Source organism: Lynx canadensis, chromosome F2 (assembly GCF_007474595.2).
Source record: "Lynx canadensis isolate LIC74 chromosome F2, mLynCan4.pri.v2, whole genome shotgun sequence".
Classification (NCBI taxonomy): domain Eukaryota; kingdom Metazoa; phylum Chordata; class Mammalia; order Carnivora; family Felidae; genus Lynx; species Lynx canadensis.
In genome coordinates, this window is record NC_044320.2 from 79,884,989 (window position 1) to 79,957,077 (window position 72,089).

Consider the following 72,089-nt stretch of genomic DNA (forward strand, 5'->3'; position numbering starts at 1 on the left):
AAAGGCCACCTATGAAAAGCCCACAGTTATGATCATACTGAAAGCTTTCCCTCTGAGATCAGCAACAAGGCAAGGATGCCTACTCTTGCCACTTCCACTCACTGGAGTTCCTAGTCGAAGCAATATACAAGAAAAAGAAATAAAAATCATCCAAATTGTAAGGAAAGAAGTAAAAGTTACCTCCATTCACAAATGGCATAGTCATGTTTGTAGGAAACCCTAAAGATGACACAAAAAACCATTGGAACTAATAAACAAATTCAGCAAGTCTGCAAGATACAAATCCGTACACAAAATGCATTTCTAGACACGGACAATGAACAATCAAAGGAATTAAGAAACAATTTCATTTATAATAACATCAAAAAGAATAAAATAGGAATGAATTTAACCAAGGAGGCAAAAAATGTACTATAAAACCCACGAAACATTACTGACAGAAATTAAAGAAGACACAAATAAATAGAAAGACATTCTGTGTTCATGGATTAGACGACTTAGTATGGTTAAGATGTCAATACCACTCAAAGTGACCTGCAGATTCAATGGAAATCCCTATCAAATACCAGTGGACTTTGTTATCCCAGTGGTAATATTTACAGAAATAGAAAAAAAAATCCTAAAGTTTATATAGAATCTCAAAGACCAGAGACAGACAAAACAGTCTTGAGAAAGAAAAACAAAGCTGAAGCCCTCACAACTCTTGCGTTTAAAATTTACTATAAAGTTAGAGCAATCAAGGTAGTGTGGTACTGGTATAAAGACATACCTATAGACAAAATGAAACAGAATAGACAGCCAGGAAACAAACCCCCATGTATATGGTCAAATGCTATTCAAAGATGATGTCAAGGCTACACAATGAGGAAAGGATACTCTCTTCAACAAATGTTGCTGGGGAAAACTGGATATCCATGTGCAAATGAACCATCTACAAAAGTTAATGCCAAATGGATTAAAGGCCTACATATGAGACAGGAAACCATTAAATCCTAGAGAGAACACAGTCAGTAAGTAACTTCTTTGACATCAGCCATAGCAACTTTTTACTAGATATGCCTCCTGAGGCAAGAGAAACAAAGTAAAAATAAACTTTGGGACTTCATCTAAATAAAAAGCTTCTGCACAGTGAAGGAAACAATCAACAAAACTAAAAGGCAACCTACTGAATGGCAGAAGATACTTGCAAATGACATATCCAATAAAGGTTTAGTATGCAAAATATATAAAGAACTGATACAACTCAATACCCCAAACAATGAATAATCTAATTAAAATGGAAATAAGACATGAATAGACATTTATCCAAAGAAGATATACAAATGGCCAAAAGATACATGATAAGATGCTCGACATCACTCTTCATCAGGGAAATACAATCAAAACTACAATGAGATATCAGTTCACACCAGCCAGAGTGGTTAAGCAAGATGGAACAATAGGTGTTGACTAGGAGTGGAGAAAGGAGAATCTTCTTACACTTTTGGTGTGGATACAAACTGGTGAGGCCACCCTGGAAAACAGTATGGAGGAACCTCAAAAAGTTAAAAATAGAACTACCCTATGATCCAGAAATTGCACTAGTAGGTATTACCCAAAGAATATAAAGATACTAATTCAAAGGGATACATGCACTCTGATGTGTTTTTCAGCATTACCTGCAATAGCCCAATTATGGAAAGAGCCCAAGTGTCCATCGACTGATGAATGGATAATGAAGTGATACAACACCCCCCACACACACACCATATTACTCAGCCATAAAAAAGAACTAAATCTTGCCATTTGCAATGGTGTGGATGGAACTAGAGACTATTATGTTAGCAAAAAGTCAGTTAGAGAAGGACAAATAGCATATGATTTAATTCATATGTGGAATTTAAGAAACAAAACAAATGAACATAGGGAGGAAAAAAGAGAGGCAAACCAAGAAACAGACTCTTAACTATAGAGAACAAACTCATGGTTACCAAAGGGAGGTAGGCAGGGGGGAGGTGGGGGTTAAATAGGTGATGGGGATTAAGGAGGGCACATATGCTGAGCACCAGGTGTTGTATATAAGTGATGAATCACTAAGCTCTACACCTGAAAACTAATACAGCTTGGAGTCTGGAGCCTGCTTTGGATTCTGTGTCTCCCTCTTTCTCTCTCTGCCCCTCCCATACTCGTACTCTGTCTCTGTCTCTCAATAATAAATAAATATTTTTAAAAATTTAAAAAAAAGAAAAAGAAGAAATGGGAAGGGGCTATACTGCAGAAGTAAAAGGGAGCTTTGTGTTATGGTATTGAAATGTATCTTGATTGTGGTGGTATTAACATGAAGCCACACGTGATAAAAATGCACAGAGCTGTAAAAAATACACACACACACACACACACACACACACACACACGGTTGTATTAATGTCAGTATCCTGGCTTTGATATTAAAGATGCTAACATTGCAGAAGGCTGAGTGAAGAGTGCAAGGGACTTCCCTGTACATTTCTTTGCAAATTCCTGTGAACCTATAATTATTTAAAAATTAAAATTTATTTTTATTTAATGATTAAATTAATAAAATAGTTTAGTTTTATTAAAATTATTTCAAAATTTAAGAGGCAAAGTTCAGGACGTCTGGACGGTTCAGGCAGTTAAGCATCTCACTTTGGCTCAGATCGTGATCTCCTCCGTTTGAGAGTTTGAGCCCTCTGTCGGGATCTGGTGCTGACAGCTCAGAGCCTGGATCCTATTTCAGATTCTGTGTCTCCCTCTCTCTCTACCCCTTCCCTGCTCATGCTCTGTCCCTCTCAAAAATAAGTAAACATTTAAAAATATTAAAAGAGGCAAAACATATGCACCATATGTGCATACAATGTGTAATGAATTCATTCTCGAATATCTTCTGATCAATTTCCATTTTAAGATCATATAAATTTGGCAACTAGATATTTTCAAACATTTAGATTTTTAACATTTCCTCAACAGAGTCCTATGAACAACCTATTTTATCCCTCATTTTATATCTGTATTCCTCTAACATAGGGAAAATATCATAATGATAGATGGTCTTGTGAGGCCAGTATAAATTTCTACTCAACAGTATTTATTAAAAGTGTACTAGATTACCTATATCATGATAAATGATGACACACATAACTTGAAATTCCACATCTAATGTGTTGGTTATATGAAGCAATTTTCTGAAGAAGACAGGGAAACTCATTTGGTTAGGGAACTTAGCCAAACTCAGAAGTGATGCAAATCCATATAGCCATGATCTCTGCACAGCCTGATTTTATTTCCTCCACGCTCAGAAACGGGAGGAGCGAGGGATACACATAAAGAGAAAAGTGATATGGAAATACACACATGGGTATATTTATTAAGTTTTTCCTGTATTACTTGCCCCATAGTGGACAGAGAGCTGGGAGTTATTCTACCAGCTTGATTCAGCCTCATTAAAATGGGAACAAACAGAATTCCAAGTATAAGCAATATACAAATTTAATTTGAAATGTAACAGAAGAATCTATTCTGTATGATTTTTACCTAAATATACTATTATGTTACATCTGTCCTAGCAAGAAATCACTGACTGGCATTGTTCCACTATGACCTCAACATCTAGCTTTCTGTAAAGGCCAACCACATGTACTTCATTAAAGATGATACGCCAGAAAGCAGATCTGGGCTTTCTGTTCTATGTAATAAAGCTGAGCTGTATTTTACATAGATGGGTAGGGGGCATATTGGTCAAGGTTCTCAAAAGAAATAGAACCAAAAGGATGTACATATGTTATGTATGTGTGTGTATGTGTAAATATTGTGTACATATGTATACATACATACCTATGTATATCTCCCTCAGATATGTGTATATATAAAATGATATTCTTTAATTGTAAGGAATTGTCCCACATAATTATGGAGGCTGAGAAGTTCCAAGATTTGCAATTAGCAAGCTGCAGCCCCAAGAGAGCCAGTGGTGTAGTTTCAGTTCAAGTCCAAAGGCCCGAGACCCAGAAGAACCAGTGGTATAAGTTCTAGTCTGAAGCCATCAGGCTCAAGAACTAAGAAGAATCTGTATTTCGCTTCAAGTTGAAAGGCAAGGAAAGACTGATTATCCAACTCAAGGCAGTCAGCAGGAGGAGTTCCCTCTGATTTGTGCGAGGGTCAACCTGTTTTGTTTGACTCAGGCCTTCCACTGATGGCATCAGGACCACTCACACTGGGGAGGGCAATATCCTTGCTCACCCTACTGATTCAAATGTTACTCTCATCCAAAAAAACACATTCACTGACACTCCCAGAATAATAATTAACCAAATATCCGGGTACCTTAAAAAAGTTTTTTTTTTAATTTCTTTTAACATTTATGCATTTTGAGAGAGAGAGAGCATGAGCGGGGAAGGGGCAGAGGGAAGGACACACAGAATCTGAAGCAGGCTCCAGGCCCTGAGCTGTCAGAACAGAGCCCGACACGGGGTTTGAACTCAAGAACTGTGAGATCATGAACTGAGCCGAAGTCGGACGCTCAACCGACTGAGCCACCCAGAAGCCCCCCCCCAAAAAAAAGCTTTTTAATGTTTACTTATTTTTGAGAGAGAGAGAGGGAGAGAGGGAGAGAGAGAGGGAGGGAGGGAGAGAGAAAGACGGGGCATGAGCGGGGAGGGGCAGAGAGAGAGAGGGAGACAGAATAGGAAGCAGGCTCCAGGCTCTGAGCTGTCAGCACAGAGCCCAACATGGACCTTGACCTGCCACCGGGAGACCATGACCTGAGCTGAAGTTGGACGCTTAACCGAATGAGCCTCCAGGCGCCACAGGTTGATATTTAAAATTAACCCACACAGGTGGTTGCTACATATTATCTGCCAATACAGTCATGATTGAATGCTTTCATATTTTTGGCAAAACTATGACGGATAACAATTTGGAAAGGATTTTACATTAGTTAAATACATATTCTTTGTTTTCAATGGAGCCATTATCAAAAGTTGTAATATTTTGAGAGACCATGGCATGCAAACACATACTTCTATTACTAGTATAAACAAATAAAATCGATGAAGTTTTGCATATAGAATTAAGACTAATTGACATCTTTTAATACTAGCTAAAACTCAGGTATTTAAGACAGAAGCAAATAAAATTAATATTCTGCTAATTAAGTTTCTTACAGGAGCTTTATGAATTCCAAAACTATGTACATTTTAGTATGGCTAAGTAGGAAATGTCATGTGCTTCTGTAGACTTCCTGGTGGGCAAGTGACTAAAATTAGATTCTCAACTTGTAACTTAAGAAAAACAGCTTTAAAAAAAAAGAACTATATTTCAAATCCATAATATAGTTCTACACTTGGAAAAAGAAATTATGCCATCACCTAGAAAAATGTTTCAAAAACAATGCCTCGATAATGTAGTGAAGAAATGGGCAGAAAACATGAATAGACACTTCTCTAAAGAAGACATCCAGATGGCCAACAGGCACATGAAAAGATGTTCAACATCGCTCCTCATTAGGGAAACACAAATCAAAACCACACTTAGATACCACCTCACGCCAGTCAGAGTGGCCAAAATGAACAATCAGGAGACTATAGATGCTGGCGAGGATGTGGAGAATGGGAACCCTCTTGCACTGCTGGTGGAATGCAACCTGGTGCAGCGGCTCTGCAAATCAGTGTGGAGTTCATCAAACAATTAAAAATAGAACTACCCTATGACCCAGCAATAGCACTAGTAATTTATTCAAAGGATATAGGAGTGCTGATTCATAGGGGCACATGTACCCTAATGTTTATAGCAGCACTTTCAACAATAGCCAAATTATGGAAAGAGTCTAAATGTCCATCAACAGATGAATGGATAAAGAAATTATGGTTTATGTACACAATGGAATACTACGTGGCGATGAGAAAGAATGAAATCTGGCCTTTTGTAGCAATGTGAATGGAACTAGAGAGTGTTATGCTAAGTTAAATGAGTCATACAGAGAAAGACGTACCATGTTTCACTCTTATGTGGATTCTGAGAACTTAACAGAAGACCGTGGGGGAGGGGAAGGACAAAAAAAAGTTAGAGAGGGAGGGAGCCAAACCATAGGAGACTCTTAAAAAACAGAACAAACTGAGGGTTGACGGGGGTGGGAGGGAGGGAAAAGTGGGTGAGGGCATTGAGAGGGCTATTGGGATGAGCCCTGGGTGTTGTATGGAAACCAATTGACATAATTTCATATGAAAAAAAAAAAAAACGATAAGTCACAGAATCACTCATGCTGACAACCAGAACAACTCTCATACCTGGGATAGGTTCTAGGAACCTACATTATTGTTATTGAGAATTTCTCCCAGTTACTTTGATGGTATTAGTTATATTAGTGATGCTCACAAAAAGTTGATTGCTTACATCTGTATTTACTCCTTAATGTTTGTATCTTTTAGACTAGCATGTATCTTGTGTACATAAGAAAGAGTTACAGGCCGATTGTCAATTATGCTGATCCTACAAATGATTCTCAAGATACCAGTTTGATTCAGAGGATTGGAGGAAAATTCAGGAATATGAATTTTTCATGGGCATCCAAATAATTTGGATTCAGGGTCACATTTGAAAATACTGATTTAGGATTGCCTGGGTGGCTCACTTGGTCAAACATCCAACTCTTGATCTCATCTCATGTTTTGGGTTTCAGGGTCATGAGGGCAAGCCCCATGTAGGGCTCTGGGCATGGAGACTACTAAAAAATATACGGATTTAAATATAATTTCACAGTGTGACAGCAAAATCATCGGGTTAAGGTATAATTCTGTTCTAACTCACTTTGTGATCTTTTGATTTTAGTCCAGGCATTTCCAAGTACAGGGATTGAGCTCTGTTCTTTTCTGGATTTGAGGTCCTACAAGCATGCCTCTTTGGTGTTATTGTGGTATGTTGCCTTTACCATAACTTAAGCTCATGAGGCCACTTAAAAGTAGAAACGCATTTGGGAATGATTTTATCCATTGGGTAGAACCTAGCTCTCATTCTATCATTGTTCATTGGAATTTTAATATTGCACGATAAAAGTTCCATATTACTCAAATGCTTGTATGGTAAATGGTTTTGTTAACATATCAATAGTCATGGCAATCAATTTAACTGTTTTATATGCAGCCAATTTATGAGGTATTTTAGAAAAGCAGAAAACACTCAGAAAATAGCTTTTATGTCAGGTGCCCAGAATCAGAACTAGACTTTAAGCAGTTTGGAACACTTTGCAAAAGAGAGGTTTCAAAATTTATGTTAACAATTAGAGACCAACAAGCTTTTGAAATATTTTATGCAATTTAAAATGAATAAGCATGAACAATTGTGCTTTATTCTCATAATTATGTGCATAAGAGTTCTTAATCAACAGCCATAATGAAGAAGATACCATAAAGTACTCAAGCTATTGAAATAAATAAGAACACAATAATTGAAGGGATTGTTCAAAGTAACCGAATTTAAATTGCTGTATCCATTCTTCTAATCTTATAAGCTATATATGATTTTAAAACGCATTTACTGATTTATTTTTGCAAGATTTTAAAAAATGTATGATTTTCCAAAGTCACCATATTAATAATTTAGTTTAGATATGGCAAAGTTTCCTACAGTTGACTAGCAACACTCAAAGGGAAAAATAACAAATATATATTCCATGTATGTATATTCACTTTCAAATATATATATATATAATATATTCAAATATATAATACACAATATATATGTAATATATAGTACTTAATAGATATAAATGTATATTTAATTATAACTATATTTATATAAAATATAGCATAAGTATATTAATTTAGTATGTACATTTAATATATAAATTCAAACATGTATATAGAAATATTTAGTGCTAAAATGTATATTAAAAAATAAAAGGTATGAAAGTAAATTCACCGGGGTGCCTGGGTGGCTCAGTCGGTGGGCAGCCGACTTCGGCTCAGGTCATGATCTCGCGGTCCGTGAGTTCGAGCCCCACGTCGGGCTCTGTGCTGACAGCTTAGAGCCTGGAGCCTGTTTCAGATTCTGTGTCCCCCCTCTCTCTGACCTCCCCTGTTCATCCTCTGTCTCTCTCTGTCTCAAAATAAATAAACGTTAAAAAAAGATTAAAAAGAAATAAAGTAAATTCACCTAACTATCTTTGTCTTTACATTTGGTTTATTTTGCCTTAGAGGGATATTTAGGAAATCATATCACTATGTCCTTCTGTAGATAGAATAATGACACCACCAAAAGGATCAATACTCTTAGGGGAAAATCAATGCATAAAACATTTAGGTGACGACAACAGCATCATGGTGGTCATAGATGTTCCTCTTTTTTATCCCTCCCCTCTCTTTCAACAACAGAATTGACATCCATTCATGAAGAGAAACACACACCATCTACCAAGGAACCCAGTTTCCTCCACTTGCGTGTCTGGTAACAGGCAGACACCTCTGTAAGAGCCATAGAACCAGGAAAGCCAACAAATCTGCTCAGAACCGTCTCTCTGCTATTAGGAAAAAAACCTGGAGAGTGCTGAACAGGACAGGTACCCATGTACAAGAGAATCTGCAGAAGTCCAGCCTTCCTGAGGGGAAATTCCAGCACACCAGCGAAGAAAGAAAAACAAATGAGTTTGTTCATAGTGGGGATAATGATGAGAGAAACTTTCCCAGGGTTGCACCCCCCCCAAAAGGAAACACCACATGGGGCTGATTTATTTGATGGTGGTGACCCCTTCCACAGGGGGAGAGGCATTGGTTAGTGGGTGCCCAGCTAATCCAGTTAGGTGAGACATGGCTGGAGAAATCATTTCTCTCCATCAGTACACAGAGTACTGAGGCTGAACCTCCACGACTGGGGTGGGGGAGGGAGAAGATTGGGAAAGTGGAGATAAGGGACATGGTTCCTACTGACTGACACAGAAGGAAGTCCACCCATGAAGCTGTGGCAGTACGTGGGGATCTCCCTACAGTTGACAGGCATACCCAGCTCCCCTAAATCCACACCTCCCACCAAATTGCAACCATCTCCTGTGTGCATTTCCATATGCAGGTGCAAGAGAGAGCTTTGGTAGATAGAGAGTGCATTGAGAAACGGTCTTTAGTTTGTGGCAAAGAGAAACCACAAACTTGAGCTACATGCCACCATCTGAAGGAAAAGAGTGAAAAGAAAGGAAAGAAAGAAAGAAAGAAAGAAAGAAAGAAAGAAAGAAAGAAAGAAAAAGAAAGAAAGAAAGAAAAAGAAAGAAAAGAAAAGAAAGAAATGAAGAAAGAAAGAACGATAAAGAAAAGAAAAAAGAATTCCAGTAGTCAGCCTTGTTGTCTTGTAAGAACCAAGAGGAAGACATAAAAAGCTCAAGAATTCTGCTAACAAAAGGGATCAGTAAAAGTTGGCAAAGGTGTACAAAGATACTAAAACCAGAAGTAGTTAACACGATGGACCAGAACAACCTCCATGTGAAGGCAACCAGAACACATGTAGGGGAGGAAATGTGTGTCTGTTTCAAATGTGAAAGCATCAATGCAAACTACAAGGAACAGAAAAAAGTACAATAAAAAAAATATCAATTCTCCAATAACCATGTTCCAATGCATGGAATTTATGATCTATACGAAAAAGATTTGAAAACAGCTGTTTTGAAGAAACTCAACAAACTACAAGGAAAAAGAATGAAAAAGTGAAGAAAGTGTACATGATTAACAGGAATTCCTAAGATGAACAAATATTTGAATAATCAGGGAAGCAGAAGGGGAATGGAGTAGAACATTTATTTAAAGAACTAGTAGCTAAGAACTTCCCAAATATGGGGAGCAAACTGGACATCCAAGTTCATAAAGCTAATAGATCATCCTATTATCTCAATACAAAGAGACCTTCTCTAAAACACATTATAATGAAACTATCAAAAAATCAATGATAAAGAAACAGATCGAAAAGCAGCCAGAGGAAAATAAAATGTAACCTACAAAAGAATCTCTCTTTGTCAGCAGATTTCCCCGCAGAAACCCTATAGTCCAAGAGAGAGTGGAATGACATATTCAACTTATAGAAAGAAAAAAATGCCAGACAAAAATACTTTATTCAGCATAGTTATTGTGCAGACATGAAGTAATAAGGCTTTCCCAGACAAACAAAAGCTAAGGAGTTCACTACCACTACACCTGCCGTGCAAGGAATGTTGAAAAAAAGCTCTTCAATCTTAAAAGGTGCAAATCAGCAGCATAAAAAACATATACCACTATACACACACCGGTAATGGTAAATATACAGTCCTACATAAAAAACTCTAAATCAGTAACAGGAGGATGTGTACATCACTTCACTATAGTGTAAAGGTCAAAGAAAAAGTATTAAAAATAATTATAGCTGCTGTAATGTGTTAATAGTATATAATATAAAAGAGATCACAAGTATAAAAGGGGAAGAGTAAAACAGGTGAAGATTTTGTGACAACTAAATTTAAGTTACTATCAGCTTAAAATGGACTGCTTTATCTGTAAGGTGTTTTATATAAGCTTCATGTCAACCACAAAGCAAAACCCTACAACACATGTAACAAATGATAAAGAAAGGAGAAACCAAAGACTATATCTCAGAAAATCAACAATTTACAAATGTGGGCAGAACAGAGGAGGAAAGAAAACAATGGAAATACAAAACAAGAAAAAAAATAAGGTAGCATTAGTATGTCCTTACTTATCAGTAATTACTCTAAATGCAAAATGGATTGAATATCCCAATGAAAATGCACAAAGTAGTGGGGTGGATTAAAACAACAAAAACAAAAACAATACCCTACTATATGTTGCCTACAAAGGACTCACTTCAAGGTCACACGGAGACTCAAAGTGAAGGGATAGAAAAAGAATATTTCATGCAAGTGGGAACCAAAAGAAAGTGGAAGTAGCTATACTTATAAAAACCAAAATAGACTTTAAGCCAAAATGCTAACAAGATACAAAGATTAGTATATAATGATAAAAGGGTCAATTCATCAAGAAGCTATAACAATAAAAATATATATTCACATATACTTACCATTGGATGACTGAAAGATAGCAAGAAAATTCTAACAGATATCAAGGGAGAGATAGACCCCAGTACAATAATAAGGTACTTCCAATGCTTCACTTTCAGCAAGAGATAGATCATCCAGACATAAAATCCACAAGAAAGCAATGAACTTGCACCAAACATTAGGCCAAATGAACCTCCCAGGTATTTATAGAGCATTCCATCCAAGAAGCAGCATATACATTGTTCTCAAGTGCCCAACATAACATTTTCCAAGATAGACCACACGATAGGACACAAAACAAATCTCAGCAAACTATGAAGACTGAAATTGGCCCAAGTATCTTTTCAGACCACAATGGTATAAAATGAAATCCACAAAAAGAAAGCTGGAAATCTACAAATACATGGATATTAAACAACACAGTCCTGAACAATCAATGGGTCAAAGAAGAAATCAAATGCAAAATCAAAGATATTTCAAAATAAATCATTATGGAAACTGCATGCCAGAAACTATGGGATGCTGCAGAAACAGTTTTGAGAGGGAGATTTCATAGCGATAAATATGTATATTAAGAAAATAGAAGGATCTCAACTAAACAAACTAACTTTATACCTCAGGGAACTAGAAAATAGAGAAAAAAACTAAGCTTAAATTTAGCAGAAGGAAGGAAGTAACAATGATCAAAGCAGACATAAATGACATAGAAACCACAAAAACAATAGAAAAAATCGACAAAATGAACAGCTGTTTTTTTGATAAGATAAACAAAATTGACAAATCTTTAACTACATTAACATAAAAAAGACACAGACTGAGACAAATAAAATCAGAATGGAAAGGAGCGTTTACAACTAATTCTATAGAAAAACAGGATCATGAGAGACTACTATGAAAAATTATATGCAAATAAATTGGATAACCTAGAAGAAATGGAGAGATATAAACATATACTCAAACAAGGCTAAATCAGGAAAAAGTCGAAAATCTGAACAAACAATAACAAGTAAGGAGATTGGATTGGTAATCAAAAACCTCCTGACACAAAGAAGTTCAGGATCAGATGCCTTCATAAGTGAATTCTACCAGACATTTAAATAAGAATTAAGCTAATCTTTCCCAAACTTCCAAAATACTGAAGAGGAGGAACACTTCCATATTCATTTCAGCATTACCCTGACACTAAAGCCAGATAAGGACACTTATGGAATGAATATATAGACCAAGATGCCTGATGAATAAAGATGCAAAAATTGTCAACAAAATCGCGAATCAAATTCAACATCACATTAAAAGGATTATACATTATGAACAAGTGGGTTATGCCTAAGATGTAAGAATGTTCAAATAGGCAAATCAATAAATGTGATCCACATAATAACTGCGTGAAAGAAAAAAATATATATGATTACTTGAATAGATGCAGGAAAAATATTTGACAAAATACAACATCCTTTCACGATTAAGCCTCTCAACAAACTGAGTATAGAAGAAACATGTCTCACATAATGAAGACCGTTTTCAACACACCCAGAGCTATCATACTCAACGGCAAAAGGCTGAAAGCCTTTCCTCTAAAATCAGGACCAGAACAAGGATCCCCACTCTCATCACTGTTATTAAACATCGTCCTAGCTGAGGAATTAGGCAAGACAAAGACATCAAAATCAGAAAAGAAAAAGAAAAATTATTCTTATTGCAAATTTTATATATAGAAATCCTAAAGATTCAACCAAGAATCTTTTAGAGCTAATCAATGGATTGAGTAAAGTTGCAGGATACAAACACAGAGAAGTCAGTTTCATTGTCATGAAAAACAGCTTATTCACAATAGCATCAAAAACAATAAAGTACTTAGGGATGAATTTAATCAAGGAAATAAAAATTCAGTGCAATGGAAACTCTAAGACCTGAATAAAGCAATGAAGAAGACAATAAACAAATGGAAAGATATCTTGTCTTCATGAATCAGAAGAATTAATATTATTAAAATGTCCATGCTACCCAACACCATCTGTCATTTCAACACAGTATCTACCAAAATTCTAATGGCATTTTCCACAGAAATAGAACAAGCAATCCTAAATGTGTATGACGCCTGGGGCGCATGGGTGGCTCAGTCGGTTAAGCATCAGACTTCGGCTGGGGTCACGATCTCACTGTGGTGAGTTTGAACCCCACGTAGGGCTCTGTGCTGACAGCTCAGAGCTGGAGACTGCTTCAGATTCTGTGTCTCCCACTCTTTCTCCCCCTCCCCTACTCGCACTTTGTGTGTCTCTCAAAAATAAATAAACACTGTTGTATGGAAACCAATTTGACAATAATTTCATATTTAAAAAATAAATAAAAAAAATAAAACTACTGTGGCTCAGGCTTAAATAATAAACATTAAAAATACATATTTACATAACTTGGATAGTAATCCAATCTAATAACCTTTTGATAAAAATTATTCTAAAAATTTTGTGGATTGAAGAGTTCTTTTGCTAATAATATGCAATTCTATAATGTACTGATTACTTACTAATAAACAATCACCTCAGGGTAAAGGTTAGTGTCCATGCTTTACATTTGTTAAATGGTTGTTACTTTCCCAGAACATTTCTACTATGTGCCTTTGTATTCTCCAAATAAACACACACAGGAGAAATCTTCAATATTTGTATAAAGATGTGAGCAAAAATACATGAGAAATATGAAATCAGAAGAGGTCTCAACTATTTTTTTCGGGTATTCAATTGTAATGTATTCAGTTTTACTTGAAATTCTTGAAAAGGTTGCCCTAGTTCACTTTTATTCCCCCTATTAAATTTGAGTTCTACATTGCTTTTCTGAGGTGCATGAAAAATGAAACTCTGGACAAAGGCAATGGGTGATCTACAAGAAATGATTCCTTATTTTGTTCTATTGTTATAGAGATTCTTCCACATAGAGTTATAGAGTGGATTTTTGTGGATTTGGTTGGTTTTGGTTCTGGTGGGGTTTCTTGGCTCGCAAATGTATATTTTCCTCAAACAACGTTCAATAATATCTTACCAAGATTTTAAACTCAAATTTGATTTTAAACTCAAATTGCAAACTCAAAGTTTATCAAAGTTTCCCTAAAATAAAAATCATAGTAAATTGAGTTAGTTTATAAATGTATTTATGGGAAAAAACTACATGGATATATGTATAATATACGGCAACTATCTTCATTTTTCACGTTCATTTGCTTATGAATCCCTTACAAACAATGCGAGGCATATGCGTACAGATAAGTCATTCGCTTTAAGCAAAACTACAATAGTGCTACTAAATAGAACACTCACGGAATACTACTTGGTGATCATGGAAGCAATTTAATTTTGAACTCAAATATCTGCAATACGAGTTACTCACAAATAGTTTTTTTAATTATTAAGGGTGACTCCGATAATTGGAGGAGAATGATAGTTAGCCCATGGCCTGGCTGCTAAGAACTGTCAAGAGTTGGAGACTTTCCAAGCTTCTAACGTGCTTACAAGCTAACATTGTGCCTGTCTCCATTTCAAGTGTTCCGACAGAACACACGAGACTCCTGGGTCAGAGATGAAGAAGTTCATTATGCCACCACAGCATAGCAAGCATCACAGCCTCGGCATGTTGTGTTAGTTCTCCTCATCCCAATGTCCCAGGGGGTGGCACAGAAGGGTCCACATGGGTGACACGTGCATGCAGTGGGTTGCATCACAGTAAAGAAGTCTTGAGCTTAGGGTACCTAAATCTTTTATAATAGACATGAAACATCCCTGACTTTGCTCCATAGAAAGACATTACTTTTCTTATGCTGGATATTAAGCTTCCTGACTTTGCACTGGAGGCAGATGCTATATCTTTTTTCTAAGGCTATTGCTATGAAAATATTCTAGAAAAGATGGAGATGAATTATAATAAAAGCATTTAGGGGTAAATAAGAAAGAAATAAGGTGCTATTACTTAAACGTGTCAGAGAAAAATGATGATAGCCCATCAGTGCTTTCCAGGATACCCCACAAGTACCACGATGATACGTTTTCCAAAGAAAAAAATAAATATTTTCCTCCAAAGAAAGAAAAAAAGGAAAAAAAATAAACATGATCTATGTATCCAATGTTGATAGAAAACTGTATTACTAAGTAGAAGCTAAGCAATCCAGGAGTCTGGGGTTAATATATACACTACATACATATGTGTGTGAGGTGTGTGCATAGTAGTATGTTTTAGAGTGGTGATGGGTGGTGTAGTGTGCGTAAATCACTGCTGAGTTTTTGCCAATTTGGTTTGATCCAAGGAAGAATCGTGAAAAGTCTGTAGCAATGATGATCTATTTTGTGGGAGTGTGTTTAGTATTTCTGCATGGATAGTAACATCAGTTGATCATAGCTGCTGGTGACCACATTCAGTAAAATATAAAATTGAGCCAGGCATTAGTGTATCCTAACAATGCTTCCACACAAACGTTTATATTTCTAAGACAACTGTTATTTTTTTAATATGAACATTTAGTGAATTCCTTGGTTACCAACATAGCCAAAAAAATCCGAACTACATTCATGTGGAAAGGGAAAAGAAAAGCATCACCATGGAAAAGTAGAAGTCAGAGAATGAAAGACTAGAGGTTTAAATATGGACAAGGATTGAGAGAAACCAATAGAAAGGGGAAAAAAAAGAACTAGAAAAATACTCTAAAATAAGATTTTTACAGTCTTTAGTCTCGAAGCTTTTTACCTTAAAATTTACTCCCATCATACTGAAAGATGTTTTAAAAAGAGTTTAGGATGGGGAAGTTGACAGACCACTCCAGCTCCTTTCACACATTTAATTTAGCATAAATTTGTTTTCACTTGCAAGACAGTAGCATATTTTAGACAGATTCACAGAATCACTTTGAGATTGGAAAACATTACTCCTATCATTGATGCAAGGCCAGCTCAAAGCAACTTCTTGAAAAAGATTATCACATTGGGAACAAGAGGAAAACAGAGAAGCAAAAATTGGAGAGAAGCCAGGGTTATACTGAGTCATAACATGCAAGGCTAGCAAGTTCAGGACCACTTAAATGCCAGCAGTTTACAATGTAGAGTCCCAAAATGCAAACTGCATAGCACAGTGTAAAATCCAGTCTAGTCCAGATGTCAGATACATGCCTGTGAGCTGCGGAGTATGAAGAGTATAAATGTCGGAAATCTAGAGGCCCTGATCAGTAGGGAACGATTTCATGGGGGAAGGCTGTAAACTCAGATGAACACTGGGCCTACCGCAGAATAAAAGGCAAACCTATTTGGGGAAACTTTGATGTTCACGTACCCATGGAAAGAACTAGCGACAGCTTCCGTGACGACAGCAGAGCCAAAAGGGAAAACATGAGGACATTCTGCAGCTGGAAGGCAGAAATGGCCACTTTCACGGACACGGCAGGGCAGTGTGGTGATGTGTCTGTGGATTATCGGCAACGAAGATGTCAGAAGGCCACTCTTCGAGGTCACAGTTTACCTCTATGCACAGCTCTTTAAATATTTAGAGACAGAGGAATACCCGACTGTGTGCAAATTCACATATACAATAAGACATAAAAATGTCAGGCACGAAAATGTTCTGTTGTCACACTCAATAGTTTGAATCTGAATAATTAATCAAGGTTTAAGAACGTTACCCCATCTGCATAGAAGGTGGGAATTTTCCATAGTACAAGATGCTAATTTATTGACTGAACTTGAAGTCTGTGAAAAACAACACAGCACTAATCCCAATGCTGCTAAAAGTAAATTATCTTTTCTATACTACTAGTAACGTCATTTGGTAATTTACAGGGATTAAAATTATCGCAATAACCATAGAGGAATTACTTAAAAGAATGAAGTTATGAAAGTTAAACATATGCTTATAGACTCAGTGTTTTGTAGAGCCTAAATCATTGCAAAGCTCATCAGCAATCTTGCATTGTGAGCTGTGGCCCTGAGAGAATCGTCTCCAGAACCATCCATCCTTTATTCAATTCCCTCCTTCGGTGTGTCAAATGCAAACACGGAACTGGTTCCTTCTACTGTCTTTCAGGATTTCTTGAGAACACGTGGAGATAAATGGCCTCAACCTTTGCTTTGATCGCCCATGAGTTAACATTTTAAAAACAACTTAACAAAAATCCAAAAAACATACTCCAATAAACGCGAAGCAAATGCAAGAGCATAAGCATTCTTCCAAACAAACGGAATGACCTGGAGTACAACTGGTATAGCAAAACTAACGTTTCTTAACTTTCATGCCTACACAGCTTGAGGTGACTTTGGAAATGGCCCGTGGACTGCTTAGAGGTGGCTGGCTGCCCACTGGCTGGCACGGGACCTCCAACAGCCAGCACGTGTGGCCTCCCGCCACACGGTGGACACACAATAAATACTTGCAGGAGACCTCCTATTATGTCAGCGTGGCTGGAAAAGGCTTTTGTGGGTAAGCTGAAGTTGGATGTTGAAAGACTGAGGGAGTACTTAGACCAGCATAAAAGAGAGAACAAACCCAACTTTCAGTCGCATGAGTCCTCAATGTGGACCCAGTCAAACACCAGCCACCTCGCTTTATGAAGGGAGATGGCGGCCCCTGCCAGCCAACAATCATTTCCAGTTTGCTTTGGAGCGACTCATACAATCTGTCTGTTGTTAAGCCTATTTCAGCATTTTTGAAGCACTACAAAGACAAAATTACTTTATATTCTTTAAAATCACATCACTAAGCAGTTATTAATGTACTGGAAAATATTCTAGGTGACAAGAGAGAATCATTTGGGACTACAGACAAATACGAATGTACTGACAAGGACAGTCAAGAGATGACAGCATGAAACCAGCTTGGGCATCAAGGGTAGTCAATTTCATTTTAAACTCCAGTCTTATTTCATAGAAAATGATGTTAATATAATATAAAATCTATTCAACTTGGTGATGGGAGGAATAGTGATAATTCCCAAATGCCAGGAACATTTATATTGATTTTGGAATGTAATTTTGAACTTCCCTTAGAACATGAACGTGTGTGATGCTCCGAGAATTCGTATCACTTCAAAGCAGTAATAAAGCATGTCTCGGAAACAATATGTATACTTGGTCTTTCATTTCAATTCAGTTAGCACTCATTGATTGACCTCCACATGCCTGCAGAGCGGCTGACGGAGCTGTCGAGGACTAAATCCCTGCCCTCGGAGAATTCTGCCTAAGGAGACCAAAGAGGGAAACACAGCTCCCGGGCGGTGCGGGCCCTGCTGTGATGGGCCACGTTTACAGAGCCCTGCGCCCCGCTGGCCGAAGGGGGCACCCTGGCTACACAGTGCGGCCGATGCAGGTGATGTGCATGAGGGGACACCGATGAGGAGGTGAAGACAGATCTTCTGGGCAGAGTATGGCTGAGTAAGGAGGGAAGGCTGTCCAGAGAGAAGAAAGTGTGCACGCGGCCCAGGCGGGCGATTTTGGACATAACACAAGCACAATGATTCACTAAGACTGGAAAAGCAGAACCCGAGGGCTGGCTCATAGGGGCCCCTGAGTCCCTGGTTCTGTCCACAACAGCACTCAGGTCCTTGCTGCTGCTGCTGGCTTCTTCTTCTTCTTCTTCTTCTTCTTCTTCTTCTTCTTCTTCTTCTTTTTAATTTTTTGTTAACGTTTATTTTTGAGAGGGAGACAGAACGTGAGCAGGGAGGGGCAGAGAGAGAGGGAGACGGAGAATCCGAAGCAGGGCGCCGGGCTCTGAGCTGTCAGAGCATTCGAGCTGGCTCCAACCCACGATCTGGGAGATCATGACCCAGGCCGAAGTCAGACGCTTAACCGACTGAGCCCCCCAGGCGCCCCGGATCCTTGCTTCTTTATTTGAGATTCATAAGGAGGGACTGCTGTGTTTCTACGGGCTGCTTTCACACCCTCTCTGGGAAGACGGAACCAGTAGTTTGGCTGAAAAGGACTCGAGGCAGTGCCTTCCATCTGGTGAACTGAGCAGGCGTTTGACTTGAACCCCGCAGAGGCCCCCTCACATACCAGTGTGCAAAAACCCAAGCCTCCCAAATGAGGAGGGCAGGAGGATCAGCCTGGCAAGGGCAACTCCAAAAATGCTAAAAGACAGAAGAAAGAAGTGGAGGGATCTGGCAGCGGAGGAGTCATAGCCCAAAATAAACTCTGACAAGACTGCATGGGATGCTGAGGGAGGACTCCTCCTCCGGGACCGGACGGCTCTCCGAGCTCGGAACACCAGTTAACGCCTGAAGCCTGAAATCAAGTCACCTAAAAGCTGTGATTAACTCCAGTCAGATCATCAGAAGCTTTTTCAATGCCCAGATTAGATGCATTCTTGTGACAATTACGGCCCAAAGTGAGGATGTTGTTGTCCAGAATAAACCTCGCTATTCGTCCAGCGTAGGCATCCCACAGACTGAGGTCGATCGATTCTTCAGTAAAGGTGACCATTTAGGGGGTCGGCTGGCCCATCAGCGGCAATGATACGAAAAGACATGGCGTGACATCTTCAGACCTCTGGGGCAAAATGTTTTCAAACTACCTTTCAAATGGTAAGGCAGAACAAAGACATTTTTGGATCTTAAAAGATTCACACATTTTCTCTTTCATGGACCCCTTCTCAAGTAAAGCAAGTGAGTATATAAAGAAAGTGAGTATATAAAGAAGTACATTAAAGAGTACCGTATAATCCAAAATAAGTAAGAATTCTCAGATTGGAAAGGAATAGTGGGCAGCATGAGGAGGCAATATAAATGACCTCAATTTCCTTCCTTCACTGCATAACATCTAATCATCATACATCATGAATTAGAGATGTAAGCATATTATTTGGCTAAAATTGACAATCTAATTAATTACCTTACCTAATTGATAAGAAAATCAAATGAGTATGAGAACCACTAGGTTCTTGAGTTCTCAAAGTTTTTAGTAAACCGCTGTTTGGCTTACATTTTTCTATTTCTTCATTTGTAAAATGCAATATTTGAACTCAAATTCTCTGAAGGCAGCATGATTATGAGGGAAATGCTTTAAGTGCTGAAAATCAGCAGACTCACATTTCAATGTTCCTTCCATGACTTTCAGGCTGCAAGTCTCCTTGGCAGAAATAATATATTCTTTCTGAGAATGGCAAGCTTTCTTTGGTTAAAAGATACCCGAGTATTACATCTAAGTACATTTCCCCATACACTTCCACTATCAAGAGACTTAATAGCATCAAAGTTGTAGTCCAATTTTACCTACTAGGCATACATTTCTCTGTGCTGATTTCACGTTGAATTGTGTCCCTTCTAGACAGAAGGAGATTGGGGACCTCAGTGCTGCAACGGCCAGGGCCTGAATTCTGCCAACAGCCACGTGAGCTGGGCAGAACCCCAAGGTATGGAACGGACCCAGCCTGACACCTTGATTATGGCCTTGGAAGACCCTGAACCAAGAACCCAGCTAAGCTGATACATGGGAAATGTGAGATAATACTGAATGCTGTTTTAAGCCACTACATTTCTGGTAATCTATGATACAACAATAGAAAGCGAAATATAGCGGAAGGTATGGTTAGGTCAACCTCAGGTGCAAAATTTGCTTAAGGTAACCAGGACAAGGTGAGACAATCCATCATTGCAGCTAATTCCTTTTTAAGCACTGCATGCAAGATTCAGTAGTGATGCAATGTATAGACAAGGTGATCTTTGACCACAAGAAGCTTAATTCTCGCATCATAAACAAAATAGGAAAGAAACAGATTGTTACTAATATTCTGCAGAGTATTCCAGGCCGGCCGGGTGTGACGACGATGCCAACCTTTTTGATGGAATCTGATTTGAAGGAAGCTTGGCCATGTTTTAGTTTGCAGGGTCAATATGCCCTTTTAATAAAATGGTAGATCTGTGACTGTTTGCTCCTGTTCAAACCATTTAAAGAACTCTGTGTAACTTTTAAACCTTCGGAGGGGAAAGCCAAGACGTTCTTTAGTAAAAAACGAACAAAGGTGGTTTGCATCAGCAGGAATGCAGAGAAAACAGGCAAATGGAGTTTTCTGGATAAGAACAAGAGGGGACAGAGTTCTCTGAAATGAAACATCCTGCTTTAGAATCATTCAGTGCATTTTTCACTCACCGATCTCTTTCTGGCCAGGTCCGCTCCCTGCTGAGGGCTTATGCATCCTCCCCATTCTGAGCCCTGGGTACGGACTATCAATTAGTCCTTCGAAAGTCTGTGGGTTTTCTCCGGGACCAGTTGAAATACTAGACACTAGAAGCATGTGCTTCGAAAGTGAAGTCCTTCAGCCTTGCATTCCCGGATGGTTTTCAATCCTGGTTTAGCAACTCTCCACCCATTCACATTTCTATTGAAAGCATCACTTCTGTTATCATGCTGAATGCGGAGGCTGCGGCTGAAGTTTACCGTGTGTGAATGAAAGGGATGGTTTCAGCGAATGATGTGAAAGAACACATTGTGTTTGTGCACACACACGAACACACATCACTGGCTAAGTGCCCTTAAAATAAATGCCCGTTCTGCCTTTGATCTGTGGATCATACAAAAAAAGCCAGACTAACTTGTCATATCTCCTTAAAGGGGAGTATTGGAACTTGAATTACTTATCAAGGCAGCATCCTTATTTTTTATGATATCGGTGAGCTCTACTGGCTTGGATTAATAAATGGGCTTCTGCCTATCTCTAGTGTTATTTCCACGGAGCAGGAGAGTTGCTAAGAAATGCTTTTTTAGTGCAGTTTTTCTGAGCAGGATAACTACTGTGAGTCTAGGGAAGGGAATTCCAACTGCCTTTGGAAATTTGTTTAATGGCCATCTTAATTTGTGTATTCGTTGTTTACCAGAATGGAAAGGATGAGAAGCAGACACCAGGATTTAGGCTGTTTGGAATAACTGTGAGTCGGGCCTCCTCCCTTCTCCCCGGGGGTCCCCTGCAGTAGAAAGGAGCTGTCAGAGTTCTCTTGCTCTCCAGAGTCAATTAACACGGGGGTGTGTTAGTCCAACTCTGTTTTGAAAATTACTTTCCAATCTTAAGCTAATTATCTAATTGTATTTACCCTTAGCAGTTAATTTGAGTTCAGTTTATCTTTCGGAGTCTTAGGCAATAGGTAAGATGAGATGGTGATAAATACGATTCTTTAAAGTCTGCTCCAGATCAAAATTCTCTAGTTGCATGATTCAATTTCACTTGTGAAGGAAGGGAAGAGAGAGTGACGGGCATATTTGTCTTTCTTGTGTAAGAGAAAAAGAATGGGTAAGGGCTCCTGGGAGGCTCAGTCAGTTAAGTGTCTGACCCTTGATTGTGGCTCAGGTCATGATCTCAGGGTTCCTGGGATCCAGCCAGTTTAGGGCTGGATCGGAAGGACTCTGAATTCTCACTCTAACATTTTGGAATGTAAATACACCTTCCAAAGGCTAAATTCTTCTGTCTCTGGCTTCTAGGACCTAGAGATATCTCCTACTTTCCTGGCCTCACTCCTCCTTAAAATGTGAATACTTAGGAAGATAAGGCTTCAGCCACCCTGCCATGTTGGGAGCTAACCTAAGTGCCTTGAACAGGATGTATCCAGTTGGCTTTTGGGGAGATGAGAAAAGTACATATGTATATGTGAACATTTATGTCTCTATGTCTTACCTATGCAACTGAACTGGAACTCTTTCAGGGACCCATAATTTCATGCTTTCTTGCAATGAATGAAGGCAGGAAGCAACATTGTTGAATACCTACTACGAACTAAGCACTAGAATGGTTCAGGGGATACAAAGATGAACAATGTGTGGTCCTTAACCTCAAGGAGCTCACAGTTTAGTATGTTTTCGATTTTATATATGTTATATGCCAACTACATAACAAGGGCTCAGAATAAGTGAATCGATAAATGGATCCGAGGTCGAAGTCTAAGGAAGTACCAATACACCAAAATTCTACCCAATGTCATTCTTGAAGTTACCTAGAAGGAATACCTGCTTGTCTGTGGTTAATATAGCATAGATATCTGTTTAATGCATCATAAGTCTTAGGCAATTACTTAGAAAACCAATTTGCTTCACTATTGTCTCTCATCACGTCAAATAAAATAATAAACACAATTGAATTAAAATCAAATATTTACATACTACCAATAAAGTTAACTAAATCAGTTAATGAAATTAAACACAATTAAATTTGGTAAAATAAGGCTATTAACCTAAAGCAAAGATGTTTAAAATGAACTGAATGGACAAAGATGTCAGGCAAATGAAGATAAAATGAAAGAGGGGATAAAAATATCAACTAAAAAAGCATACCTGAAGAGAAAGCATTATTTTATATAAAGAAATGTTAGACATATTTAGATAAAAATGTACCATAACACAACACTGACATACTAAAAAGTAATCTTATATAAAATATGAGGGAAGAAGTCAATACTCATTGCATCCTTTGACTTTTGTCTGAACTTGATAAATAAATTATGTAATAAAAAAGCATAAATCACAAATGAATATCCCCTAGCAAACAATTTCTAGTTGAATATAAATATATAGAGAATAACATACATACACATACATATATACATAAATGGAGATACAGACAGAGCATGTACAGTATGGGGATGTAGATACATATGAAGAGAGGCATAGGGATGAAGACATAGAAAGATAAGAAAGAAAGAGAGAAAGATGTAGGAAGAGGATGAAGGATAAGGATGAGGGAGAGAGGAGATAAAGAAAGGAGGGGAGAAGAAAAAGAGCAAGACAGGAAAGAGAGGAAGAAACGACAGAAAAGAGCAGACAGAAAGAGAGGGAGAGGGAGGATAGATAGGGGTGGACTAGTGAAAAAGAGATGGAGGAAACATTAAAACGATATATTTATATATTATAAGTATATATAAAATATTTCAAATATATAAATATATACTTATATAAAGTAATAAATGTTAATATATAATATATGTATATACATTATACACATACATATATATTATGGGTATAAATATAAATATGTATGTAGTGTGTGAATATGTGTATATTTATAAATATATAAATATAATATATAAATTATAGATATATTTACATATCTATATGTACATAAATATATATACATATATAAATACATCTATAATTTATATATGTATAAATATATAAATATATATGTATGTGTATAAATATATAAATATATTATATGAATACACACACACTTTCCTATAAACCAAAGATACATATTTTAACTTCCCAGGTATCATACATTGGGAAGTATGAGTCAGAGGGAAAACCCAAATTGCAGAAAGCAGCACTAGGATCCCACAAGGCAGAGCCAAGAGGTCAGAAGTGCAAAACGGATCATTCTGTGATGAGCAGAGCTAAGATCTTAAAAGGCAGCGTCAAGACCAAGTGGCTCATACCAGGCACTGAAACTGAGCCCTCAGCAGGAACTGCGATGTCTGCCCTGCTGGCTTTCAGAACTGCTATGGGCAGTGACAGCTGTAGGTCTCCCATACTCCTCTGCTTGAACAGACGGGCTCCATGACGCCTAGTTTATTCTTGACCCACCATTATATAACGGTTGTTGGAGAAGAGAAGGTAAATTGTTCCTTTGGTGCAAAAATATATTAGTCTACTGGGGCTACCATGACAAAAATCCCACAGACTGTGTAATCAAATAACAAATTTAGTTTCTTACACTTCTGGAGGCTGGAAGTTTGAGACAAAGGTGCCAGCAGGTCTTTGCTCGTCTGAAGCGTCTCTCCTTGGCTTTCGGGCTGGCTGCCTTCTTCCTGTGCCTTCACGTGGTCTTCCCTCTGTGTGTGTGTACGTGTCTGTGTCCTAATCTCCTCTTCTTATAAGGACACTAATCAGATTGGATAAAGGCCCACCCTCACAGTCTCATTTTAACATAATCACCTCCTTAAAGCCCATCTGCAAATACAGTCATATTCGGAAGTACTGAGAGTTGGGGCTTCTACATACGAATTTTGGGTGGGTACCATTCGCCCATAAAACCCTCCTCAGGAAACCAGAGGGGTCAATACTCAAGAAATCAAACATGAGGAGCCTTATATGCACCCAGGTCTGAGCTGGATGATTAAATCTTGTCCTGGAGCAATAACGGGAGGGAGCTTTTCAGAGTTTTGGGGGACAGGAGGTATATTTTGCATGTGGGAAGGGAGTTATGAATTGTGGTGGCCAAAGGGCAGAATGTGGTGGATTATACCATCCAGAATGGCCCCAGCAATATTTCTGTCCCCACATCTTCCCCTAGAATCCCGCCACTACCCATCAAAAGGTGGAGTCCTTGCCCACTGTCCTTAAAACTGGGTGGCATTGTGGAGACAGCTTCAATGAGCAGAATGAGGCAGAAATAATGCTTCATGTTTTCCAAGGCTGCATTATAATACGCACTGTGGTTTCATCTTGGTTCTCTCCCTCTCTCTGCCTCTGTCTCTCTCTCTTGTTTCTCTCAGGACACTTGCCCCTGGAACCCATTCACCATGTTGTGAGGATGCTCAGGCCACATGGACAGGCCCCAGAGGTGGTTTCAGACTAACGAGCGAGTGAGGCTTCAGATGAGCAAAGGGGCCAGATTTTAACACGTGCCAGCTAATACAGCGTGAAACAAACATTACTGTGTTGTTTTAAGCCACCGGTCTACAAGTTACTTTTTAACAAAGCCATACTAGCTGGAACACTGACTTTTGTTTTGTTTTGTTTTTTTCAAAAGTGATCACATATCAAGATTCACAGAGAAACCATAATAAATTCTGAGTATAATACAATCAACCAACAGATTAATAAACAGTAAAGTTCAACCCTAAAGCTTCTCAGACAGAGAGGAAAATGTTTTTGACCTTGTAGTTTATGCACTGCCTTTTGGAAGATTGTCACTGGAGACATATTCTGTCAAAAAGAAGAAAATCCACCTGCAGGACTGAGTTATCATCTTCTCAGCTAGCTTCTCAGGGTGCTAGCATCAGCCATCCCGATTTCTCCTTTCTATCGATTGATGTCTTATTCCTGAATTTGCTAGCTTGAGAAGCATCCATATTCCTCTTCATTGTGATGATGTTAATACCCAGGGTTCAACTCTATTAAGCCTAGAGCATATTCTGGTCAAAAATGTGCACCTCATACAGTAGTCACCACTGTTGTTTATTTCACAAATCAATAGGAATATTGCCTTGGTTTTCATTATATGATAACCTCACTACGTAAAGTGAATATGGTGGTCACATAAGAGTCATAAATATAATATAAGTGATTAAAGTCATTTTTATGCCACTACAGACAAAATACAGTAAAAGAAGTTATTTCCAAACCTGATCTAGTTTACTATTCGTTTGTAACTTACATTTCTGCATTTATAAATCCAATGCAGCATAGGTAATCCTGTTGAAAATAATTTGCTGGGCTTTATTTTGTTTGTACTTTGCAATTCTTTATAAAGCAAATCAATTGTTAATTGCTTTCAACCATTGTAATATTCAGGACACATTGATGGTTCTTATAGAAATATTTCACTTGACTATTCTAGACCTAAAATGTTGTTTCATAAGCTCAGGTAAAGACTTTGACTTACAAATCGTAATGATGATATAAAGGTTATTCATTTAGTTGTTGGTTTAAGAACTATTTCTTAAACTAGTTTCTAATTAATGCCATGCAATCTATTTAGTCAATGCTTATGGCATTCCTGTCTACCTTTCCCACCTTCTATTGTTGTAGGTTTGAAAGATCCTCACTCACTGAGAAGTTAAGCTTGTTGTAAGTTTAACTGAGCACAATCTTGGCTGACTGACACAAACCCACTAGAAATTAACATTGACTATGGGGTGCCTGGTATCTCAGTTGATTCAGCGTCCTACTTCAGCTCAGGTCATGATCTCACATTTCGTGAGTTCGCGCCCCTCATCAGGCTCTGTGCTGACAGCTCAGAGCCTGGAGCTTGCTTCGTATTCTGTATTCTCCTCTCTGTCTGTCCCTACCCCACTCACACCTTGTCTCTCTCTCAAAAATAAATAAACATTAATGAAAGAAATTAATGTTGATTAAACAGCAAGGCAGGAAATTTTCACCAACAAAATTTTGTTTGGTTTTTGTGTTCCTTTGCTTTCTGATTTTGGTTTCAATTTTGTTTCCTAGAAATAAAATCTCAGTTTTCCCTAAAAAGGACTTTGACTTAATAATACAGAGCTATCACACTGATGGATGTGTCTAAGACCTCCAGGAAGATCATTTGACTTCTCTGGAATTCATTTGCTTCAGCTCTGAGAAGGATGGATTAGACCAGATAACATGTCAGTCCTCTTCCAACTCCACAACACCAGGGTACCTCGATGCTTGCATCAGACACAGAGCCTGTGAGCCCTGTTTGAATATGTGGGCATGATTCTGTTCTCCATTTTTACACTTCCATCCATATTGAGCATTTTAATAAGCGTCTCTACCTTCATTCTTGTATTTCACCTGGCATAATGAGTTCTGCCCTATTTCTTGTTATAAATATTTGCAATAAAATCGTAACACATAATATATGGAAAACATTTTGCTTACCGACATTACGATGTTAATAGTCCTTTAGAAGAGGACATATAATGTAGAGAGTTTAATTGCAAATATGAAAAGAGAAAATACCAGAGATTAAAGTAACATTTTTTATGACAAAGCATGTCTTAAACTTAGTCTAGAGAGATTGTATAGATTGAGGATTAGAATAGAAGATAAAAGGAAGACTTTTTTTTCTTTTTAAAAGGTAAAGCAAATCTAAAGACTTGTTTTTGCCTAGGACCTCTCATATAACTATTTGTTAGCATGCATACACATGAATAAAATTTATGTCTTCTCTCTACTGATTGTATTTGTTTATTACAAGTTGGCATAGAGTCACAAACTAATAAACACCAGATCTAGAAGAGACAAGAAAAGATGGTATTTAGTTAAGAGAATTGGGTCACTATCACAGGAGAAACTATTAATGAACTGGCATTTAACAAAAAAGATTTAAGTTGAGAATATAAATGTATCTTTAAATGAAAATTACGAGTTGATTTTGTTTGTAAGTATTAGATTAAACCATATGAGACTGTTGATATAGAGAATTTTTTGGCCCACAAAAATGGCAATTTTATATGTTTCAATCTTACCATAAAATAACCTTCCAATAGTTCTTAGCTCTATTTTAAACACACACACACACACACACACACACACACACACACACGCACACACACAAGTAAACAGAAAAATTGCAAACTATCCATCTGTAGATTGTGAAGTGCTTAAAGACAATATTAGCTTTTTATTAAAATAATGGGGACTAGGCTAAAATATAAATCCATAGTGCATACATTGAGAAACTAATTTGAGTTCTATTTTGTTTCCAAATAAAAATGACCAGACTGAAGAGTTTTGCCTGAACCTAAGATAATGCAAAAATACATGAGTAGTTTCACTTCTCAGTGGCACCTTTCAAATATTTTGAATGATCCTACAAAAAATAGATGTGTATTTTATATATTTTACATTTATATTATATATTTTATATATTATATATTTATAGTATATATATAAATTATATACACATTGCTGATGCTAATGTTTCTAAATACATTTGAAAAAACATACAAAGCATAGGTTTAGAATAAATGAATTTAAGAAAATTTGGAGTAAGATTACCTCATGCAAAGGGAAACCCATTTGCAGAGATCCAGAAGTAGACAAGTTGAGCGTGTTCAAGAAACTCTGACAGGCCCATGGGACTGGGGAAGGCCCACCAATAATTCCAGACCCCATCAGTGCCCTGCCCAGCAGTTATGAAGAACACTGCATCACGATGTCCATGGCGAGCTAAACAATTTCAGATGGCCTCCAGGGAGAGAAAACCTTTATGATAATTGTACTTTTGTTTTCATGTACAGTCTAAAATTAGACAAGGACAACTATTGCTTTCCCAGCTTTTCCAGATGTTTTTCTGGCATAAAAAAGACCGTGCTTTTGCCATTCAGTTATTTATTGCTGGAAGGAGTGAGGAATCATTCCCAGTGTATTGCATAGGAGAATGCTTTCATCAAAAAGCCTTCAGTCAAAAGTGGTTATTCATTTAATAAACATTTACTCAGCACTTACTGTGCACTAGACCCGGAGCTAAACATCATAGGTATAAAGATGTAAACATAGAATCTCTGTCCTCAAGAGGCGTTTAGTCCTATCAGAATGCATTTCCGGGCATTGCTGTAACCATTTTTGTTCTACCCTGAACTGGTGTGCCCCATGGGTGTTTCGTTTGTTGGTTAAATTTAGAGTCTATCTAGTTTCATTCCTCAAGACAGGGAACTGTCGAGAACTGAGTCAGAACAAGCTTTTCTTGGTACGAGACTAGCGTTGATCTCATCATACGAGCAAGCCATGGTTTTCCTTTTCCAACAATGAAAGCAAGCCTGATGCAGGTCTCACGAGCTTCTGTACATCTCCTGTACTTGCTGAAGCTTCCTTTTGAACCACTCCTTCAGGTTGCCCCACAGGGATAGGTTCAGATTCCAAAGGCTAGGTGATATAGTAGTTGAACTTCAATGTGGTCTTCCTGTTGCCCCTGTGGACCTTATGAGTTTTACCAGTTTTTATTCACTTTTAGTCAGAAATAGAAGGAAGCAAGGGTAGAGAAATGCATGCAGTTCATCATACTTAGTTTATGTTTAGCTTGTGCAAGGCCCTGGGCTAATAATATCTCAACCTTCATTTCCAGTTTTCTAAGATCATACCAATAAGGAGAGATGGGAAAAATACGTTTCTTTTTGCATCAATAACAATCAATATAAGAATTATTTTGCTGTGATTAATTACTACCAGGTTTAGGGATAGATAGCCAAGACAAGTAAGATAAGTTTAAAAAAACATTTCCACGAGGGATCATTTTTTTCTTTCAAAGGAACTTTTAACTTATTTGGACAACTGTTCCTCTCCATTAATAATCACGTGGTTTCCTAGGTTTCTCTTCCAACTGATTGGACTTCAATTTTTCTTGGGGAATGTAGGTGACAGATTTAAGGCACCTAGAATATGATGCAATTGGACCATTGGCAGATTAAATCAATGGACATATTTTAATTTTAGAGCAAACACCTCTTTCTGGTTTGTCTATCTTCGTAACACATTTTTTTCTATCTATTGACTTGCAGGTAAAGAACTATTTTTTGTAACGCACAGAGTATAATTAGTTTCTGGTTAACTAGGATACATTCTTGTCTTTAAAACATAATATAGAAATAAGGAGGCCAATTGTTTGCATAAAGCGTATCGATTTTTTCTTCAATTGAATTTGTGTGTGTGTGTGTGTGTGTGTTTGTGTGTGTGTGTGTGTGTGTGTTCAGCAAGACAAATATTGTATGTTTTCACAGGTGTCTTTAGATATTTAGTTTATCTTCCAGTAGGTGGCAGTCTGTGATGTTAAAAGGGTACATGGTATTATTCTGGAAGCTTTTAAACGATTTCACGCAGAACTAAAATGAGCTGAGAAAAAAAAAAAACTGCCTTTTATCGCTGCTGATTTATTCTTTGGAACAAAAACACATTATAAATTTATCACCATTCTGCAAATAGTGACAAAAGTGTTACTGTACAAATAGTGATTGTGCCATTTTTATGGCCATCCAGACTGTAAGAGTGGCTTGGACGAAGCAAGGTTGAACACCACAATATTTGGAATAGTATATTTAATTTGAGACTACAGAAATCTGCAGCCATGCAAACATTATTTTGGGGAAAATGGTCAGTTGCTTGACTGTTTTCTAGCATAGCTACGAATGAATGAAAAGATAACTCTATTTACATTCAGCCTAGTATTATTCTACAGTGACAACCATCGTGTCATGTGCCGAGGGTTATTGAGGCTCTCATTATCAATTGCCTTTCCTAGGCAAAGATGACAACTGTCATCTCCAAACTGGTACCCCTATGCTTGAGCCCAACCCTACTAATATTAGTTTTCCGGTCATATGCTAAATTCCATTCATCTGGGCAACAGAATTAAATATTTAAGTTGCTGTACTCTCTTCTTTCCAGTTGTTTAATTCCTTCCTCTCCGCCAATCAAAATTTATTCTCACCTGTGAGTCTTGTTTCGATATCAGTATTCACCTCATTTCATTTCCTACATCTACTGATATTCGGTATTCAAAGAAGTAGCAAACAGTAGGTAATTCTAATACACACTGCTGAATAAATTAATATAAATATTTGTTGAATAAATAATGTCAGATTGGCCCAATGTTTTGCACAGAAATGAAAATAGCAAACACTCATTAAGCTCAAAGTGGAGAAAGAAAGATGGAGGGGAAAAAATGTTCCACTTAGGAAACAGAGGGAAAAATCTCTTAGGGACCATTCGTCCAACTCTTATTTGTTCCTTGTTTGAACTCCAACACATTACCTGCCTATTTTCATAGTACTGATCACTTCTTTTTTTTTTTCCTTTTCAGTTTTTGTTAGTGTTTATTTATTGTTCAGAGACAGAGCATGAGCAGGGAAGGGGAAGTGGGAGGGAGACACAGAATCCGAAGCAGGTTCCGGGCTCTGAGCTGTCAGCACAGAGCCCGACGCAGGGCTCAAACACATGAACCTCGAGATCATGACCTGAGCCGAAGTTGGATGCTTAACCAGCTGAGCCACCCAGGCGTCCCAGTACTGATCACTTCTCAGTGTGCCACAGGGAGCACTTGGTTATCTACTCCTCTAGCAAAAAGAGAGAGAGGCCAATCTCTCCAAGGAAGCTTGGGCCTATACCTCCTACCTGTGCAACACGGCACTGGGTTGGCCCAACTCTCACTTTAGCCAGAAACAAAGAACACAACAACAAATAGCCCCAGCAATAAAAACTCAAACAACCTATACCTCGTCACTCTCATCTATGATTGTACTACATTTGAAGGTTTGACTTAGGTTAATTAAGTCTCAAATTCAAGAGTAAAATGTCATTCTTTTGTGAACAAGTCGAGTGGTTTTGCTACATGAAAATGAAAGCTACCCTCTAATCAAACTCATTCAGCAACTAGAGCACCTATTTTGAAACAGGGAGTGTTTTGCATTTTACAGATACTGCAGTGACGAAAGCAACATCTCTGCCTTATATATTATGTTACTTTTAATCGACTTGTAATCAACGGCCCAAAGGGATATGCTAACACAAACGCCAGTATAAAAAAAAAAAAAAAAAAAAAAAAAAAAAAAAAAAAACCTCTTGGGAAAAATCTGTTCTCAGTTAATGAAGACAAAAGAGATGGTGTGATTATAAGTCACCTGCTAGCAGTTTATCAGAAACACATGAACTAATTTTGATGCTTTCATACACGAATACTTGTATTATGGAATCGCAGATTCTGAAGGCTAATGATGTCTTCTTGTTCTCTAAGGGCAATATACCCAATTCAAAATGATGGGAAAAAAGACAAATGTTGTTCAAAACTCCTTTTTAGTCAGTCAAATATTATTTCAAGAACAGCACTTTTTTTAATAACACTCCTAATAAATATCTTGTTAGTATTTTCCTTGTGTGCTGGCTAATAACCAAGCAGTCATCATCCTTAGGAGGTGGCTTAGTGTCATTTTACAAGACATGTTGACTTTTTAAAAGTACAAGTATTGGGTAGGAAGGACCGAGTTGGAGTCCTGACTCTGCTGCATATGAGAGGCATAAGTTAACAATCTTCTTTTTATTTTTATTTTCCTTTATTTTAATTTTAAATTTAAAAAAATTCTTTCAATGTTTATTTATTTTTGAAACACAGAGAGAGACAGGGTATGAGCAGGGGAAGGGCAGAGAGAGACAGAGACAGAATTCAAAGCAGGGTCCAGACTCTGAGCTGTCAGCACAGAGCCCGACACAGGGCTTGAACTCACAAACAGTAAGATCATGACCTGAGCCGAAGTCAGACGCTGAACTGATTGAGCCACGCAGGCGCCCCAATTTTTAATTTTTTTTAACATTTATTCATTTTTGAGGGGGGGGGACAGAGAGAGACACACACACACAGAATCCGAAGCAGGCTCCAGGCTCTGAGCTGTCAGCACACAGCCCATCATGGGGCTTGAACCCACAAGCCAGGAGATCACGACCTGAGGCTAAAGTTTGACACTTAACCAACTGAGCCACCCAGGCACCCCAACAATCTTCTTTTTAAATTAATAGACTTTATTTTGTTTTTTTTCAGGATTTTTTTATTGAAGTATAATTAACATTCAATATTATCTTAGTTTCAGGGACAATGTAGTGGTTCAACAATTCTATACATTACTCAATGCCCACCGTGGTAAGTATCGTCACCATCTGCCACCATAACACTTTATTACAATATTGTTGACCAAATTCCTTATGATGTACTTTTCATCTCCTTGACTTATTTATAACTGACACTTCCTCAAAAAATTAAAAATAGAAATACCATGAGATCTGGTCATTCCATTACAGGGTATTTATCCAGAGAAAATGAAAACACTCATTCAAAAAGATATATGCACCTCTGTGTTTACTGCAGTATTACTTATAGTAGGCCAGTTATGTAAGCAACCCAAATGTCCATCAGTATATGAGTGGATAAAGAAGATAAGGAGTGTGTGTGTGTGTGTGTGTGTATGTGTAAATAATGGTAGATATTTCTATATACCATTTGTGGGAACAAGGATGAACTTAGAAGGTATTGTGGAAAGTGAAATGAGTCAGACAGAGAAAGCCAAATACCACATGATTTCACTTGCGTGTGAAATCCGAAAAACAAAAATACTACCAGACTCTTAAATACAGAAAACAAACCAGTGGTTGTTAGAGGGGAGGTGAGTCAGGGGATGAGCAAAATAGTGAAGGGGATTAAGAGATAATAGGGTTTCTTTTGTATAGCAGTTTTAGGTTAGAAAAGTCGAGAAAGCACAGAGAGATCCAATATATCCCCTCTTCACCATACTAGTATATCCTCTTATTAAATCTTGTATTCGCATGGCATATTCATTACAACTGAGGAGTCAATATCAATACATTATTAATAGAAGTCCTTAGCTTATACCAAGGTTAGGGCTCACGCTTTGTGTGGTACAGGTCTACGGGCTGTGACAAAGGTACTAAGTCGTATACCCACCACTACCATGTTATCCAGAATAGTTTCAATGCCCTACAAGCCCCCTCGCTCCACCTATCATCCCTCCTTCCCTCTCCTCAAACCCCCTAGAAACCACAGAAGTTTATGTCTGTATAGTTTTGTTCTTTTTAAAAAGGTCATATAGTTGGAATCATATAGTATGTCCACATTTCGGATGGAATTATTTCACCTAGCACTAATGCATTTCGAGTTTCTCCAAGTATTTTTGTGGCCTGATAACCTCCTTCTTTGTATCACTGAACAATGGCCCATTTTATGAATGTACCCACTTTGTTTACTCACTCTTTTATTGAAAGATATTTCAGTTGCTCATAGTTTTTTGTAATTATGAATAAAGCTGGTATAAACATTAGCCTATAACATTTTGTGTGGAAGTAAGTTTTCCATTAATTTGGATACACTGTTGGTATACTGCTGCTGGATCATATGATAAGTGTATGCTTATTTTTGCTAGACATTGTCAAAATGTCTTGGGTCTTCTTGATTTTTACCCATTTTGATGCTCTGCCTTTCAATTGGTGTCTTTAGTTCATTCACACTTCAGGTCACTGCTGATATAGTGGGATTCATATCTACCACATTTGTAACTGTTTTCTCTTTGTTGCCCTTTTTCTTTGTTTCTGTTTTGCCTTCCCCTATTTTTCTGCTTTCTTTGGTTTTAATTAAGCATTTTATGCAGTTCTGTTTCCTCTTATCTCTTAGCATATCAATCTTATATTTTCAAGTGTTTCAGTGATTGCCGTAACGTTTGCAATATACATTTACAACAAATCTACTTTCAAATACATTATGCCTTTTCATGGGCAACACAGGTAACTTATAAGAGATATTCCCAATTCCTAGGGTGCCTGGGTGGCTCATTCAGTTAAGGATCTGACTTTTGGTTTTGGCTCAGGTCATGATCTCACAGTTCATGAGATCAAGACCCACATAGGGCTCTGTGCTATCAGCACAGATTCTCTCTCTCCTTCTGTCTCTGTCCCCACCTGCTCATGCACCAGCTTGCTCTCTCTCTCTCAAAATAAATAAATAAATGTTTAAAAAATTGTAAACAAATATATTCACAATCCCCCCCTTTACCTCTTACAGTATTGTTATTCATTACACTAGTATCTTCACCAAATACATTCTTGTCATTCATATTTTGAAGAGAGAACTATCTGTTAGACCAACTGAGTGTAAGGAAAATATTTTATCCCACCTACATTTATTCCTTCTTTAGCCTTCTTCTTTTCTTTAGATAGATTCATGTTTCTGATCTATGTGATTTTCCTTCTCTCTGAAGAACTTGTTTTTGTTTATTTATTTGTTTTAGTTTTGTTTTGTTTTTCCCTATGGTTTCTTTCATGATTTTTATTGGTCTTCTTTGGTTTCCAGCAGCGATGGGCCTAGGTGTAGATTTGATTTTTTTTTTTTTTTTTTAGTATTTATTCTGTTTGATTTTCTCTGAACTTCCTAAATGTGTGGTTTATGTCTGTCATTAACTTTGGGAAATTCTCAATTATTATTACTTCAATATTTCTTCTGTTCATTTGTCTGCTGGTATTTTTATTACATGTATGTTACATCTTCTGAAATTGTCCTAGAGTTCTGGGATACACTGTTCCTTTTTTTTTTTTTTAACCCAATCTTCTTTGATTGATTGATTCTTTGATTTTTCAGTCTGAAAATTTCTTTTATTTTTTAATGTTTATTTTATTATTTTTGAGAGGGAGAGACAGAGTGTGAGCGGGGGAGGGGCAGACAGCGAGGGGAGACACAGAATCTGAAAAAGGCTCCAGGCTCTGAGTTGCCAGCACAGAGTCCAATGCGGGGCTCAAACTCACAAACTGTGAAATCATGACCTGAGCTGAAGGCGGACACTTAACTGACTGAGTCACCAAGGCGCCCCTTAGTCTAAAAATTTTTAATATCTTAAGATTATTAAGATTATTAATACCTTAATATCTTAAGGTTACTGGTTCATTCTTTGGCTCTGTCCAGTCACTGGTAAACTCATCAAAAACATTCTTTATCTCTCTTGAAATGGTTTTCATTTCTAGAATTTACTTTTTTTTTAAGTTTACTTATTTATTTATTTAGAGAGAGAGAGAGAAAGTGCAAATGAAGGAGAGGCAAAATGAGAGAGGGAGAGAGAATCCCAAGCAAGCCTCGCACTGTCAGCCAAGACTGATAAGGGACTTGAACCCATGAACTGTGAGATCGTGACCCGAGCCAAAACCAGGAGTCAGACTCTTAACCTACTGAGCTACCTAGGAGCCCCTTCTAGCATTTACTTTTGATTCATTACTATAGTTTCTATCCTTATGCTTCTGATACCGTATGTTGTCCACTTTTTTCCATTAGACTCCTTAAGCATATTACAGTTATTTTAAACTCCAAGTCTGATAATTCCAAAATCTCTGCCATATCTGATTCTGTGCCTTTTATTTTCTCTATCTTCTCTCTCTCTCCCTCTCCCTCTCTCTCTGTTAAGATTTTATTTTTCAGTAATCTCTATACCCAACATGGGGCTCAGACACTCAACCCCGAGATCAAGAGTCATATGCTCCACCAACCGAGTCAGCCAGGCACCCCTGTTGGCTGTGTCTTTTCAAACTGTGCTTTGTTTTGTTTTTTTGTCTTTTAGTATGCCTTGAAATTTTTTATTCAAAGCTAGGCAGGATATATAGGTAAAAAAGAACTTCAGTTCTTTTTTATGTTCTGCTTTTTGTTGTTGTTTATCTGGTGTTTCCTATTTGCTGTAGCAATAGGTGTCTGAGGTTGCAATTTCCTCTAGTGTCCTTGTTTTTATCTCCTATGTTATTTTTGAGTTTCTGGACAGACTCCTTTTTACATAGAGTCTGTTCCTTGGCGTTCCCTCAGCTGCAGTCCACACACTGCTTTTTTCCTGGCGGCTGCTGTTATGGTGGTAAGGTGTGAGACACAGTGAAACATTCCACGATCCTCTGAGAAGGAATTGGTCTTTTAGTGAGCCTGAGGCCCGGGTCTATGGCCTTCATGAGTGTTTCTCAGCTTTCCTTCCCTCCCGAACTTTGGGTGAGATAGGAAATCTTGAGAGGTCTGGAGGCCACTATTTACCCTTCCTAGGTTCAGTTAAGTTCTGTAAAGTTGTTTTTCTTGAGGAAATATCTCTGTTAATTAGAAAAGAATGCTCTTAGTGCATTTCAAAATAGCCCCTTTTCCCTTGGTACAGCAGGAAGCAGATGGGTATTTATTTTTCGGTGATCATTACTGTGAGAATCAGGTGGGGCTCTCAGAGATAAAACACAAGTGTTCAGTGGCCCCGAAAGCCTGGACCCCCAGGAGTGTCTGACTCCTAATCTAGTCCACGCTGAGCTTCCAGCAATTTGTCAATTGCAGTTTAACATTTCCTTCCATTTGCTAGGTCCGATGGTGGGTTATGCTCCTAGCCAGCTATGATGCCCACGTTGACTGTCTCTCCAGTCTTGGCGTCATTTTTCCCTGCGACCACAGTTTTCTAATCGATCTTAGAAGAGTTGTTGACTTACAGTTTTTCATCATTTTCTTCTGTGAGAAAGTGAGTCTAAATTGTTTATATATTAGAATAGCAACCAGCAGTCTGAATTCTCAGTTTTCAAATTTGATACACCTCTTCTGCAGGGAAGTTGTGAAGATTACAAAAAATAGTAAATATTCCCAAAGCAACATTTCTACTGTCTGGCACATAATAAATACAGAAAAGTAAACACAGCCTTTTCTTTAATAATGTTGATATTAAGAGCCACATACCAGTGAAGAGTACAAACTCAAAGGCCAAAGTGGTTGGGTTCAAAGTGTATCTCTACCATTGGGGCACCTGGGTGGCTCAGTCAGTTAAGCGTCCGACTTCGGCTCAGGTCATGATCTCACAGTCCGTGAGTTCGAGCCCCACATTGGGCTCTGTGCTGACAGCTCAGAGCCTGGAGCCTGTTTCAGATTCTGTGTCTCCCTCTTTCTCTGACCCTCCCCTGTTCATACTCTCTCTCTCTCTCTCTCTCTGCCTCAAAAATAAATAAATGTTAAAAAAAAAAAAGTGTATCTCTACCAGTCCTTGGGGCATGAATTTCCGCGGTGATTTAACTTCTCAGTGCCTTCATTTCCTTATTGTAGAACACTTGGGCCCGCCATATAATAAGGCCACTACAAACAGAAACTATTAGAATTAAGATACATGCATTCAATAAGTTTATCTGATAGGTACTGGGACATTCATTTATACATCATTCCTTCATTCCGACAAACAAACATCATGTGGGTTTACCATACTCATGGAGGTTTTCCAAGGCTGGGTGTGCACAGAGGTGATCTCTGCCCAGACAAAACACCTAAACTCTGAGGAGGCAGACGACAGCTATGGTTCATCTGGTAGGTAAGATGCGAACAATTTACTGTGCAAGGACAAGAATCAAAATGACCCCGTGGCTCAGATAATCTAGGATAAGCTCACAAAGACTCCACCTGTGCCCCAAAAGGAGTGACGGTGATAGATGAGTGATATCTCTCCAAGCAAGTAAATGGAGACAGAGCATTCCAGGAAGAGGGGACAGCACGAATGTGCAGAATCACTGAGAACGGGATAACATGTTGAGGGAAAGCCTCTGCATAAATCCCAGAGTGCAGTGACAGTATCGTTCCCAGGGGTAAGTAGTGACGTGTGTCCATAACAAAAAAAATGGCCAAAGCTGGCTTTGAGATGAAAAGATAAGCTGATGTATTATTTGACGCTATCTGTTATTCAGATAGGAATCGAGACCATAAAATTCTGAATAATAAATGACGTAAGCAGATCTACAAAGACTTGGGGCAAATATAAAACACACATATTTAGAAAAATGTCAGTAACAGGCAAAACAAACACTAAAAGAGCACTGAACGCTGTTAATTGAGAAATATTAGTTCATTTCATCTCTGCATGGCGACGCTGTGAGGTGGGCGCTTTTGTTCTTCCCACCTTATAGCTTCTGAAGCATAGGTACCGAGAGATTAAGTTACTGGGCCCAAGAGCCCAGCTGTGAAATGGTGGGGCCAGGACCGGAGGCCAACAATCTGCCACTAGGGCTCGTCCTTCCACTGCCCCGCCATGCTTTAAAACGTGCCTGGAATGGGTGGCTCAGTTGGTTAGGCATCGGAATCTTGATTTCAGCTCAGGTCGTGATCTCACGGTTGGCAAGTTCGAGCCCCGCCTTGGCTCTGTGCTCCTAAGAGCGCTGTTCTTTTGAAGCTGATGGGAGTCATGGGAACCCTAGGGGGAACTTTGTAGGAAGAGGTTATAAAAACAATGCTTTGGCTTAGCTTTTAATTTTCTAAACTTCAAATTTTCTCTTCTGTGAAATGAAAACAGCAACAACCATTTCCAGGTTAGAGGAAGGATTTTAAAAAATGTATGTAATAAACATATGATGCTTATAATATGGTACTTCATTAGAGTGGATGTGGTGATTAAGGGGATTTTTCAGATCTCACAAAACTGTGTCCTGCCTGGCTCCTTTGCTCAATGGTTAAGAACATATGTGTGGTAGTCAGGGAAGCCAAGAATTAAATTGTGAATCTGTAGTAATTAGCAATGTGGCCTCGGATTTCCTTGTCCAGCTCTGTGATTCTATTTGCTGACGATCCTACTTTATTTTTTCTTTTTAAATTTGCCATCTGTATCTTCCCTCTTGGCTTCAGACATGATTTAGTTATTTGACAGAATCAGAACATCAAAATATTTCAGTTGAACACTTTCTACTGTTTTCTCTCCTTGGAATCAGGGCACCTCCTTCAAACACTGACTCCTCCCATAATTTTAACATGAAGAAATTCAGAAATTTCTCCCTCTCTCTCTCTCTCTCTCTCTCTCTCTTCTTTTCACTTTCTATGTAGAATCCACTGCCAAATGCTATCAATTGTGCCCCAACTATATCTTTCTCCAACTTCCCTGGAAATTCAAGCTACCTCCATCTCTCCCTTGAACTACTCAGTTTTAACTTAATCCTCCAATTCATGACCCACTAGCACCCATTCTCCACAAGTACTGTTAAAGTACACATTTGCCTTGCCATGCCACTGCTTACATGCCACTGGGGCTTCCTATGAACATAGCAGAAAATGCAAAAAATTCCTTCCGATGACTTAATCATCTGATTTCCAATGGCCTCGTCTTTCTCCTTGGTTGGGGGTTCCAGCCCGCAGCCTTCCTTCAATTTCTAAAAATGCCAAGCTCTGTTCTCCCTTAGGTCTATTTCTTCCCCTAATCAAGTATCCTTGATCTCAAGTTAATGGAACTTTATCAGCACTTCTTCCTCTGACTCCCTCAAGCAAATCAGACCTCAGTCACCTTCACCTTGACTGACAAGGATGCATCAATCCACATTGTTTGCTGCTTGGACCACAACACAGCACGGTTCACAGCAGCTACTTTTAAAAAAGTATGTATAAATGGATATGCTTGAGAAAGGTACTCAGTTTGTTGAGTACTCAGTCTTCTCCTGTATAAAATAGGTCAGATAATATCTGCCTGACAGAATAGCTTAAGGACTAAATAGGTAATGTTTGTAAAGCTCTTCAGAAAGATTCCAGTAGATACCACCATTTAGAATTCTTGCCTAGAATTTCTCACTAAACCTATCCAGTTTCAGAAGAGATTGGGGGAAAAGGTCAAAATATGATGTGAATCTAGTCCATTGGAATCACTTTTCATACTCTGTTGTGAAATCATTCTAAAGTTATATAAGTATATTTATATTAATACACCTAAAATACATATAAAGATATATTTAACATATAAAATAGTTATATTCGTACAAATATATAAATAATATAAATATATGATACATGTATAAATACGTGTGCACTTATAAGGTCTTACTGAACTGATGAAAACTTTTTCCATTTGAAAAATGAATTTTTATAATGGGATAGTTTTACAATACTGCATGTCTATAACTTGTTTCATAGGACATAACTGTCCAAGTCACGCTTTTGTTTAAATAATATGTCATTAAGGTGAATATTGATGATAGGGATTTAATTTAATGTGGGAAAATATACTCATTGCTTGATTTATGTTGTTAAGATTTTGGCTTTAAAACTACAGAAAGAGTATTATAAAATTTTAATCGGATATACAATCTTAAAGTAAAAGATTCTAAAGGCATATAGATGGATGATCACTAGGAATGGATCCTTATCTTAGCGGGACAGACAATGGAATCCGTCATCCATCTATCTACATATCTATCTCTATATAGTGATGTATCTATGTGTCCATCGTTCTACCTTCCTTCCTACCTACCTATCTACCTATTATCTTGGTTACTGTGCAGTTGCAAATTTTCTTTCAGATTTAAAAAAAAAATTGTTTTCAATGTTTATTTTTCAAGAGAGAAACAGAGCATGAGCAGGGGAGGGGCAGAGAGAGAGAGACACAGAATCCAAAGCAGGTTCCAGGCTCTGAGCTGTCAGCACAGAGCCTTATGTGGGGCTTGCACCCACGAACTGAGAGATCATGACCTGAGCCGAAGTCGGACACTTAACCAACTGAGCCACCCAGGCGCCCCTGATTTTTTTTTCATTTTAAATTTATTTTCCTATATGGCTTTTACCCTTAATATTTTAAACTTCTTCTTTAAAAGAAAGAAAGAAAAGAAAGAAAGAAAGAAAGAAAGAAAGAAAGAAAGAAAGAAAGATAATAGACCCCTTAAGAACATTAAATTATTTTAAAAGTTTTCTCATTTTATTATTTCTGATTCTGTCTTCTTGTTGGCTTTTCAAATAATCTTCCTGCAACATAACCTAGGCTCTTTTCTTCAACTTAGGAGAATATGGGCCAAGTAGTAATTTGATACTTCTGTCTTTTTTTTTGAATCCTACTGAACAATTATTTACTAAATCCCTAATTGTGTAAGACAAATTTTTATTGTTATGAAAGAAAATATCATAGGAAATAGTCTTCTCTTTTCATACATCACTTTATTAAGTTCTTTAAAGCACTCCATTTTTTGGTGACTGTGGGAGAGAACCTACTGTATGTTTCTCTTTGGGGATCTCACACCCTCTATTCAGTCATGGCCCACTATAACTTGCCACTGTTTCAACATGTAAATCATATTTTACTCTTGTAAATATAGTTCTCTCCTATCAAAAATGTGACCCTTAATAGTGCTTTGCTAGGAAATAAAGAAATAGGAATGTTAAACTATTAAAAAAATGTCTGCCAGAGATTTGAATATTAACAGGGAATACTACTCCTTTATCCAATTATAACCGAGCACTTCCTCAAATTAATGTCAGACACCAAACCACAGATCCAGGAAGCTCAACATCACCAGGCAAGGTAATTACCAGAAACAAAAAACAAACAAAAACAATAACGGCAACCAAACTCCACAGATATTAAAGAAAAAGAAAAAAAAATCTTGAAAGAAACCAAAGGGAAAAATATGTCTTATTTACAAAGAAACAAAGAAAACTTCTCAGAAACCAAGCAAGCAAGGAGCTCCTTGGTGACTCAGTCGGTTAAGCGTCCAACTTCAGCTCAGGTCATGATCTCATGGTTCATGGGTTCAACCGCTGACTCAGACTCTGTGCTGACAGCTCAGAGCTTGGAGCCTGCTTCGGATTCTGTGTCTCCCTCTCTCTCTGCCCCTCCCCACTCATGCTCTCTGTCTCTCTCTCAAAAAAAAATGGGTAAACATTAAAAAAAATTTTTAAAAAATACAAATAAAAAATAGGAAACCAAGTAAGTGAGAGTAGAAAGAAGACAGTTGGCAGGGGAAAGAAAATAACAAGAATTCTTTACCTGAAAAAAATATTCTTTAGTAGTGAAATATAGATAAAGGCTTTCTCAGGCAAACAAGAATTGAGGGGATTTGTTGCCAGTAGGCCTGTCTTACAAAAATCATAAAGAAGATCTTAAGAGAGAAGAAAAATGATGCAGATCAGAAACCAGATAAGAAATAAGTTAAAGTAAAACTGATTTTCTTATTCTTAATTGATCAAAAGTATAATATTTTGTTCAAAATGATAACAACAATGTATTTGGTGACCACAGCTCATGTGTAGGTGAAATGAGTACCACCAACGATGCAAGGAATGCGATGGATAAATTGGGAACAATTTAGTCTAAGTTACTTACACTATCTGCAGATGGAGTAGAATTATTTGAAGTGGACTCAGATCAGTTGCAAATGTATATGGTGAACTTTAGACAACCACTGATCAAATTTTAAAAAGAACTGGGAGAATGCCAAGAATGGAGGAAAAATGGAACCATACAAGTGCTTAATAAAAACCACAAAAGGCAGAAAAAGAGCAGAAAAGAAAATAGACACAAAAAACAACACACAAATAAATAGAAACAATAACAAATATAGTAGACATTAACCCAAGAATAACAATAATCATTGTAAGGTAAATCATCTGAATACACCAATTAAAAGACAAAGATAGAATAAAAAAAAAAAAAAAAGCAAGACCCAGCTGTATGTTGTTCATAAGAAACTCATTTTAAATATAGAGAGACATACAGATTAAAAAGAAAGGGATGGAAAACGTATATCACGCGAACACTAATCAAAGCTGGAGTAACTATATTAATTTTAGGCAGAGAAGACACCAAAACAAGAAGAATTATCAGGGACAAAGACAGGCATTACATAATGATAAAGGAGTAATTCTCCAAGAACACGTAACACTCCTTAATGCATATGCACCTAACAACATGAAGAAAAACTTTATAGAAATGCAAGGAGAAATAAATTAAGGCACTTTCATTAAAGATTTCAACACCTGCCATGAGAAATGGACAAATCCAGCAGGCAGAAAATCACGAAGGACATAACTGAACTCAAACGCATAATTAATGGCCTGGATATAATTAACATCTATAGACTACTTCATCCAACGACAGGAGTATAAGTTTTCTCAAGCTCACAGGAAACATTCACCAGAACAGACCACATTATGGGCCATAAAACGCACTTTAAAAAAAGTCCAGAAATCATATAGTGTATGCTGTATGAATACAGTAGAACTAAACAAGAAATCAATAACAGAGAGATAGCTGGGAAATCTCAAACACTTGGAGACTGAATAACACACTTTTAAATAACACATGACTTAAAGAAAAAAACTCTCAAGTGATATTGAAAATATTACAAACTAAATTAAAATGAAAATACAACTAATCAGAAGTTATTGGGATTCAGCAAAAGCAGTGCTTAGGGAAAATCTTAAGAAATCAAAAGCACATACTAGAAAAGAAGAAAGATAAAAATCAATAATCTAAGCTTCTACCTTATGAAACTAGGAAAGAAAGAGCAAATTAAATTCAGAGTAAACAGAAAAAAATGATAAGTAGAACAGAAATCAATGAAATTAAAAATAAAAAAAAATCAATAGATAAAAATCAATAAAAACAAAAATTGTTTACTGAAAAGATCAATAAAATTGTTAAGTTTTAGCCAGGCTAAAAACATAAGAGAAAGAACACAATTTACTGACATCAGAAATGAAAGAGGGGCTATCGGTACAGATCCCACGGATAGTAAAATGATACTAAAGGAATATTATGAACACCTCTATGCTCACAAGTTTGATAAACTAGATGGAATGGACCAATTCCTTGAAAAAGATAATCTGCCAAAACCCACACAAGAAGAAATAGATCATATAATTCGGTCTACATCTATAAAGAAATTGAAGTGATAATTAAAACTTTCCCAACGTGAAAGAATAGGCCCATATGGATTCCGTGTTGAATTCTACCAAACATTTAAGTAAGAACTTACACCAGTTCCCTTCATGCTTTTGCAGAAAACAGAAGCAGAGAGAATATTTCCTAACTCATCTTATGAGGCCAGTATTAATACCAATATCAAATCCAGACAAAGACAATACGAGAAAATTACAGACTAGTATCTCTCATAAACACAGAGGCAAAAATCCTCAGCAAAAAAGAGCCAATTGATTCTAACAATATATAAAGTGAATTATGCACCACAACCAAGTAGAATTTATCATAGGCTCCGAGCTTGGCTTACCATTTCAAAATCAGGCATTTTAATCTATCACTACAATGCGGTAGGCTAAAGAATAGTCACATCAATATGGGAAAAGCATCTGACAAAATTAAACACCGATTCATCTTGAAAACTTTCAGTGAACCAGGAATAGAACTTCTTGAACTTGATAAAGAGCATCTATAAAAAATCTACAGTTAACATCACACTACTGGTGAGAAACTATGAGCTTTCTTGCTAAGATCAAGAAGAAGGCAAGAATGTCCTTTTTCACCACGCATTTTTAACGTATTCGAAGTCCTAATTAATACAATCAATTAATATAATAGAACAAGAAAAGGAAAAAGTACACACATTTAAAAGGAAGAGATACAATTGTCTAGGTTCACAAATGACTATCTTTATAGAAAAATTGAAACAATTAATTTCAAAACTCATGGAACTGATAAGTGATCTAGCAAGTTTGCAGCAATACAAAAATCAATCGCTTTCCTATATACAAAAAATAAACAGGCAGAATTTGAATTTAAAAACAAAATACCATTAACATCCATACTCACAACATGAAATACTTAGGTAATCTAATAAAATATGTATGAGATCTATAGGAGGAAAACAAAATTCTGATAAAACAAATTGAAAAAGAACAAAATCAATAGAGAAATGTATTCCATGTTTATGGATAAGAAGAAGCAATATTTTCAAGACATCGCTTTTTACCAACTTGATTTATAGATTTTACACATGACCAGTAAAAAATCCCAGCAAGTTATTTTGTGGATATTGATACACTGACTCTAAAGGTTGATGGGGAAGCAGAAGAAGCAGAATAGCTAACATGACATTGAAGAGACGAACCAAGTTGGAGGACCAACATCACCCAATTTCAAGACATACTATATAGCCACCATAATCGGGCGCCTGGGTGCTCAGTCAGTTAAGAGTCCAACTTCGCCTCAGGTCACGATCTCACGGTTTGTGGGTGTGAGCCCCACATCGGGCTCTCTGCTGACAGCTCGGAGCCTGGAGCCTGCTTTGAATATTGTGTGTGTGTGTCTCTCTCTCTCAAAAATAAATGAACGTTTACATTTTTTAATAAAAAAGAGCTACAATAATCAAGATAGTGTAGCATTGACAAAAGAATAAACAATTAGGGGTACCTGGGTGGCTCAGTTTATTAAGCATCCCACTTTGGCTCAGGTGATGATCTCCTGGCTCCTGAGTTCGAGCACCGTGTCAGGCTCTGTGCTGACATCTCAGAGCCTGGAGCCTGCTTCGGATTCTGTGTCTCCCTCTCTGTCTGTCCCCGTCCCACTTGTTCTCTACCTCTCTCTGTCTCTCAAAAATAAATGAACTTAAAAAAATTGTTTTAAAGAATAAACATATAGATCAGTGGAACAGAATACAGTGCCTAGAAATAGATGCACATAGCCATAGTCAACTAACCTTTTACAAAGGAACAGAAGCAATACAATGGAGAAAACACCGTCTTTTCAACAACTGGGGCTGGAACAGTTGTGTGTGTGTGTGTGTGTGTGTGTGTATGTGTGTGTGTGTAATTTTTACATGTATATGCAAAAAATTAATCGAGACAGAGACCTTACACCCTTCACAAAAAAATTAACTCCAAATGGATCACAGACCTCAGTGTGAAATGCAAAACTATAAAACTAGAAACAACGGGAGAAAATCTAGGTGGCCTCGGGTTTGTCTACAACCTTTCAGATACAACACCAAAGGCATGACCCATGAAAGAAATAACGGATAAGTTGGATTTTACCAAAATTGAAAAATACTGCTATGTGAAAGACACTCTCATAAACGAGAAGACAACCAGATTGGGAGAAAATAGTTTATAAAAGATGTATCTCTTAAAGGACTGTTATCCAAAATATACAAAGAGCCCTAAAACCTCGGCAATAAGGAAACATACAACCCAGCTGAAAAGTGGGCAAAATGTGAGCAGATCTTCACGAAGTAAGACAGATAGATCGCAGGTAAGTATATGAACAGATGCTCAACACGCATCAGGGAGTTGCCATTCCAAACAACAAGATACAACTACAGTTATTAGAATGGGAAAACTCCAGAAAATCGACAACGTGAAATGCTGGCAAGGGTGTGGAGCAAACTTTTTTGTTGGAAAGAAACATAGTACAGCTACTTTGGAAAACAGTTCAGGAATTTCTTACAAGCTAAACATAGTCTTACCATATGATCCAGCAAGCTCATTCTGTCGTACGAAAATTTAGGTCCACGCAAAACCCTGCGCGCTAATGTTTACGGTAACTTTATTCTTAATTACCAAAGATTAGAAGCAACCAATATGTCCTTCAATAGGTGAATGGATAAACAAACTGTGGTCCACGCAGACAATGGAGCATTTTTCAGCAGTAAGTAAAAATAAGCACTCAAGCCATTTGAGGAGTAACCTTAAACGAATATTGCCACAGGAAGGAAGCCAGTAGAAACTGGCTGCGGGCTGGTATAATTCTAACTATATGACATTCTGTAAAGGTAAAACTATATACGGGGTAAATAGGTAAGTGGCTGCCCGTGGTTTAGACTGAAGAGTGGGGGTGTGGGGGAGCATGGGAGTTTTAGGCCAGGGACACTACCCTGTATGATACTGTAAGGGTGGATATATGACATTACACCGTTGTTAAATCATAGAACTGGAAAATACAGAATCAACCCTAGCAGAAACGGAACGTTTTTGCTAATAGTAATATGGGTTCGTCAACTTTTAACAAATTCGCCATAGTAATGCGAGACGTTAACGACAGAAGCAGCCATGGGGTGGGCGTTATATGGGCCTCGCTGTACTTTCTCCTCAATATTTCCATGAACTTAACTGCTCCAAAAGCGAAAGTCTTTTCATTTTAAAAGTTATGCCTTTAAAAATATCTGCAGACAATGTAGGCAGTTTTACATTTAATTGCATCACATGCAACATATGATTTGCTTCAGTGTTGAGAAATATCTTTAAGGTTTATTCTTTTCATAGATAAAATAGGAACAGGCTAAATTAAAGCACTGAGCCATTGTGGTTAATTTGCTGTTTTTCCATGTGAGAAAAAATACGTTTTTAAACTGACTCCATACTAAAGATAGACTATATTCTATCTTTCCAAGCTACTGCATAAATCTTCCAGGCTAAATATAAAGAAGATTCTCCAGCCCTTGTGGGTCTTAGGAACAATCTGTTTGCAGCTCCATGGATTACCTATGATTAAAGATTCATGCCAAACTTTTGCTTTTGGAGAATGTATCACAATTTAAAATATTTCCTTAGGAGTATTAAATGTGTAAAAATATGCATTTGGAATTGTAAATACCAGATTCAGGAGGCAGGAAGGGATATAGCATTTTAGAGAGCTACCTCTGGGCATTTCTTCAGTGCAGTGGTGATTAATGGGACTGTGATACTATTTCCTGAACTCTTTCTCATGGCTGACAGGTTGTATGATAATAAGTAGGAAAGCCTTCAAATTTATAAACTACAACTTTAAAAAAAAAAAAAAGAAGTTGAGTAAATTAAAAAAAAAAAGATTTTTTTAAACTGTAATGAATAAACCCTAAGAACTGGGACACCTGGGTGGCTCAGTCAGTTAAGCATCCGACTCTGACTCTTGATTTTGGCTCGGATCACAATCTCATAGTACATGAGATCGAGTCCTGTGTCCGGCTCTGTACTGATGGCATGGAGCCTACTTGGGATTCTCTCTCTTCTCCTCTCTCTCTGCCCCACCCTCGTCCCCCCAACTGTGTGCTCTCCCTCCGTCTAAATTAGTAAATAAACATTAATATATATGTATGTATCCTAAGAAATGAAATAGAATCCCACACCCGTGGAAAAATATCCAGAAATCACGAAAATTTTAAATGTGACCTTCACGGAAAAAAAGTAGATGGATAAAAAAAGAAAAGAAACGGAAGAAAAAGCCAAACAAATACAGAGGAGATATGTAGAACTCTAGAATTATGGGGTCAACCAATTTAGAAAGGTCAATATACATTTGGTACATTTATCACTGGAAGAGATAGAAATACTAAAAGGAGCTAATCAACTTAAAGAAAGATAAATATAAAACATCTAGATACATAATAGTCAATGTTCAGAACAGAGTTCGCTAAGAAAAGTGACAAAAGCTTCACAGAGAAATATGGTAACAAAACTAGACAGTTCTCACAGAGAGGCAAATGGTAGGATTGGCATCAGACTGCATGAGCCCTGCTGATGCTGGAAAGGAAGGGATGGAATAATATTGTCAAATATTGGGAGGATGTTTTGAATTAAGTAACAATTTTGAGGAAAAATAAAATTTTGTGCAATGATTGAGACCTATCTAAAATAAATATTTAACATATTCTTTGGCAAAATTTTAAAAATTATACATATATATGCATGTATATATATATATATACATATACATATATGTATATGCATGTATTTAAGGGGGTAAATAATGCAGTGTAACACAGCTTTATATAATTGATTCTTACTCTATAAAATAAATTATAAAAGAAAAGACAAAGTCACCCAAGGATTTTATATTCAGTCAAATTACTTTCAAATATCACGTATATAGGTAGTTACCAGCGTGAAATAAATCAATGAACTGTTTCTGAGAAATGTGTTTTATGAAAAACTTCAGATAACAGAAACAACCAGAGTTACATTGGCATAAGGATTCATGGTGAGCATTAAGTACATAAAGAGTTACAAATGTTTTAAAGGAGAGATTTTCATAATGACTACATACACGGGCAGTGAAGATTCATTGCACTTATTAAAGAAGTAATGGGAACATTATCCACAGTAGCAAAAAGTGGGAAAAACTCAAAGGTTACCAACAGGATTCTTATCACAGGAGAAGAGGTAAATAAAATATAAACGGTAAAGTACAAATTCTTAGAATTAAGTTTGTAGTCAAATATATGAATTAATGCTGAGATGTATGTATTAAAAATACGTTTCTTTTTTTTTAAATTGAAATCATTTTGCAACAATGATCAACCCAATAAAAACAAGTACTCTAAGATTATAAATTGATATTCCAAAATGTCACCTCTTACTTACAAGATGTGCTATTTGGGAAACCGTTGATTTCAAGTTTGGGGTAGGATATATTCAAGATGTGTCTAGAATATCATATCAAACAGCAATGAAGCAATTAAAAACTACCATGCTAGTGTAAAAAAGACATAGGAGATAAACAAATAAAAAAAATAATTTTAAGCACAAAACTTAATTAAAGTAAAAAAAAAAAAAGACATAGGAACAACTTGGGCAGACATTTTGAAGGTCAATAACAACAATAACTCTGGCGAGAATGCACGTGTGTGTTCATGTTATTAGCCATTATATGAAGTATAACAGTTTACAATTAGGTAGTACTTTGTATACTTGCTAGCACAGAAACCTTCCGTGAACAGTTTGACGAGGAAATATTAAGGTGAGGAAACAGAAAGTTCCCTACGCTCCCGAAGACTCCACAGGCCACACAGAATTATCCGACCCAAGGGGTAACTACTAAGCTCACTGCTGTTCCCAGAGATTAGTTTTATCTGCTTATAACCTTACATACGTGGAAACGTACAGCATGTATTTTTTGTCTGACTTCCTTAACTCAATGTCGTATTTCTGAGATTGAACCATACTACTGTGCTATTGCTAGTTATTTCGTTGAATTGCTGTACAATATTCCACTACATGTATACAACACAATCTACTTCACCATTCTATGAATGGGCATTTGACTTATTTCCAGCTCTTGGCTATTGTGGATAAAGCTACTATGACAATTTAAAAAAATTTAATGTCTCCAAGGATGTATTTCTACTGACACTAGCAAATCATTTTGAATACGGTTAAATAAATGGAAAGACGCATTTGCCTTGCCTTTCCTATACAAGCTGTAACAATAGATAACCACATAGTAGAAGGGATGTTTCTTTTCATATGAATATTCTAGTTTATTAAGAAAGGTAGAATGATAGACTAGAAAATATATGTAATAGCAACCTTGAGAAGTTCTTTTAAAAAAAAGTGCATTAAAATATGAAGTTGCCAGTTGGATGTTTATTATCTTCTTATAATACACTGTCGTGGTTCACACACATACACATAACATAAATTTCAGGATTTTAAGACTGATATCCACGGCTCTATAAATCTAGATGATCACAGATAACATAATTCAGGTACCGACAGGAGAGACTGGCAGCTTCTTAAATCTACTTAAGGAAATTTACCCAGCAGTCTTGGCAGCAGAACTCCTGGTCCCCCATTAGATCCTCCCGAGATAAATGGTACAGCGTATTACGAGGGGAGTCACACAGCGCCATTTGTATTATGGGTAATTGAGAGATTAGTTCTGTGCTGGGAAGTGATGGAGGGTAATGAATCACACATTATCTTCCTTTCTCCTGGGGAAATGAGCAAGAAAATTTCACAGATGGAGCTCCAGGGTGGTAAGCAAGATCTAGACCGCAAGGAGGGCATCAATGTGCGTTCTCAAGTTACAGAAAGACGGATGCTCTTTATGCAGTAAGCATGGTATACAGTGGATTCCACAATAGCGTTAACTACATAATTACCCGACAACATTCTTGACAACGGAAAACGTCAATACAAATTCACGTATTTGTAAATCGTATCGGTACAGGCCGAGAACAGCCCCAGGTACAGACTGAGCAAAAGTGAAAAGAGATGGTCCTTGCCCTCAAGTCCAGTGAGGAGGAGAGACGGCCCTATAGTAGTTACAAGCCAGGTAGTGAGCAATGTGCTTTCAGGCAAGGATGCTGTGAGGGCACAGATACAAAAGAGAGGTAAATTATTTAAAATCTCTTTGTAAATTCCATTTTTATACAGATTTGCTGTAAAACGACCAAACATGAAGTCCCATAAAGAACATTTCGATGCCTTCCATTGCTCTTAACTATGTTTGGTGGGGTTTTGTAAATAGCAACATGTGCAAAGGCTCTGATTTTTCTTTCTGACAAACGTGCTTTATTTTTAAGTACCAGGAAACATGTAAACTTAGTCCAAAATTAATTAAATATACATGACCACGGTCACATGGGGAACTGGAGTGAGGGCAGCAGTGACCGAAAAGCTCTAGCTGCATCCTTTTAAGCCTGCTTTGTGTCCATAACATCGTGGCCTCTGCTCATGCACCTGCTCACGATGCATTGTTATAATTGTATCTATTTATGGGGCGCCTGGGTGGCTCAGTCGGTTGAGCGTCCGACTTTGGCTCAGGTCATGATTTCGCGGTCTGTGGGTTCGAACCCCGCATCGGACTCTGTGCTGACAGTTCAGATCTTGGAGCCTGCTTCGGATTCTGTGTCTCCTTCTCTCTCTGCCCCTCCGTCACTTGTGCTCTGTCTCCCTCTGTCTCTCAAAAATAAATAAATGTAAAAAAAAAATTTAAAACAATAATTGTATTTATTTATGTATTGTATGAGTGTCTAATGAGCTTCTGTTGTGACCTTAAAGGTAGTTAAGAACAAATCGCAACCTTAGTGCACATGCTCAGCTCTTGGAAGCCACCTTGGCTCTTGGAAGTGGCTCTGAAGGTGTGGCCAGAGGGCGCGATGTGGGGGCAGGGGGTTAACGTGGCCGGCACCTGCTTTATCCCTCCTCCCTCAGGTCTGACTAACTGCCTAACAATTACCGAGGCTGGGCTATTCACCAAATTCTCAATGCCCAGAATTTGCATTTTCTGTTTTTCATAAACATGTTCTGGCATCATCATGGATTCTGCCACGGTTACCAAATTCTGTAAGCTAGGAGAATGTGTACACTTTTATTATGTTTTACTTAATAGACCAGTGGTGTATTGCAAGTGAAAAATCCCCAAAGTAATATACTGTTTTAAAAACGTGTATCAAAGTTCTAGTCTAGCAGTTTTAAAGATCATCTGGCTTAACTCCATCTAATAGATGAAGGAAGTGAGGTTTGGAGAGTATTCAAAATATGCTTAAAGGCACATCTTTTATTAGGTGGTAATTATACAGAACTAGAATATAGATTTAAGCACTGTTCTACTAGATATGTTTTTAAATTGATTACTTGCAATTATAAGATTAAGAGAAAAGAAGAGTAAATGTAATCTGAAATACAACGAAATAAGGTAAGGTAAACAATGACATCTGAAGTCTGAAGGAAAAAGTATGATTTTAAAATTTGGTTCCTTGAAAACCAACTGAATTGTGATTTAAATAAAAAGAAATTGGGATAGCATTAGAGTAATACTGTTTCCTTTGAATGATTTCTTCTCACACTAACTTTCGCTTTATTGAATTTCCTGGTAGTACTTATTGAACTAAAATTCAAAAGGTAGAAAGAAATATGCTGGTCACCGGTATATTTTCAGTTTACAGCTAAGAATTGTTGAGCTTAACTGCGATACAGATGTTAATGATAAAAAGAGCAGGGCTCTGATGGTTTGGGATGCTTACTATTATGGTTCTGGGTGTTTTGTTTTGTTTGGTGATTTGGAATGAAAGTTAGCTATGAGGTACATCTATTTTCCCTGTGAGTTTCCAAGAGAAAAAAAATTCTTGGAATGACTGCATTAACATAATTCTGTCTAGTCCGCATTTCAGTCCAATTCTACAGCTTTTCTACTTTGTTTCCTGAACCAGTCTACATTTTCCATCCAAAATTCACTAACTTTCTGCATTGTTTTCACTGCCTATAATATTAGTTTACTATATCCTAAACGCTATTTTTATTAGCCCTGAACAATTTGCTAATAATGTGGCATAATACAATTAGTTCATTTATTTTTTATTTTTTTTACTACTTACAATATAATTTGTAGGAAATGTCAGTGAAATGCATACAGAGTTTGAATGATATTAAGGTATTTATGAAGTAAGAAAAAATATTATAATCATATGTCTCAACTTGTAGAGTATCTCCTACTAGCTCCTGAAAAGCAATGGCATTTTTTCCTGTCATACATGGGAAATGAATTTGAATTGCATTGCACTTTGCCTGCATCACATATATAACAAACTGAAGTTAACTGGCATCCGCCTAGTGATCAATACAGCCCCATCCCTTGATCTCACATTTTAGTAATCAAAAATAATGTACATAGGGGTACCTGGGTGACTCAGTCGGTTAAGCTTCTGACTCTTGGTTTCCGCTCAGGTCATGGTCTCATGGTTTGTGAGTTCAAGCCCTGCATAGGGCTCAACGCTGCCAGTGCGAAGCCTGCTTGGGATTCTCTCTCCCTCTCCTCTCTCTGCGCCTCCCTCTTTTGCATGCATGCTCTCTCTTTCTCTCTCAAAAATAAATAAATAAACTAAAAAACATTTTAAAAATAATGTACATAAAAGAATATTGTAATAACATTAAAGTTGAATCTTTTTCAACTCACTTTTTGCATGAGGTAAGTCATTTAGAATCTCTAATGGTTAAATTTTTATTAATCAATCATTTAAATTTTTTAATGTTTTTAAATTTATTTTTGAGACAGAGAGAGACAGAGCACGAGCAGGGGAGAGGCACAGAGAGAGGGAGACACAGAATCCGAAGCAGGCTCCAGGCCCTGAGCTGTCAGCACAGAGCCCGACACGGGGCTCAAACTCACAGATCGTGAGATCATGACCTGAGCCGAAGTCGGACACCCAACCGACTGAGCCTCCTAGGAGCCCCAATCAATCATTTAAGAAACACTGCACAATCAATGAATTCAAAGTAATCAAATTATCGAAATACTATAGTTAAAACCACTACCATAAGGGATGCAAAATAATCTAACACATGACCTGTCTCTCAAGGTAATAACCATGCAGTAGAAAATAAAGTTCACCAGTACCTACAATACAAGATAAATGAAAAGTACTCAATAGATGTAATTATAAGCATTTTTATTAAACAAGTGACATTTGAATTTGTCTAGAATTTGACACAGAATAATGGGGCAGATGACATGGATCATTCCAGAATGAGAAAAGAGCATAAGGCAAAGCATGATTTAGACGCTATAAGGCACTTTTGGGAAACAGCAAAGTGTTCCAAACTCCTGCAGGTGCTTTGGACGTCCATGTTCACCCCTGTTGTGCTTTCTTCCAATGGACGCTCCTTTGTCGCGTCATATGAGCTATGCCTAAGAAGGCACTCAACATCTTCCACTGAAAATCACCTCTTCCTGACACTCCAGTAACCTTGACACCCATTTTTTAAATCTTCCCTTTACATCATCTTCTAAAACTAAGGGTGATCAAGTTATATAGATTTTATTGCCCAATTACCCTTGCATTGATTCTCTCTTTTACATAACAATTACATCACCTTAAACTTAGCTATGGTGTAATAAATATGACTGATTTACATTAGAGTTGTCAAATCATGGAACTAATGAGAATACAAGATAAAAATCAGCTATTCAGACTAATCACGGTTTAGGCTGCTGGCCAAGATAGGGTACACCCTCTTGTATGAAACAATGAAAAACAAAAATATGAAACAATGGTTTTCAAAATAATAGAGATCAAGTAATAAAGCCAGTGATCCGTAGTAATGGGGAAAAAATGAAGTGACCCCTATGATTGCTCCAGGTGACTGCCTAAGAGAGTTTCCAGGCCACAGGACAGAAATATGTATATGAAGAAATTGCTCAAGACCACGAAAAAAGCACATAAAAGGATTGGGTTGAATAGTACTCCATCCTCCCACTGACCAAGAAGAGTGCGTCTCTCCTCATCCAGACCACATGAATATTGGGTAAATTATTTGGAAGGGCCATGACTCAACAATGAGGTATAATTAGTCCTAGCCTGAACAGTGTTCTAGTCCCGCCTAAACAAACCTAGTCCGACCTAGGAAACCTTACAGCAAAATCCAAAAGGATCAAACTCCTTCTAAATCATTACGTGCCAAAATAGAGCTTAGTAATATTTATGGGGATATTAGAACACACCTAGCACATAGTAAAGTACAATTCATGTCTAAAATTCAATAAAAAATGACTAGACGTGCAAAGAAGTGAGACAGTTCAACCCATTATAAGGAGATAAGAAATTGATCAAAACTGACTTAGAACTTAAACAGATGTAAGAATTAACACAAGGACTTTAGCACAAAAATTATAACAAGATTCCATATCTTCAACGTGGTAAGTAGAGATATAGGAGATAGAAAATACGTTCCAAATCAGATATGATAGACGGCAGATATGTGCAGTCCTATGAAGGGTTTTAATGTATTCAAATTGAACTGGTTAAATTTCACTGGATCAATGCAAATTAAACAAAAAAACAGACTTAGAAATTAATGTAAGGACAAACATAAATGAAATACACTAAAAAAGAAATAATAATTTAGAATATTTTTATCTGTCCCTGGGTCCTACTACATTTGCATGGTTACTTGTACACATGTAAAAAGTTGCACCAAAACTATTTTTTGATAAAACAATAATTGAAAAATCTAGAAGCATATTATGATGTGAAAAAGTATACTAATATGACCTAAAGTACCTATAGGGAATTATCTGTGGGAAAATATGACAAAATCTTACCAATGTCAATGCTGCTTTTACTTAATTATATAATAATTCATTTGTTGTCCATTTTTAAAATTTCTAGTTACCTACTTAAGTGGAGAGAAAAGGTCTTTATAAGCAATGCATTGAGTTACTACATTGCTTTACATAAGACAGGGATCTTCTTACTAGGACATTTAGCCCATTCACATTTAATATTATACACTACATTATTTGGTTACAATTCGCAGTGAGCTTTTGGTTTAGCCTTTGTTGTTGCTATTGTTTCTTTCCTGCTTCTTTTTTGGGTTATTCAAGTGTTTCTTTTCTCTTTGCCTTAAACTCTTTTTCTTTTACCTTTCCTTTCCTTCTTTTTCTTTTACCTTTCCTTTCCTTTCCTTTCCTTTCCTTTCCTTTCCTTTCCTTTCCTCTCCTCTCCTCTCCTCTCCTCTCCTCTCCTCTCCTCTCTTCTCCTCCCCTGTCCTCCCCTCTCCTCTCCTCTCCTCCCCTGTCCTCCCCTCTCCTCTCCTCTCCTCCCCTCTCCTCTCCTCTCCTCTCCTCTCCTCTCCTCTCCTCTCCTCTCCTCTCCTCTTCTGTCCTCCCCTCTCCTCTCCTCTCCTCTCCTCCTCTCTTCTCTTCCTTCTTTTCTTTTTTTAAATATTTATTTTGAGAGAGAGCGGGAAGGGGAAAAGAGAGAGGGAGACACAGAATCTGAAGCAGGCTTCAGGCTTTGAGCTGTCAGCACAGAGCCCGACGTGGGGCTCGAATTCACTAACAGGGAGAAATGATGACCTGAGCTGAAGTCGGATACTTAACTGAGCCACCCAGGCGCCCCTTTTTCTTTTCTTTTACTGTTAATTGGATTTTTCCTTTCTACTGTTTTTTTCAATTTATACTTTATTTTAATTTTTATTTCTGCTAATATATTTACATGCAAGCGACCCCTGTCTCCCTGACAGACTGACCGTGGTCTACATTATCTTTACTGGTTTCATGACATCTTAGTTACATATTATTTCAATACGATCTAAATTATATCACTATTGTTGCAGTCAAACATTTTACATTTACTCACAAATTTCTCTATATCCCTACACATAATTCAGTCTTGTACCTCAGTCCTTTATTTTAATGTTCAATGTTTCTATATATCATATAATCAGTCTTTAAAAAATTCTGTAATGAAACTGTGTAAGAGGTGAACACCCTCAAGTATACTGTCTGAAAAAAATTTTTAACATGCCCTTATTTTTTGAATAGTAATTCAGATAAGTATAAAATTATATGCTGGTAACTATTTTCTCTCAGATACTTACAGTTACTATGTCAATGAGTTCTGGCTTCCAGTTTGGCTACTGAGAAGTCTACTATTATTCTAAATTCTGGGGCGGGGGGGGTTGTTTGTTGGTTTATGTAATTTGTTTTTCCTCTCTGTGTGTTTTTCAGATAACCTTTTTGTTTCTGATGCTTTGTAATTTCACTCCAACATGTATTGATGTGGATTTGTGTCTAAGCATCCTGCTTGGGAGTTTTATCCTGTCTTTAATCAATTCTGTAAGATTATTTGCCCTTGTCTCCTATCATCTGAATTTGTAAAAACATGAAATAACCTCAATCTTTATAACTTTGTGTATCTCTTCGTCCCTTAATTCACTTGCCCTCAGACAATGCGGAATGACTTACTTATATGACAGGTAAATTTAGGAAGGCTACCTGGCCATGACATGATCATTATTGACTTTGTTCTTTTGGGAAGTTTCTTACTATTTTTTTAATCTGCAAGTTTTACTTCACAATATTACACAGTAAGACACTGACTGTTGATGTGTCAGTATTTCTGAACAATTCTAAAGTTTCATTCGTAAGTTGTTTCTCACACTAAGTTACATTATTCAAAATATTCTCTATCAATAATAAATTGATATTTTACTTACATAATTATATTGTAAAATTTTTCAGGGCCAGATTGAAAAGAATACTGTCATTTATTGGGGAGTCCCTTAAAATTCCAACTATATCCATACCTTCAAATAAATATCTTCTCTCTTTTCACTGTATTTTCTCCTTTGGAATCCTTACATGATATGTGATGGGTGTATTTTTCCATAATTATCTCTCTTAAGCCTCTGTCACATTTTCCATCTTGAATCATAGTATAATTTGTTCAGTTTTATACTCCAACTTTCTAATTACCTCTTATATTGTAACAGCTATATTTTATGTTATTTACCACACATATTGAGGTCTTAATTACAATGGTCATATTATATTTTTCACTTTTTGGATTTACTTATCTCAAGTCTAAGTCTTACTGCTATATTATTTGACAGTAACTTGTATTTTTTAATCCCTCTTATTTAATCACTTATACATATTGATCTTAGATTCTGTATCTGAAAATCTTACCATGTGAATACCTTAGATTTACATTATGTTGCTTGCTGTATTTTCTGACATTCACTACGCTGACATTGGAAGCTTCCTTGTGTGTTTTGCAATTTGGATTGCGAACTTATGTGTTGGTGGTTGTATCCATAGAAATCTTGTGTGTCCTCAGTCAAAGATGGATCCTTCTGGCAGTATTTTCAGTGTGCAAATGATTCTAAATGTTCATTTTGCTGACTGCTTATTCTTAGATCACATAGAATTTATAAATTTGAATGCCAAAGCCACGTGAGGGCAGATGTATAGCTGTGAATATTAGAGAGACTATTTTCACCCAGAGACCAAGTGTGATAAACAAATTAGCTGGATGTCTTCTTTTAGTGTATATATTTTTCAAGGATTGAGGATTCCCTTATAAAAGCCTTAATTAATACATAATTATTAATGTTTAAACTCCTAAAGTTTGAAAACGGACTGGTACTGTTAATTTCTGGTAAGCTAATTATATTTGATTATATTTGTTTTAAAAGCCCTTCTATTTCACATAAAGGTAGAGAAAAATTACAGAGAAGAAATCCTATATCACCTGTTTTTTAACTGCAAAATAACCAAGGTAAGAGTATGGGGAGTTGAGAAAAGGTAAAGATAAAACATATTTTGCTATTTAGACGTTTGGTGAGATGTATGTGTTTGTTTATTAACCTATTTTCTGTATTTTTGTATATACTTAAATTTTTCCACAATCATAGTATTTTTTTAATCCAAAGCCTTGGTTGGCTAGTGGAACACCCTTTCTGTCCACATTTTCTTCTCTCCTTGAACAGTACAAGTGCTGGCTTTACTTACAGTTCTAATTTCTAATTTTATGATGGTACTCACCTTACATCTTTTTGAAATCTGGTATAGACTTAAAATCATGTTATATTTTATCTGCAAGGTTTAGACATTTTATATCAAACTTTCATATTTTTCAAATTATTAAATTTGCCTTACTTAGAAATAAAAAGGGAGAACTTAATTGGGATTATTAGAGAATAAGCTATCTCTGGGTTAGGATACCTATTTCTGATATTTTAAGGTGATAACTAAACATTCACCTTTTTGGAAACAGGTCTAGGGAGGATTTGAACAGAAAATGTGGGTACGGACTGAAAAGTGATGGTATAAGTTTTACAATATTAAATCATACATTATATTCTTACTAATAACTGGATTTATTACTTAATCAAACTTTCACTCTTTGAAGATGCAAACATCAAAAACCATAGTGAAACCTAGGGTAGGTGACTAATTTATCCATTGCACACAGCTAGATTATTGTCTCTTTTAAAGAAAGAAAAAGATACTCTCCATATAGTCATAAAATATATTTCCAAATCATATGTGCATAACTCATTTACTGTGATTAAGGAGATGTATTCTTCTAGTCTTCTCCATTTACGTGGGTAATTAAGACTCCATGGCGATCCCAGGGGATCAGATAATGCATAGATGTCAAATAATTGAACTAGATGCATCAAGTACAAAGACCAGTGTTTGGTTACCTTGACAACTTACTGAATACTCCACGCTACTCTAGGTTAGTCAAAACTATACAAAATGTATTTTCATGCATTTCTATAGAATATTTTTGAGAATAATCTTAAGTTATACATTTTTCTAACTCTTTTCTATTTTTTAAAATGTATTATTTATAGGGTTTCATGTGTGCGTGCATGTGTGTAGTGTGTTTGTGTGTGTGTGTGTGTGTGTGGAGAGAGAGAGGAAGAGAAAGAGAGAGAAAAACTGAGAGAAATAATTGACCCAGTTGTAGGTGAAAATAGTTGTAGGTGAAAATTGACCCAGTTGAAGGTGAAGATATATATATATCTATCTACCCATGGAAGTTGAAATTTTAGAAAAACATTATATTAAATATAATATATATATATATTAAATATATATATTAAAAAGATACATTTTAATACTAAGACATTTATGTATAAAATGCTATTTGTAACTCTAGACACACAACCTACTTACAGTGTAACTATGGTAAGTCCTCATGCTAATAAAAGATTAATTTTGCTTTCAGTCAAATGTCACATATAAATACAAACCACACCAAAACATGATTATAAAAGCACTTTGCATCTGCATTTACAATGTGCCGTTAGAGGTTAATCAGCACACCTATTGATAATTACAATGGAGCATAACCTTTACTAAAGTGCCTCCTCAGGGGTCCTTCAGTCCCTTGTATAAATGCTGAAACAGGAAATTGCATACCAGGCCAGCTATAGCCAGACCTCTCCGCCATGTTAGATGAGTTGGGGGTGGGGTGGTGGGGAGAATACAGAAATAGAACACACCCTTAGTCATTAAGTTACAAAATCAAAGAAATACATTTCCAAAAACAAAAGTTAGAAGCAGTAATTTTGAGTTCACATAAAAATTCAAAATATTTTCTTTAAAAGCATGCTTTGGTGAAATAAACAAGGAATCTGAAGTTAGGACATACTTTTGGCTCTTGCCTTAAGTAGCTGTGACATCTAAAAATAAAACTTTCTGGATTTTTGTTTAAAGACCGCAGCAACTGAGAATTGATATATATTAGGAGACCCTTGTTAGCTATGACAATCTGTGATTCAATTATGTATATATATATATATGAACTATGCAACACATACACACATATTCTCTATACACGAATAAACATATTTTTATAGTCATATACATACCTTTATCTAGGTATACAAATTACTTGACCAGTATAATTTTGTACACTCAATGTTACACAGTACTTAAATACAACTGCCATTTTTCTTTAAGACTCTGGAATTCTACTCTGAAAATTGCTTTTAGAACGCATTCCTGCAACTCTTCTTGGCCATGTCAAATCTGTATTCTTTGAAACTGAAATTTTATGTATTCCATCATATTCACAAAATCAATTTTATTTAATAAAACTAGAGAATAAGCTGGGTAACAAGTTCAAAAAACAAAACAGAACAGATATCTTGAGGAATTATGGTATCAATGTGATAAGTAAACTCATTTCCGAGGTGACCTATTTGAAGGCCAACATTCATTTGGAACTGCAAGTTTCGGTGTCCCTTTTAGTTAATGCATCTGCCAGTGGATGTGCACATAAAGAAAATAAAGTTTAATTAATATGCATTAAGTAAAATGGACGTTTGCTTATTTTTGCAAATGAAGAAACTGAGTTTTCACTTTTAATATGACAGAAGTTACAAAAAATTATGTTTCCCAATGAATTCTATCAGCTTAATATTTCTTGGTCACTGGCCAACCGAGTTTGTGGGTAGGGAATTTATGCAAGGTATTGAAATGAAAAATGTAATGCCCCTGATTTCGAATCCGAGAGATCACCAAGAAGCCGATACCGATGCAAACATACGAGGGTTTATTTGCAAGCTCAAGCTTGGGCCCAAGTACACCCGACACAGTGACACAGTGGAGCAGGGACTTGGACCCCTAGGTTAAGAGGCGTAGCAGTTTTATAGGGGCCGGTGGCCAATGAGATTGTAACACACACAGAAAGTTGCATAGTCATGTCAGTCCGCACGCAGGTGGCCAATTGAATTACAATTTACCCTGGAGTAACTGTTTGAACTACCTATCACTCTGGTCACAATTGGCGCGCAAGTTTGGCGGGCAAAAGGCGGGGTTTACATTCTTTGGCGGTTAGGGGTTCCACATTCCTATATGAGCTGGTTTCCAGTAAGGGTGTGCTCAGCAGCTTGACTAGGGTGGGGGAGTGTCTTAAGCAATAAGTAGGTCATGTAGGGGTTATACATGAGATGGTGGGTGTAGCACAAAATGGAGTTAGTCTTGCTCTGCTTGTCCAGGGGTAGGGGATTTTTGTTAAATTCCTTGGGTCCCACAAAAAACATTTTATTTACTATCACCCTAAGTATTAAAATGTTTTTCTTCTAAGGAGTTAGGATATTTTGGAAGAGAAGTGATTAGAGTTAACTGAGGTAGACATTTGCCTTACGTCTCTACTTCCTGTTTCAGGTGTTTGTGTCAGCCATCTTTGAAAAAGTGGCACATTGAAGCCAACAGCTGAGACAACTCAGACACCTGTCACTTTTGTAGGTTCTCAAATCTTGTCACCTAAGACAGGTATAATCAATCTGTCCTCGATGAATGAAATAGGTTGCATGTCAAATTTCCCACTCATCCTACTGAAATTCTAATGCAGTGCAGTATGATCAGCTTCTTTGCCCAGCGGTAGTTTTGCATCAAATAAGGTAGGGGAAAAATATCAAAAGCACTAGACTCATGTTTTGGAAATAATCACACTTTTTTCCTTCAAAAGATTAAAAGGCAGAGCCTATTTAATATTTAAAAGTTAAAAAAAAAAAACAGAGACAAGAGTAAATACACAGTTGACTTCTAATCATGAAATTTTGCTTTGGGAAATGATAGACCGGTTTTAAAAGAAATTTAAGCCCAGATGCCCTTTAAAATATATAACAATAGCTAAAAGCATGTGGTTCATCTCTTGAACTTTAAGCTTGATTAAACTCAGCAAAGGGCCATTAACACAAGCTTTAGAAAATATTTTTTATTGGTTCTTTCCAGATGACTATAAATGCCAAGAATTCATGAAGATACATTTGCTTTCTTTTGCAAAAGTTGTTTCAAGTCATTTTTGGTGTGCAGATCAAAACTATAGCTTCCTAATTATAATAACAAAACCTGGTTTATGAATAGAAGCATCCTTTAGGAAAAAATACCACTATGACTGTAATTCTGTAGCTCTGGAATACATTTCCTAAGAAAATGAGAGCAAGAAATTAGCAAGAACAAAAAGATCTAAATAGCGCTTGTAACTTTAATAGTCAATTGCTGAAAGATATCTAATATCTACAGACAGTTATGAAGTGATAGCAACTTTTATTTTTTTAGGTATTTAATATGCATGAATGAGTAGGTATAAATATGTGAGAGACTGAAGAGAAATGAAGTTAACACTAGTGTATTCTACCCAGCTTGTAATACAGAACTTGGAACAATGCAAATCTTAAAGACAATAGAAGGAAGATAGAGGTAGTGCCAATACAACTTTTGGATCTTCTTCAATTCTCCCTAAAACACACAAAGTGACTGATGTACACACATTAATAATAACATTAATATTTTAACATATCAATAGACGAATAACATCTACAACAATGACAACACAAAAAGAGAGCAGGTAGCCTCACGCACCCCAAACTGTGTTTGGTAGTGGAGAAAGAACCCGGGAACAGTTATCACCTGTCCTCGCAGTATTATCTGTGTGGAGGGAAGCAGAGAGAAATAAACAAACCTCTGGCGGATGTGAAAGAACAGAAAAAAGAAAAACTCACACTAACAGGACCTCCCTAGAGAGCAGTGCAGACTCCTTTGAGGAAAACAGCCAAACCTTGGAGGATTTTTTGTTCTCTACAATTAACAGGTGAGTAGAAGGAAGGCTCTGATGAGGTCTGTAGGAGCTGGGACAGTAAGTCCTTCCAGCACTCCAAACTGCCCAGCCAAAGCTCCCTTCTAGGACAAAGCACTGAAGTGAGGATAAATCTCTGAGGATATATTCCTCACCAAAAGCACAGACGACATAGTGGCAAAGCAAAGGGTGGATACAGCAAAGTGGGAGGAAAAGGCAGGCCCGGGACAGCTCAGAAAGCATGAAATTGTTCTTGAAAAACTCATATGGCAGTGGAAGAAGTGCTAAAGCCACAAACTTAGAAGAGCCAAAGTCAATGTAATCTCCTCTCTAAACGTTCAGGGGGAAAAATGAATGCCTTCTAAAAAATGAGGAGTAGGAAACAAATCAAAGTTGAATTACATACAGAGCCACTATAAGAAAAAAAAAAAAATAAGGAAGAGAATAATGTTTTTACAAACAATAAGACATGCTCACGAGTAGACAAAAAGTATTACCTAATTCTTCAAAATGAACCAAAATAACATGACTGAAGAAAACAAAATGAAATAAATCATCATGAGGAACACTGAGAAACTACATGATAAATCAGGAAAGAATTAAAACTGAAATACATTTTGTAGAAGTAAAATTAAGTAAGAAAAAAGAAGTAAACCAATCAGAAAATGCCTTAAGAAATAAAAGTTGGAAACCTTTTTATTTTTTAATAAAAAAAGACATGGGGAAAGACAAAAGAAAAACAATACAATGCAGAGCTAACACAGAGAGCTAAAACAAAAACAAAAACAAAAAACAAACAAAAAAAAAGAACAGCTCCAGAACAGTTAAAAAAGTGCTCAATCTTAGTTTTTTATGTAAATGAAGAAAAATTACGTACCTCATACAACATAGGGCAGTATCTACCAAAACCGGCCATATCCATACTCTAAGACCCAGTAATCCCATTTGTAGGAATATGTACAGGAGAATGCTTACATATGTTCACTGAAAGACAGGTACCGTCTTAGTCATAATAGAACTATTCATAATTGCTAAGAACCTAAAAGGGCCCAAACTTCATTTAGCTGTACAATAAATAACAAATCATGACATGTTAATTCAATGGACTAGAATATATAAAAGAGATTTAATGAACAATGATACAAAGCAACATGGGTAAGACTGAGTGAATTAGGCCAGACACAAAAAAGTACACACTGTAGTTATCCTTTGCATAAAATTTAAATGCACGGATGATATTAAAAGTTAAGACGGCAGTTACCTTTCATGATGTTAGCAATTAATGAAGATATGTGGGTCTAGGGGGGTTTTGATAGCTTTCCATTTCTTATCTAAGTACTGCTCACATGAGTATGTTCAATTCATTTAACTGTAATCTTTATTATATGAATTTTAATGTATGTTCCATTTCAACCAAAGTTTCTTCAAAAAAATAAAATAAAGGAAATGCTGAAAATATTAAAAAGTAACCTATTGAAGGAAAACAAAAGATCTAGTACAAATAAGGTAAAACTCTACATAGAATAAAAGCAAAGCAAAAGTATATATATATATATATATATATATATATATATGTTTCAGTCTTTTGTGCATTTCATTCATTCTATGTGCATATATATATAAACACACATACACATAAAGTGTATATATGTATACACACATATATATAAAGTATATATATATAAACCTTTATAAAGTATATATAAACACACATATAAAGTATATATATATATTTACATATATAAAGCATATATATGTACATGTATAAAGTATATATATGTACTTATATAAAGTGTATATGCTTTCCTCTAATTAAGAAAATAAATATTGGATATTTAAATAGTCTGAAATCTCAGAAAATTACATCTAAATAGCTAACATCAAGACAGAGTCTAGAAAAATACTAGACTTTAACGTAATTTAAAGAGATTTTTAAGAATCATTTCGTCACCTAAGAAAAAATTGAACTCGTTAAGTATAAAGGAAAGAAGATAATATTGTCTTCAAATTTCTCAGTCACCACGCTTTCTGCTAGAAGAAAGTGAAGTAACATATTTAAGATTCTTAGGAAAGAAAATCTGAGCTGAGGACATGATATTGAACCAAATTGACTTTAATATTTTTTAATGTTTATTTTTGAAGAAGAGAGAGAGACAGACAGACAGACAGACAGAGTGTGAGCTGGGGAGGAGCAGAAAGAGAGGGAAACGCAGAATCCGAAGCCGGCTCTGGGCTCAGGGTCCTGAGCTGTCAGCACAGAGCCGGACGCGGGGCTCCAACCCACTGACCGTAAGATCATGATCTGAGCCAAAGTCGGACGCTTAACCAACCGAGCCACCCAGGAGCCCCTGAACCAAATTGACTTTAACATAAAAGAGTCATAACCCTAAAAGCCCAGTGAAGTGTTCCCATTAGCACTTCTTGATGACTCTCTTAGGGAAAAAGTTTCAGATAAACACCATGGCAGGAGAGACATTGACAAGAGGAATAAGGGTGAACACAATAATATCTGCCAGTGGATTACGATTAAATGATGGGACAGAATATAGCGTGTCATAATTATTTTTCAGAAAACAAGGATATAGGTCAAATATCAAAACCAAGAGTGCGAGGAGGGAAAGCAACTGAAAAACAGAATTGGCTTTATCTTTATCTGGTCAATATTTAAAGAATGAAAGGGTATTACTTCAGACTGGATGATGAGGAAGAAGGCTGGGGTTGGGAGAGGTTACAACATGTTCAAAGAATGCTCTTTGGAGAGAAAAATAATAAAACCAGACCAGAGAGTACTAAGGAAATCGCATAAATATATTGACATTAATATAAGAGTAACCATTAGAAGAAAATTTTTTTTAAAAATGCAAAAAAAAGACTTAAAATGGAAAAGAAAGAAAATGAAATACCAGAGAGGATTTACATAATACCAGAGTCTATTTATTTAAGAGACGTGAATATGCATAAACCACAACAACACACTGAGCAGACTAAATATATCCGGAAGGTAAATGGACTCAAACAACTTAATTTTTTTTTTCAAACTTCCAGTCGACAAAGCAAAACCTGACTCCATCTGTACTGAAAAGATACAAAGACAAAGACAGGAAGGTTGAAATATAAAAAATAAGCGTAGGCAAAGATGCCAGGCAAATACAAATATAAAGGGAACGTGAGTCACACACTTGGTACCTGACAAGATATTTTTCAGAGTAAAAAAAAAAAAAAAAAAAAAACATTCAAAAAATAAGGAGTATCCTTACCCTGCTAAGGCTATAATTCACAATGCTAGACAGAGATAAGGTAGAGGGAAATGTGTGTGTGTGTGAGAGAAAGGCAGGGGGAGACATGGGAGAGGAACAGGGGAGCACAGAGATGAGAATAAAGAGACATAAAGTAAGTGGGATGAAATGTTAACTCTACGGAATAATCTAATTCAAGGGTACAAACAATTTTTGTTCCATTTTTTCCATTTCCTTTAGTAATTTTGAAATTATTTCAGTTTCATCTGAGAAAACCCCCATACTTCCAAGAGGGGGAGAAAATATGGTACCATTTGGAAATATGCCAGAGCATTCTGTTATTTCTGTCCTTAACCATCTCTGCCTTGAGGAGAAATATTTAATCAGAGCTTAACCTGCTGGGCTTTGATCACAGCTTAACTGATCTGGAAGAAGGGAGACATCAGCTTTACCTCCTTTGGCCTTTCTGTTCCATCCAAAGTTGGGTGGGGGGAGGGGTGGCTGAGATACATGTGGGAATCACATCCAGAAGCAAAGATTAATTAAAAGACTGAGATCTAATCATGCTACTGTAGAACCTCTTCCCACCTGATGTATCACTGATGACCTATTTAGAGCACGTCATGTCTGGCACGTCATGTCTTTTTTCTGGCACGTCATGTCTGGCTAGCAATTAAAAATTAAAAGATACACAAAAGGAAACACAGAACACCGCTTGAAGAGAGAGAGCATGTATCAGAACCAAACTCCACTATGGCGGGGGTGTTAGAGTCATCAGACTGGAAATTTAAAACAACTTTGATAAATTTGCAGAGGGCTCTAATGGATAAAGTAGACAACATATAAAGAACAGATGGGCCTGTAAAGAAAAGAAATGAAAATCCTAGGGAAAAAACAAAACAAAACAAAAAGAAACACTAGAGATAAAAAATACTGTAAGAGAAATGAAGAATGTCTTTGATGGCTTATTAGTAGATAGGACACAGCTAAGGAAAGAATCTCTAACCTTGAGGATATCTCAACAGAAAACCTCCAAAAATGAAAAGCAAAGAAAAAAAAAAGGTTGGGAAAAAAAAATCCAGAAAAGAATGTCAAAAAACTTTCATACAACTACACAAGGCATAATATATGCATAATGGAAGTACAGAAGACAAAAGAAATGAACAGAAGAACTATTGGAAACAATAGTTAGTTAGAATTTTTCCAAATTAAGGTCAAACACCAAACCACAGATGCAGGAAGCTCAGAAAACACCACACAGGATGAGTGCCCTCATATCCTTCTTAAAAGAAAAGTAAACAAAACAAAAACAAAAACAAAGCAAAACTATGTGTGGGCCTGTGACATTCAAACTGCAAAAAATCAAAGATAAAGACAAACTGCAAGAAACTAGAGGGAAAACAATTCACCTATAGAGGAGCAGAGATTAGAATAACACCTGAATTCTCTCCAGAAATCATGTAAAGAAGAGAGTGAAGTGAAATATTTAGTGTTGAGAGAAAATAACGTAGTAGAGAGAATTCTTGCCCTGTTAAAATATTTTATTCCTACCCACGCTTATGTGTAAGTGAAATGAATGACAGAAACAATACAAGAGATGAGAGGGACAAATTAGGACGATGTTATTATAAGGTGCTTGTACTTCCTGAGAAGCAGCATCGTGTTATTTGTACCTGGATGTGGATTTGTTGTAATGTATATCGCAACTCTAGGTCAAGCACTAAAAAAAAGTTTTAAAGAAGTTAAAATAAAAGTATGCATGATACAAAGAAAGGAAACTGGAATCATATCAAATGTTCAATTAATACCACAAATACTACGAAAGGTAGAAAAAAGTAGAGGACAAAAATTGGAACAAAAACCAGTGGCAATGGCAACAGATAAACCAAAGTAACAAACGTGGTAGACATTACTCCAACTTTATTGATCATCATTTTGAATGTCAATGCCTAAATGCATCAGCTGAAAATCAGAGATTGTCAGAGTGAAGTAAAGGACAAAACCAAATCATCCACTGTCTTCAGTAGACTCATTATATAAATAAGGAAACATAGCGATTAAAAGTAAATGGATGGAGAAAATATATCAAGACAACACTAAGCAAAAGAAAGTTGGGGGCAGCTATATTAACAACAAACAGAGTAGACTTCAGAGCAAGTCAATGATCAGGGATAAAGAAGACCATTACATAATGATAAATGGGTCCATTCTTCAAGAAGAATTAACAGTTCTTAACATGGATGCGGTTACCAACACCACGGTAATACACACAAGGCAAAACTAATAGAACTGCAAGGCGAAACAGACAAAACCACCATTATACTTGAATACTGGCACCCCTTTGAAGCAATGGACAGATTCAGCAGGCAGAAAATTAGTAAGGAAATAATTCAATTCAACAACATCATGAATCAACCAGATAAAATGCACACCTATAGGCTACTTGGTCCGTCACAGTAGAATACACATTTCTCCTCTAGCTCCATTGACTATTCACCACGTTAGACCACATTCTGGACCATAAAACACACCTTATCAACTTTAAAAGGATGGAAATCATAAAATTGCTGCTGTCAAACCACAATAGAATTAAATTAAAAATAAATAACACATAGCTGGAAAATCCCAAATTATTTGAGGATTAAACAGTACACTTATAAATCATATATGGGTCCAAGAAGAAATCTCAAGGAAATTTTACAATATCTTAAACTGAATAAAAATAAAAACATAAGTTAAGCAAACTTGTGGCATTCAACAAAAGCAGTGCTTGGAAGGAAACTTACATCATTGAATATATATATTAGAAATAAGAAAGATCTAAAATCAGTCATCTAAACTTCTAAGGAAACTTTAAAAAGTCAATTGAATCCAAATAAAACAGGAGAAAAAGTAATAAAAATTAGAATAGACATCAATGAAATTAATGAGAGTATTAATTGAGAAATGAAAAGAAAAGCTGTCTCTGAAAATATCCATAAAATTGATAAGCTAACTAAGAAAAAAATAGAGGGCAAAATCTCCTACTATCAGAAATGAAAGAGGGGATATCATTACAGATGCCATGGACACTGAAAGGATAATAAAAAAAATTATTATTATGAACAACTCTATGCTCACAAAATTGATAACAAACAGACCAGTTCCTTGAAAGACACAGTTTGTCAGAATTCTCAGAAGAGTATATAGGCAAACTGATTATGCCTATATCTATTAAAGAAATTGAAGAAGTAATCTATAACCATTCAAAGCAGAAAGCATCAGACTCAAGTGGGTTCACTGGTGAATTATACGAAACACTTAAGAAAGAAATTATATCAACTCTCTACAATCTCTTCCTAAAGATAAAAACAGAGGGAAATTTTTCCAACTCATTTTATGAGATAAGTATTACCCTAATGTCAAAAACAGGCAAACATTACGGGAACAGAAAAGTACAGACCATTGTTTCTCATTATTCTAGATGCAAAACTCCTTACCAAAATATTAACAAATCAAATCCAATAATGTACAAAAGTGATTGTATATCATAACTAAGGGTGATTTTTAAGTATATTTATTTAAAGAGAGAGAGAGCATGCACACGGAAAGAAGAGAGAGAGAGAGAGAGAGAGAGAATCCCAAGCAGGCTCCATGCTGTTAGCACAGAGACTGACAGAGGGCTCGAACTCATGAACTGTGAGTACATGACCTGAGGCAAAATCAAGAACCAGGCATTCAATAGATTGAGCCACCCAATGCCTGCCCCATAACCAAGTATGATTTAGCCCAAGTATGCAAAACTAGTTCAACATTAAAAAGTCAGTTTAATGTCACCCATCAATCAACAGCCTAAAGAAAAATCACTTAATCATATCAACAGACTCAGAAAAGAGCATGTAACAAAATCAAACACCCATCAGTGATAAAAACTCTGAGTAAACTAGGAATAGAGAACTTCCTCTACTTGATTAAAAAAAAAAAATCTAAAAAAAAAAAGTTACACAGATGGGGAAGGAAAAAGTAAAACTATCTTTGTTTACAAATGACACAATCATCTATGTAAAACTTAAAGAGCCAAGAAAAAAAACTCCTGGGATGAACAAGTAATTATTGCAAGGTTGCAGGATACAAAAGTCAATCCCTTTTTTTATACTAGCCATGAACAAGTGAAGTTTGAAATTAAAAACACACTACAGTTTACATTATCACCCATATATGAAATAGTTGTAATCTTAAAAAAAACAGTTCCAGATGTATATGAGGAAAACTACAAATTTAGATTTACAAAAAGAAGAACTGAATAAAAGGAGAGAATGTCCAGGTTCTTGGATAGGAAGACTCAATATTGTTGGATGTCAGTTCTTTCCAACTTGACCTGTAGATTCAAAGCAATCCCAATAAAACTCTCAGGAA